The sequence below is a fragment of the Sceloporus occidentalis genome, unplaced genomic scaffold (assembly GCF_023333645.1).
Source record: "Sceloporus occidentalis isolate IW3139 unplaced genomic scaffold, rSceOcc1.0.p SCAF_24, whole genome shotgun sequence".
NCBI classification, from domain to species: Eukaryota; Metazoa; Chordata; class Lepidosauria; order Squamata; family Phrynosomatidae; genus Sceloporus; species Sceloporus occidentalis.
This window is the reverse complement of record NW_028317004.1, coordinates 7,100,489-7,172,577: the sequence shown is the minus strand read 5'-3', so window position 1 is coordinate 7,172,577 and position 72,089 is coordinate 7,100,489. Positions and strand designations below refer to the sequence as shown.

The following is a 72,089-nucleotide window of genomic DNA, read 5'->3' as shown; positions in this document are numbered from 1 at the left end:
TCTGATATTATAATGAAAAAGCAACTGACACATAACAATGAAACTAAGTGGTAAAGTTTCCAAAACATAAAAATGATGAATAATGCAAGCCTTCCATTGAAAGAACATTTTATATACCAATTTTACAATGCAAGCTGAAGAATCACTCAATTCTATACTTTTTTTTCTTGAACTCAGAACTCAATGTACTTGTATATAGAGAATGCAATTAGATAAATCCTTATTATTGCTAACTGCTAAAATGACAAGAGGGCTAGCTTGGGACATAACTTAAACAACCATTGTATTCACTGCTCTTGTAAGAGCACTCAACTTCCATTTCAAATGCAATGAAAAGACTGCAAACGCCTTCATTTTTTAAAAATATCTTCATGTTCTTCTTTTGTCCATCTCATAAAAATGCTTTTGTAAAGGCCGCCACACTATTAAAAGTCTAAAATGTATAAAGATCCTCTTTATGCAGTATATTTTTAGAAAATACTAAATAATCATTTATGAATTACATATAAACGTTGGCTTCACAAGGCGTGATTATGCAGTTGATCAAATTGCTTAAAATAACTACAAAATAGATAAGCAAATATGCCTATGTCCTTTATATTTTAATATTCTGATATTAATGAAAGCCATGCTAATTTTAATTTGTTATTATTGAAGAATAAGTGGACAAGTGTTGGTGAGATCAATATACATTTAAAACATCCAAGGAGGTAAAGGAACTATTCACTGAGTCTCATTTATTTTTCTTTTTTACATTAAGCTCATTATTATTATTGTTTTGTTAGAGCTCTCCAGGTTTTGCCCAAGACCTCTGGCTTAATCTCTGGTTCGCAGGAGCAGTATTTAGACACACCAACACTTTGCTATGTTCCCCTCCCATCCAATTTAAATGTAAGGTGTATCGGGTTATCCTGGCCCCTATGGATGACTATCCCCACTTACATGCATGGCTAGCACCGCCCCTTGTGTGGATAACCCCACCCACCATGAAGCCACCTCCCCTAGGAGTTCCCATGTATGTCAATACTCTCAAGGAAAGAGCTTGGAGAAAAAAAGCTCCAATCAGTTTATTTATTTTTGCTACAGAGGTCATATTAGCCACAGGGTCACATACATTTTGTTATGGCCAGAGTTGGGTGCATGATGGAATAATATAGTGGTATGAGCTTTTTATAATTCAAAACGGGAACTAACTGTACACCTACTGGATACACCCGCCAGACTATCCTTCCTTCGCCCCATGGCCACCGGGAAAAATCAGGCAGGACTAGCATCGGAGACAGCAGGAATCATAGCTCTTCGGGAACCTCGGCAGCACTGTAGTATACAGAAGCATAGCAATACAGTGCTTTACTGCCCTGACAAGGGCAGCACTGAGGCTTACCCAAATAACAAGACATGACTAATTTTGAGGTAAAACAGGAACTAACTTTATTGGAGAAACAATCACCACCAGCCTCCAAGAGCCTTTCAATAGACTGGCAGTGAGTTATGACCAACATACATCACACCATATGCAAAACACAATATGCAGATCATATGCAAATTAGTTACAACAGGAAACCACACCAACTTACACAATCCTGCCATCAGAACCAATAATATTGGTAGACAGGCAGGAGGAAGGGGGAAACTGGGATCTAAAGAGCTCTAGCTCTCTCGCTGTTGCCACCCTGTACTCCTAATCAGGTACAGGGTGACTTACACATAAATCCAAGCAAGGGAACCAAATATTGCACTGCAATTAGTGTCCACTGCTGGAAGTATGTAGTGCAATCTAGGGGTCTGTAATGGAAAATACAGCCTCCAGGCGCCCCCCAAGTCACGGAGGGTTCCGTGACAAGGGCGTTATCACTGTGTTGCTTAGCCTACCACAGTGCCAAAGCACTCCAGTTTTGGAGAGTCTTGTCTAATCCTAACATAATTGTACTGCTTACCACAGAGCTTTACTTTTAAATACAATGATACTCCCTAGCTTTGGACACCATTAATGAGGAACCCTGTGTGGTGGCTGATGTGCTTGCCAAGATGTCTGGTCAGGACATTGAATTCCTACAGAATTAGTGGTTCCTCACAAATGGGAAACAATAGAAAGTGATAATGACCGAGTTGTGTAATGTAATGGAAATGTACAGCATGGAAAGTGCCTTAGCCCTATAGATAGAAAGCTATAGGTGGAAAATGCAAGGGTATATTTTCTGCATTTCAAGTGTCTGTTTACCATGTTTGCATTGTGTGTTTATCGTTGGGAGTCAGCTTTCTTGGTTGTTTTCAGTGGTTGTTTTCCTATTTTTTTCTGCTATGTTTATTGGTGCATTTGTCTGATTTTCATTCTGTGATCATTGTTAGGGTAGCAGGCAGACTATGAGTAGGTGGTGAGCTTGTGTTGAGTGTCAGCAGCACCATGCGAGTGACAATTTGGCAACTGTAGTTGTCACAGCAGGTGCTGCAAAAGGGAATACAGACAACTAGTTTGTACATGTAGAAATCAGAAAAAGAAATGTGTTACAGATTCATTATATTTACCACCATCTGTGAATTATGTAATAAAATCTATTAATTATCATATGCTCAACTACCGTAAAACATGTTTGTGCATTTTAAAGAATAAAAACAAAGTTCAAGACATTCTCAAATGTAGTTTTGAAGAACAGAATTAATGTTACTCTATTCTTTTTTATATAATCAATGTTCTTTTATTAAATGTATTATTACTTTTATATATTGTACATGTGCAGCATTCCAAATGATCAATCTTATTTTCATGCACAAATCAATGGCTCCTTATTTACCAGTGTATTAAGTCTCTGAAAGGCAAACAGTAAAATGAATGGTGTTTATTGTTTTCAATACAATGAGACCCCTGAGATTTTCTGGGGATTGATGTGATTGCTCTATCTATATAGCTAGTTCACTAAACCGTGTGTTGAAATAGATGAATAATTTCATCACACCTACTTGGTGTACCCTTGTGTACAATATGTAAGTGTTTTGCTACTTTGTAAACACCTTCAAAATGATTAATGATTACCAAAATGTATCCATTTTACAGGCATTTTTTTAGGATATAAGACCTGTCAACCAGTGCATAAAAAGTCAGAATCTAGAATGAAACTCTAGTTGGGGCTTGATCAACAGTGTAAGGCTTGATATGTGCTGGTAGGCTTTAAAATGACAAACCAACAGGGTGCAAACTATAAAGGGAAAAACAAAAACAAAAGTTAATTTCAGCTTCTGTAGGTTCCAGAAATGTATTGAAAAAAACACGAGAGGATTAATATTTAAACTGTTTTGTTTGCAACAAACTGAAGATAATTTCCAGAAGAGCAGAGGACTTAAAAAATCTTCTGGCATTAAAATGAATTAAAGTCAACAGGCCTATAGGTTTTTATTAGTGCGGAAAATGCAAAATGTTTTTTTTGTAAAATCAATAATTTGTGCACAAACCGGTACTATTTACCAAATTTAAAATTTTATATACTGTTCCACTAGAAATGTGGCATACCTCCTTTTAGTGTGCATGCAGTGCTCAATAAGTAGGGATTCAGTGTCACCAGACATAATATAAAGAATTATGTGTGGTGATTTATATACTACTACCTAGTTAGAGATGGCGCCAAAGTTAAAAGACTGTCCCAGAAAGAAGCTGAATGGGTACACTGCCTTAAAACTATATGTATGGGAGATTAAACACAGATGTGAATAGCTTTTAGCTGTGTTCCATCTCAAAATGTTAGATTTATTTATCTATTTTTGTTTGAATGTCTTTTTGATATGTTCTCCTTTTTTAATATGGATTTTTTATCAATATTTAAAGTTTGATATTACTTCATATTCTTTTAAATAATCCCAATGTACCTTTAATTTAATTTAATGTAAGGAAAACTGGCATGCTTTCATTGTATTCAGGGAAAAATTGGCAAGCTGTTACCATAGAAACATCGAGAGCAGTACCAAATGTCATTTACTCCTCAGTTGTGGTTTCCATGAACACGTTAAGTGGAAGTGACATTAAAATCTGAGATGGAGGTATGGAGTACCATATGTTCAAGGAGAGGATCTCCTGAAGAATTTGGGCTATCAAACAAAACTTGTTTTTTTTTATTGTTGATTTCCTGGGGCTAGCAGAGGTTACAGTAAACAAAAAGGAAAAGATCTGGATCTCTATTCAGCTTACTTGTTCAACAAAGTTCTGCAGCAATGGGACAAAACAGTTTTTATTCCTTATTGTTTTTACCGTCTGTACCTTCTGTTATTCCCTTGTTGCAGTAAATTGGTTAAAACACATATTACATTATGATTGATGCTTGTACTTTTGTTCTGAGCATGACTGTGCACTGCTGATTGGATCCTGCAATTTACTTAAATAAAAGACAGAGGCATTTGATTGTGAATGCCACAGCGCACTTTGTTAAGATTCACAAAAACCGCTGTGACAAGACAATATAGAAACTGTATAAAATGATAGCACTGGTTTAAAATTCACTAAGCTAACATTAACACTAAGCTAACACTAACTAACCTGACCCACATGCCATAAACTACACCAGGAAGTGGACCGACTGCCATAAACCTAAGGCTCCCTCGGGACCCAGCCCGTAAGGAAACTGAACACAGAACCATTGCCTTTCAATTGATGACCAACCCACCTAGGAGTAGACCATGGCAGCTGTCCCTTGAGCTTTCTCGACAGCCACCAGGGACACATTGAGGCTTTGATTGAAGTAGACATATATGGAGCCTTCACTCTACCTGCAGGACCAGTCTTGCCACTAGGTGCCACAGGCAGCTGTGTAGGGGGCCTGAATAAGGGTGGTGCATGGAAGTTGTGTATGTCCTACAAGTTGATTGCACTATTGGATCCCAAATCCTCCCCTGATGTCACTTCTTTCTAAAAGCTCAGAATGGTTGGTGAGTGTGGCTGTATCACAAAAGTTCCGTCTAAATCCCTAAAATGCACAATAATGTTTAGATAAAACAGCAAGGTAAAGCAGAAATGTTTTTATAAATAAAAATGTGTAAACATACAATGATTGTGTAATTTGGGGGGTGGGGCACCTGATGCTGCCAAGTGCTGGTATATGTATTCATATCATGGAGCCAGGCACTAGGCAGTACTTCAAACATTATGGACTAAACTTTGGTAGGTTCTGAACCTGCAGCTGCTCAGACCTGCACCTTCATCACTCTGCAACATGTATACATGAACAAAAACTGTCTGCGATTCTCACCTTAATAAAGTTGGCAACAAATATATAAACATAATATAAATGAGAGGTTTTGGTTATATGTATTGGCCAAAGCATAATTGAGCATAATTAAACTCACCATCCTACATAGTGGGTACACAAAGCAGTTTATACTGCTACCAAAACCTTCAATGTGTTGGGGAGGTGCAATGAAACCTCCTCCCAATAATCCCCTGGACAGCAAGCTGCAACCAGACTGATGAGGAGCCAACAGCCTCAAATATGTGCAAAGAGGGAAAAGAAAACATTTTGGTGCGCTAAGCTAGTCTCAGGCTTAAAAAATACAAATGTATAATAAGACAAATACACTCCTTAAATACACACATATACACTGCCCATACACACGTATGCACATACACTGCCCTTATATGCGCGTGCCCATACACACACATATACACACCTGCCCTATACACACATATATATGCCTGCCCAAGTGCCCATACACATTCATAAACATTGCCCATATACATGCCTCACCATATGTATATGCACACACACATATCTACCATCAGACCCCCCCTTTGTTCTCCACATCAGACCCCCCCCTTCGTTTTGCACATCATACCCCCCTTCGTTTTGCACATCATACCCCCCCTTCGTTTTGCACATCAGACCCCCCTTCGTTTTGCACATCAGACCCCCCCTTCATTTTGCACATCAAACCCCACCCTTCGTTTTGCACATCAGATCCCCCCTTCGCTTTGCACATCAGACCCCCCTTCGTTTTGCACATCAGACCCCCCTCGTTTTGCACATCAGACCCACCCTCGTTTTGCACATCAGACCCCCCCTTTTGCACATCAGACCCCCTCCCTTCGTTCTTCACATCTCTTACCTTTCTCTTCTTCCTTTCTGCTTTCTCTTCCTCCTTTCCTTCTGGTTTGCCGCTCTAGTGCAGTGCAGCTGCGCACAGCTGTTTATGCTGAACGCCGGGGCTGGGATATAAACGTCATATCCCACCGCTCGGCGCTCAGTGACAGAGAGCACACTGGTAAGTGTTACCTTAATGTTGGACTGGTTAGGGAAAACCGTGATCTCCCCAACCAGTCCTGCACGCTGCAGCTGCTGATCGGGCGGCTGTGCACCGAGGGCACTCGCCTCACTTACAGCCCTGGGGGGATTTCTCTATTATCGGTCCCCCCCGCATGATTTCCTGGGGGGATCCGTCCCCCCCGGTTCCTACTCCCGTGAATGTATAGATGAGCTTTGGGGGTCCACAAGGTTAATACGGCACCATTATTATTTGTATTAAACTTACTAAGCACTGTGTAACTTTTATTCTCAAATTCTCATCTAATAAATTAAGGCAAGTGAAGCAATGTTTAGCTTTACTGCCCTTTCATTTTTAAGAGCCTAGTTTTAAGGAATGTTTTATTTTGTAAAAAATGTAAAAAGTAATGCATTGAAGTGAAAATGTACAGTGGAGTGTATAATGATTTTTATATGATTTTATGGCAACAACAGATCTTTGATGCTCTATAAATACAATAACAATGATAGTTCAGCAATAATAAACCCTATGCTAAAAACATCAAGGTATTGACAAGTTCATTACAAAAACAAAATACAACTCAAACGCAGAAACCCGCAAAACTATGGAAAATATAATAAGTGAAATAAAACAAATAGCTATAACTGTCTCAGGAGTATGTAATATTCTTGCAGGCAGAATGTGCTTAAGATCTACTGTGTATGCTGTGCAGGAAAAAACACATTATTATTTCAAATACAGACCTATGTTTGCTTTATACTTTTGCTGCAGATCAGTTCATAATATATGGCAGAAGAAATGCTACTGCAACAGGACACCAAGACAATATGAAATTAGAGAGGGGAATTAAATCAATAACAAGTCCATGAGGATACAGTATGTTCTCTCCTCTGAGCTGTTAGCAGGTGCTGGGTGCATACAGATAAGCTGATAAAAGGCTTATTCAACAGGCCAGTAGCAAACACATTCTTTGTTAGCAATGGCTTTTTAAGTCACCATACATCAAACACAGAGTGTCAGGCTTTGAGAGTAACCCTGTGATGGCTTATAGTGCTCTTTGAACTGAGTGCAAGTTCCAGGGTCTATAAAAAAAAAAGTCTTCCTCCGAACACTAAGAATTGGGAACTTCAAAAAAGAGAGCTATGAGGAACGCATCGATTGAAGGAAACAATGTGAAATAGTCTGTAATAATTACGAGAAATCTGCAACTGACCAGTCCTTTGTTGAACTATATTTTATCTTTATTCGATTAACTGTGTGACATTCTAGTTTATGTCAAAGTGAATCTATGAATGTCAAAAATAATTGTGTCTTGAATAATAGAAAACTAACATGCAATGGCATGCAATATTTTTTCTGCATCCGTAATAACAAGGGTATTATTAGAATTATACACTCACTGCCCACCTTATTAGGTATTAGTAGGTAATATTAATAATAATATAATAATAATAATAATAATATCGGTATACCGGGTTGGACCCCCTCGTGGCATACTTTCCACAAGGTGCTGGAAACATTCCTCAGAGATTTTGGTCCATATGGACATGATGGCATCACACATTTGCTGCAGATTTGTCGGCGGCACATCCATGATGCAAATCTCCCGTTCCATCACATCCCAGAGGTGCTCTATCAGATTGAGATCTGGTGACTGTGGAGGCTATTGGAGTGCAGTGAACTCATTGCACATGTAGTGCATTATCCTGCTGGAAGTAGGCATCAGATGATGGGTACACTGTGGTCATAAAGGGATGGACATCAGCAACAGTACTCAGGTAGGCTGTCGCATTTAAACGATGCTCAATTGGTACAAAGGGGCCCAAAGTGTACCAAGAAAATGTCCCCCACACAATTACACCACCACCCTCAGCCTGATCCATTGATACAAGGCAGGATGGATCCATGCTTTCAGGTTGAGAGATCATATTCTACATACCTTGGTTGTAACGAGCAGCTATTTGAGTTACTGTTGCCTTTCTGTCATCTCGAACCAGTCTCCCCATTCTCCTCTGACCTGTGACATCAACAAGGCATTTTCGTCCACATAACTGCCGCTCACTGGATATTTTCTCTTTTTAGACCATTCTCTGTAAACCCTAGAGATGGTTGTGCATGAAAATCCCAGTAGATCAGCAGTTTCTGAAATACTCAGACCAGCCCGTCTGGCACCAACAACCATGCCATGTTCAAAGTCACTTAAATGCCCATCCTGATGCTTGGTTTGAATTTCACCAAGTTGTCTTGACCACATCTACATGCCTAAATGCATTGAGTTGCTGCCATGTGATTGGCTGACTAGCTATTTGTGTTAACAAGCAATTGAACAGATGTACCTAATAAAGTGGCCAGTGAGTATATAATACAGTATTCCATTTTTAAAGTTTTGTTCAGAATTAAGATAAAGTAATTGATTTTCCTGAACATGTTTAACCTTTAAATAAAGCATGCATTGTAGATAACACTGAATACTAAGCATAAGTTAGCATTAGTAATAGCAGCACAATTTTTATGATTGAAATGTAGGATTTTCTATTAATTTATGCAAAAGTACCACCCCTTTTGAACCTAAAACCTTCTGTCCCACTTTTCCCCCTGATCTCTTTCTTTTGTAGGAGTTCTGAATATTTGCCCTCAGGGGTTAACTTGGCTGGCAGAGACCACTGGTCTCCCTGCTATAACAGTTAAAGGTCTGTACAAGCGACTTTAGTGGTCGTTCGTACGGACTTTTAACTGTTGTAGCAGGGAGACCAGTGGTCTCTGCGGGCCAAGTTGCTGGGAAAGGATTTTAAAAGTCCTTACGAGCGACCCTATTGGTCGCCAGCAGAGGCTCGTCTGCCATCAACCAATGAAGTACAGGTGTAAAAAAGCAAGTTACAAAAGAAAAAGCCTTTGCCAAAAACAAAAAAAAATTGCCTGATGGTAGTATATTGGAAATGGCTGCTGGTTGTTCAAGAGTATGTGTAGTTTCAGGTAAGGGCATGCTATTCCCAAAATGTAAATCCCCCTGAACCTGCAAAAGAATTGCATTTTTAAAGATATTATATACATTATTTTGGTCTCACTTTCTTTCTCTATGGTATTTTAATTGAATGTGTTAATTTGGTTATTGTAGCACATACAGTAATGTATTTACCAAAAAAAAAAACCCCGTTACTCATGCAGGTCAGACCTCCTATTTACCATTTTGCATGTCATAAAATGCAAATTGTATTAAACACATACATTATTATAAATATTTAATACACTGGCTGAATTTAATTACAAGAATTATTGTGATCATCACGCTAAATGAATTAACAACCAGGGCACCATTTTCAGATTTCAGATAGTGATATGATAATCATTTTTATAGCTTTAGCAAAGTTAGCTTCGATCTAAAAGAAGAAAAAAAAAAGCTGAAGGTTATTGTTCAATGAACTGCAGTTTGCACTGTCATTTGCAGCAGTAGTTCTTAATTGTGCCTCATTATACCAAGATGATCATTACTCTGCTTGTCTGTCTGATTTAGAGACCACTAAAAGTGTCTTGTAACAAGCAGCCGAGCTGTCTCCTATGCAACAGTCCTTTGGCTCTCACCCTCATTACTTAGAATCTGTCCAATTATTTGTCATTAAAGTAATAAAAAGAACGGCAGCAGAAAATGTAGGAGGTAATTGCTGGAGTCCTGCCGAGGGAAGAGAAAAAAAAAACTGCAGACTGTTTTCAAGGCACTGGGAAGGTGACATCGTTAATTAAGTGTTAGAAAATATGCAAATCACTCACATTCTCAAGAGACTGTAATAAAATTGAGAAAACATTATTATCACTTGGAGTAAAGACAAAGTTATTGTCACACTAGGTGGTTTAGTCATTTTATAATGGTTATGAAAGCAAACACAGGGGCATGAAGTCAGGATTCTAAAAATGATTCAACCACAAATAAAGTTCCCTACAAACACAGAATTAATTGAGATATCGCCACATATGTGGTATTTTAATTACCATCTCAGCTCATTACCGATTAGCTATAATAAAAATGTACCTTTTTTCACATGAGTCAGTAAGTAACTAACCATAAACAACAGTCTGTAAATTTCTAAGCAGTGAAGTCCCATGTTAAGTGGTAGAGATACTTAAAAAGTGGGAAAGATGTATGTTTTTTCTGTTGTTATTGGTATAAACAATAAACAACATACAGCTTATGTATTTTAAAATGTACACACCATCATCTAGATTTAGCTAACGTATTTAAACTTTCAGGATTTCCGAAAAGCGACAGATCTCCATTTAGATATACCTTAAATATTGTAAATAATATCTACAGCCTAGTAATAGAAGTCCCAAGTTTGGAAAGTGAGCTTCAGGGAGATATGAAAGGGATCTGGAGGGCGGAGCCCACAGAAGCCAGAAACACTCACACTCTAACTCACTCTTACTCTCTGTGGCTCCGCCCTTTTGCGATAGAACTCAGAGAGCCCAGAATCATGCAGACAGATTCGAGGAAAAAGAGAGATGCAGAAACACTTCCCTTTTTCCTGCGGATCCATCTGCAATATTCTGGCCTTTTGGAGTACTTCCCCAAAAGGGAATTTACAGGAGACCAGGAACCTCTGTAGTAATATCCTACCATTTATTGGCTTGAACAGCAATCTTGCTTTCTTAGTGATCTACTACAGGCAGATTTTGTGAAATCAATGCTTGTGATAACAGAAGTGAAACTATCTCCGCTGAACCATATATACCAACATTATTGCCTATGTCTGCAGGACAGAATACATTGGTTATATAGTTAGTGGTTGTAGTTATAAGACTTTGTGCTCTGTCCACATTATTTGACTTTGTGACAGCACATCAAGCCCCATCTACCAGAGATCCTATACCTGAGCACAATGTGCATGTGCAAAACCTGTTTTGTCACAAATGACATTGTGAAACAAATGAAACATCTTATATTAGACAGTGATGTCCAAGTAGCCTGTATCACAGGCTGGTTACACAAGTTCCATACTACCAGGTGTCACACCAACTTGTGTAGTGCATACATGGACTTGCTACTTGGTAGAGATGGTATGGCCAATTTCAGTATGAGAGGGGTTAATTTGATTGTACAGTCATGTGGTGCCAAAAGGTCTTGTGAGATAAATGTGTCCTTTGAAGCTCGGACTCCAACTGGGGCCTTCTACAGGGTGTTAGGTCCTGCAGTGGAGCTGCCGTTTTGTCTAGGTTCAAATGTAGACGACCATATGCCTGTTTCCCCCTCATAATACTGGATTCTTTGATATGCTAAGTGACCACTAGCAGTCAGGAAAACCATCTCATATCCAGGTCATATCCAACACATATCAATAATAACTCATATATTCATTATCATACCTCCTTGTGTGCATACCTAGAACGGGGAAAGCGCAGCCTACAAAAAGAGTACAAACATGACAGCGCAACGTAAACGGTTTGGAAGGAATTGTGAAGTCTATGATGGTCAGTCATATGTAGCAAGTGTGACATATCTATGGACTTCACAATTTACAGGAAATTCATAAATGCATGAATTATGGCTGTGGCGAGCACAGGAGGGACGATAAAATGAAAATAAGTTATTTTGATGGATATGTTTCCACTACTCAAGGGGGAGGTCACTTATGGTACACCTTCCCTCCGCTTATACCACCTCTGGGCCGGCTTGGAAACTCGAGATGAACTGGGAAAGAGTATAAAGTTAGTGAAAGAAGATTGGTCAGTGTGCTTACTAGGGGCCAAGATCTAATTTTGAGTAAGTCGCCATCTTTCCTTGCCGGAGCCCTACGGACAGAAAAACTGTTACTTGACCATTCAGTGAGTAGTTAGGTTTCTGTAATTTTCTCCTTTTCATTTTATCTGTTTGGTGTAAATAATCTGTTTATCATCTTTTTTGTATGCACTGTGATTTTTTTATTCATAATAAATATTCCTTTATTAAGTTCTGCCTTTGTCTGGTAAAGACTTGCGTTACCTGAAGAGACTGTTTTATTGGTAATTTTAGATCACATAATTTTTGTGTTAAAATATACTGTGTGGGTTTTTATAGTCTGATTCACTTGGGGTACCAAGACACCCCATTTCTAAATTGTCTTGGTGGTGGCAGCGTTATTTTGATATTTGTTATATCATTATAGTTAATTGCGGGTGGTATTAAGGGTGGATATTTGTATTTTTATCACTATTTCCGGTCTAGTGCAGACAGATAGTGAATTTTAACCCTTTTACCACCAGAACCAAGTCACGCGCACGCTTGGAGTAGAGTGCGTTCGTGACAAATTGGTGGCATAGCGGTGGGATAGTTAAAAAGATTTTTTCCATCTTTTTCGGTACCAGATTTCAGTGTTGCTGGATTTGCTAATCCAGACACTAAAAAGAAATTGTTTCTCAATTTCCAAAGGCTGAACTCAGTGCATACTTAGTATATTTACACCTCAACAGTCCCCCCCCCCCTCTTTGTTTTCTTTTCTTTTGCTATCATTTGTTTGGGCCGGTGTGATAAATGGAATACCAAACACAATCCAAGAGTGCTCTGGAGCAACGTTGCCGTGAACAATGTATTCCCATCCGGGGAAAATCAAAGGATGAACTTATTCAAGCGCTTGTGGACTATGATATGCAACAAGCAGCGCAAAGTGATGCTGCAAACACTTCTGAGGGAGGCATGGTCACACGGGAGATACCTGCAGCTGATGTCGGTGACGTGCCAAGATCTGGAGATCCCTTGGACTCTTATCTACAAACTGTTTTCAAATACGTGGACTCAACAGATGCAAACCTCAGACTGCAGCTTATCCTTAAATATCAGGAAGCTGCAGAGCGCCAGGCGGCAAGAGAGCATGAACTAAAACTGGCAGAGTTGGAGAGGTTAAGTGCCTCACCTATCAGTGTGGTTTCAAGAGACTCTTCTGCACCCAAACCACGTGCAGAGAATTTTCCCACTTTGGACAAAGATGGGGATCTGGATGTTTTTCTGCGCAGTTTTGAAAAGGTTTGCAGGCAGTACCAATTACCAAAGGACCAGTGGGCAAAGTACCTCACCCCTGGTCTCCGAGGTCCTGCGCTGGAAGCATTTGCAGAGCTACCAGCAGAATCTGACCAGGACTATGAGGCAATTAAGGCTGCACTGCAGAGACGGTACAACCTTACCCCTGAGGTGTACCGAAAGAAATTCCGGACTTTGCAAAAGCGTTCCACAGAGAGCTACACTGCAGTTGTGGGACACCTGACGACGGCATTCCGGCAGTGGACTAGAGGGCTGGAGATTACAACCTTAGAAAGCTTGGAAGATCTGATCATCAAGGAACAGTTTTTGCAGCTGTGCCCAGCCAATGTACAAGAATGGCTGCTGGACCGGGAGCCCAAAACAGCATTGGAAGCGGGTGAGCTGGCTGATTTCCACACCGCCAACCGAGCACAATCGGAACGGAGCAGAGGTTTTACTACGGGAGCATCCAGCTGGAAGACCACTACACCACGGCTTCCCACCACCCAGTCTACAATACCCTCTTCTGCGTCGGCTTCTACGCGTGGGGATATCCGCAGATGTTTCATTTGTAACAAAGTGGGGCACCTTAGTAATACGTGTCCTGATAAGAGGAAGCCTGCACCCCCATCTGGAGGGAGTCGCCCCTCGGGGTCACCACCTTCGGTGTTGTTCGTCTCCAGCACTGAGAACATCTCTAATGTGAATCTGCAACCTGTCACTGTGGGAAACAAGGTAACTGTGGGGCTCAGAGACACGGGGGCAGAAGTGACTCTTGTGCGTCCAGAGCTAGTGAGCTCCGAGGACTTTATTCCTGGCAAGACCTTAACAGTGCGGGGAATTGGGGGAGTACGTCCTGCGGTGCCAATGGCACGAGTATTTTTGGATTGGGGAGCAGGGAAGGGTGTAAGGGATGTGGGGGTATCAGATAACATTCCTACTAATGTGTTACTGGGTACTGATTTGGGTAGGCTGTTGTCAAAATATATGCTGGAGGATGATACTTTTGATTTATCCAGGTCTTCTAGGGGCCCTACCATAGAAAGGGCAGTGTATAAAAATGTACCAGGGCAGCCTCATGGGGAGAGTGGGCAGAAAGGTTGTGCATGTCTGCCTGTACTAGAACCCAGAATGTCTGAGGTGCCGTGGGAGAAGTTGAAGGTTTCGCATCACTGGGAGGGAGGGCAGATTGAATCTGTGCCAGAACCAGGGATGTCTGAGGTGCCGTGTAAGAATGTGGAGGTTTTGCATCACTGGGAGGGAGGGCAGAGCGAATCTGTGCCAGAACCAGGGGTGTCTGAGGTACCATGTGAGAATGTGGAGGTTTCGCATCACTGGGAGGGAGGGCAGAGCGAATCTGTGCCAGAACCAGGGGTGTCTGAGGTGCCGTGTGAGAATGTGGAGGTTTCGCATCACTGGGAGGGAGGGCAGAGCGAATCTGTGCCAGAACCAGGGGTGTCTGAGGTACCATGTGAGAATGTGGAGGTTTTGCATCACTGGGAGGGAGGGCAGAGCGAATCTGTGCCAGAACCAGGGGTGTCTGAGGTACCATGTGAGAATGTGGAGGTTTCGCATCACTGGGAGGGAGGGCAGATTGAATCTGTGCCAGAACCAGGAATGTCTGAGGTGTTTTGTGAAAGTGTGAGAGGACCGCCCGACTGTGAAGAAGGGCAGAGAACGAGTGAATGTCCGTCTGTGCCAGATCCCAGAATGTTTGAGGTGCCGTTTGAGAACTTGAAGTTTTCGCATCACTGGGAGGGAGGGCAGAGTGACTCGGTGCCAGAACCAGGGATGTTTGAGGTGCTGTGTGAAAATGTGAGGGGGCCACCCTGTGAAGAAGGGCAGAGGGTGAGTGAGTGTTCCTCTGTGTCAGGATTAACTGGTTCCCAGGGTACTGTATGTATGCCTCCTTGGAGTGGAACAGGTGGAGTGACAGATGTTTCAACCATAGCTGTGGTAACCTGGCAGCAGAATAGGGGACAAAGAGAGGGCTTTTGTGCACCTGTGCCCATATTCTGTGAGACTACGAAGTCAGGACACAAGGGAGAGGGTGAAACTGGTGACCATTCTGTTATCCCTTACGAAGGGCCTACATGGTTTGGGAAGCCAGGGCGAGACACCCTAGCTACCCATCAAGTAGATTTGTTGGGGCTTGTAGCTATACCGAGCCGCATGGAGAACCAATCTGTTACTAAGGGGATGGACTATGCCCCTGGGTACCTTGAGACCGTGGCCTTATCCTGTAACAGAGCAGACCACGTAGCCGATGCTTTGAAAAGTACCTTCTGTAGGGTGGGTTTTCCCAAAGAAATACTTTATCTTAGCCGGAAACTGTTACCCAGGGAAAGAGTAGGTAGGCGCAGAGATAAGCTTGTGGCTTAATCTCTGGGCCACCATCTTATTTGGGGGAGGTGTCACACCAACTTGTGTAGTGCATACATGGACTTGCTACTTGGTAGAGATGGTATGGCCAATTTCAGTATGAGAGGGGTTAATTTGATTGTACAGTCATGTGGTGCCAAAAGGTCTTGTGAGATAAATGTGTCCTTTGAAGCTCGGACTCCAACTGGGGCCTTCTACAGGGTGTTAGGTCCTGCAGTGGAGCTGCCGTTTTGTCTAGGTTCAAATGTAGACGACCATATGCCTGTTTCCCCCTCATAATACTGGATTCTTTGATATGCTAAGTGACCACTAGCAGTCAGGAAAACCATATCATATCCAGGTCATATCCAACACATATCAATAATAACTCATATATTCATTATCATACCTCCTTGTGTGCATACCTAGAACGGGGAAAGCGCAGCCTACAAAAAGAGTACAAACATGACAGCGCAACGTAAACGGTTTGGAAGGAATTGTGAAGTCTATGATGGTCAGTCATATGTAGCAAGTGTGACATATCTATGGACTTCACAATTTACAGGAAATTCATAAATGCATGAATTATGGCTGTGGCGAGCACAGGAGGGACGATAAAATGAAAATAAGTTATTTTGATGGATATGTTTCCACTACTCAAGGGGGAGGTCACTTATGGTACACCTTCCCTCCGCTTATACCACCTCTGGGCCGGCTTGGAAACTCGAGATGAACTGGGAAAGAGTATAAAGTTAGTGAAAGAAGATTGGTCAGTGTGCTTACTAGGGGCCAAGATCTAATTTTGAGTAAGTCGCCATCTTTCCTTGCCGGAGCCCTACGGACAGAAAAACTGTTACTTGACCATTCAGTGAGTAGTTAGGTTTCTGTAATTTTCTCCTTTTTATTTTATCTGTTTGGTGTAAATAATCTGTTTATCATCTTTTTTGTATGCACTGTGATTTTTTTATTCATAATAAATATTCCTTTATTAAGTTCTGCCTTTGTCTGGTAAAGACTTGCGTTACCTGAAGAGACTGTTTTATTGGTAATTTTAAATCACATAATTTTTGTGTTAAAATATACTGTGTGGGTTTTTATAGTCTGATTCACTTGGGGTACCAAGACACCCCATTTCTAAATTGTCTTGGTGGTGGCAGCGTTATTTTGATATTTGTTATATCATTATAGTTAATTGCGGGTGGTATTAAGGGTGGATATTTGTATTTTTATCACTATGAGGCTAGGTTTCCACTTGGTTTTTTTATGCTAAAAACGCCCATAAAAACGCCAATAGCGCCACCTGGCGTTTTTTTAGTGGAAAAACGCAGCAGCCAGATGTTAGCTGTTTTTCAATAGGAAATCGCAAAATGCCATTTCCACTTGGCGTTTTTCTGTCTGGCGTTTTTTCAGTCCTCTTTGGCGTTTTTCTGCTTTTTTGGGCTCTGTGGCAGTTTTTCAAAATCGCAGCATGTTGACACTCTGGCGTTTTTTCAAGGAAATCTTGGCGTTTTTCTCCAATAGAAGTCTATGGGAGAGAAAAAACGCCATGAAAAAGCCATGTGGGTTTATTGCCTTGGCGTTTTTTATGGCGTTTTTTCCACAGTTACAATGCAGAGGATGGACCCAGTATCTGTGTGTCCTACGAGAAATAGGCTGAAAACAAACAGTTTCACACAAAACAAAGTCCTGGACTGGTTCATATTGAATTTTACACCATTTGGAACAAACATGCCATTACAAACAAACATACCCAACTGGATCCTGCGTGCCAAAAGCAACAGCAAACAATTTGCACCATCATTTGGGGCCAATCTTCCCAGAGGAGCAGACATTCGGAATAAAGCATGCCTTACAAACCACAGAAAAGAGACAAAAGGGTCTACCAAGTAAATGACATCAGGAGAGAGCAGATACTTGCCATTTATCCTAATCCCTTTTAGCTGGGTGAAACTTCTAACTTGTAAAGGCTGGAAAAACTGCCTAAGGTCAAAAAAAGCAATTTCCACAGAAAGGCTAAAACGCCAGAAAAAACTCCAGAAAAAAACGCCAAAATGCAGTGGCAGTTTTCTTGGCGTTTTTCATCAAGAAAAAAAACGCAGGACAAAAACCCAAGTGGAAACCTAGCCTTTCCGGTCTAGTGCAGACAGATAGTGAATTTTAACCCTTTTACCACCAGAACCAAGTCACGCGCACGCTTGGAGTAGAGTGCGTTCGTGACACCAGGTACAATATACAGTTAGCCTCTAAAGTGTAAGCTTTGGAGCAGGGTCCACTCTACATAATTGTCTTAGTCTGCTTATTCTAGTTTTTCTATACTCTTTGAATACATGGGGTACAGTGAAGGAAGGGAAGAAGAGGGGTTCTGAGCCACCAATCAAACCACACTCTATGCATGCATTTCACTTGCTAAAGACAAAACTTAAGGCAGAAAGACCCACAAATAATGATTGAAGACAGTTTAATAAAAGTAATAAAAGCCTGGCAAAGTATCACAAAGGAGAAAACCCAGCGTTTGGTGACGTACATGCGTTCCAGACTTCAAGCAGTCATTGCCTGCAAAAGATTCTCCACAAAGTATTAAAAATTTACATTTTATTTATGATTGTGTTGATTTGTCCAATTACATTTGAGCCCCTGAAATAAAGGGGACTGTCTATGAAAAGGGTTGCTATTCCTTAACGTTTCATACAATATTTTTGCTCAACCTCTTGAGGTACAGAGCCAAAATTCTGGGTCAGTATCCAAATATTTCCGGACCTAACCATACTGGCTATCACCCAGATTGCTCAATGTTAAGCTAACCTGTTTCTATTGAGGCTCTCGCTATCGCACACAACATATACAGGTTTCTCAGATCTGGTAATAATTGGTTTTAACACAGATAGTAAAGACACTTACACTTTGCTTTGTGTCTGCTGAGCTCTCATCCAAACAACATTCTATTTTAAATATATTAAATGAAAGAAAGGGAAGTATACAATCAGGAAACAGTGGTCATACCACTGATCAGGCCACACCCAACCCCTCTAAATTCCACCCCTGCAAGATTTTACTCTTCCTGTGAAAGGGGACACTGGTCAACAGTCAACCCGCCACAAACATGTAGGGATGGTTCCTATGATCAGTCATAAAATATGTTAAAATGTTCTGGATTTGCTGTAATAAAAGCAAAACAGTTGTGTTAGTTGTTTCATTGATATGTGCTCTTTGCAAATATTTAACTATGTGTTTAAAATGTACATTCATTGATGTTAACATGAAGAAACACTTATTGTTCAGAAATATTTCATTGTATACTTCTTTTGGATGTTGGTGAAAATGTGACACAGGGATTTATCCGATTTCTGATACACAAGTAACCTAAAACGTAATATAAAAAGCTGAAAATTGTGTCTAAGTATCTTGTACCAATTTTGCAGTGAATATATAAACATTTTTCACACATAAACGCATATGCTGCAAATAGAAACATCTGTTCAGAAAGGAACGAGTGTTCATAATTGGCAAACAAAATAGTAATTTCAGGCAAATTGCAAATTTCAGTACTTTCCTTATGTTCAACCAGTCAAGCAAAATTGTCATTCAATAAAATAAAAAAAGTCCCAAGAAAATAAATAGCTCCCCAGATTTGTTTTTTAGGAGACTGTCTAAAGTTAAATAATTTTGTTTATGTATTTTATCGTTTCGTACACTACTTAAATCTACTTATATTTTCTTTGTATGCATAAATGAAATGTGTAAATTTAAGTCCCCCATTAAGGTGCATACCATTGGAGAAGTCATTTTTAAGTTACAATTTTCATGATATGCATGATTGTTCCTTCCTTTAATGGAAAACGCATACCACCCTGCCCAATGGTTTTTTAACAAAGCCTCCTGGAGCTCGGAGGACTGTAGCTATGATGTTGTTTACAACATAAGATGCAACATCACTGAGTAAAACTCTGTTTCATTTCATGCTTTTGTCTTAGTGACTACTAAGATATATATAGGGTTGCAACTAACGATTATTTTCATAATCGATTAGTTGGCCGATTATTTTTTCGATTAATCGATTAATCGGATAAAAAAATGAATGTACATTTTTCATTTATTTAAAATAATTTAATAAACAAATGATGTTAAATACAAACGCAGAATAAAAAAAAACTGATAAAATGCATTTCTTGTCTTTATTTCCCAACCAGCCCCCCCAATTTATGCACATTTGAGCACAGGCTTGCCACGCTGCCTCCCAGACATGCCACGCTGCCTCCCACATATGCCACTCCACACTGCCTCCCACATATACCACTCCACGCTGCCTCCCACATATTCCACTCCACGCTGCCTCCCACATATACCACTCCACGCTGCCTCCCACATATTCCACTCCACGCTGCCTCCCACATATACCACTCCACGCTGCCTCCCACATATGCCACGCTGCCTCCCACATGCACATTTGAGCCCAGGCTTGCCACGCTGCCTCCCAGACATGCCACGCTGCCTCCCAGACATGCCACTCCACGCTGCCTCCCACATATGCCACGCTGCCTCCCACATGTGCCACTCCACGCTGCCTCCCACATGTGCCACTCCACGCTGCCTCCCACATATTCCACTCCATGCTGCCTCCCACATATGTCACTCCACTCTACCCCCACATATGCCACTGTGCCTGATACGCTTTATACCCCCTGATACACCACTCCATCCTCCCCAGACATGCCACACTGCCTCCCAGACATGCCACGCTGCCCTCCCCACATATGCCTTATATATCGTATATGCCTTATACCCCCAGATATGTCACTCCATCCTCCCCAGATATGCCTTATACCCCCAGATATCTCATAGTCCCCTCAGAGTCACAGACCTGTTCGCATCACACTGACACCATACTTTTATAAATAAGTACTGGGTTAATCTTCACTGCCCCCAGGATTTAGATTCCCCTTAGTCTGCCCCCCTTTACCTCTAACTGCGCCTTAAGTTAACTTTATTAAATTAACCCTCAGTCCTCATCATTAAATTAACACTAAACACCCCATTAACCATAACTACCCCTAAATTAACTCTAAATACCCCATCAAACACAACTACCCTAAATTAACCCTAAACACCCCATTAACCACAGCATCCCCTAAATTAACCCTAAAGACCCCCATCAACCACAACAGCCCCTAAATTAACCCTAAACACACCATTAACCACAACTGCCTCAAATTAACCCCAAACACCCCATTAACCACAGCTGCTCCTATATTAACCCTAAACACCCCATTAACCATAACTGCCCCTAAATTAACCCTAAACACCCCATTAACCATAGCTGCCCTAAATTAACCCTAAACACCCCATTAACCATAGCTGCCCCTAAACACCCCATTAACCATAACTTCCCCTAAATTAACCCTAAACACCCCATTAACCATAACTGCCCCTAAATTAAACCCCACCTCTCCTAACTTTCAGCAGCCCAAATATTAATTTTATACTTACAGTTAGATGAGTGTCACAGCCATGTGGTTCTGGCCTTCTGGGAGAAGGAAGGGGGCGGGGCCAGTTGTCACAGTGATTACAGGGAGGGACTGGTAAGTAGGAGCTGCTGCTGTGAGTCACTGAAACGGATTATATAATGAGGGGTATTTTTCAGAGCGTTTGCTCTGAAAAAACCCTCATTTTATAATCGATAAAAATCGATTCAACTAATCGATAATGAAATTCGTTGGCAACGATTTTCATTATCGATTTTATCGATTAGTTGTTGCAGCCCTAGATATATATTTAGAGAGCTTCCTGTGACACCCTTAGAGGGAGGGTGCCTGGATTTGAGCCAGCAACCTTTTATGGTTACATCCCACACCTTGCAGGGTCACCACAAGAGGACTTTACTTAGCCGCTGTTCTTGTGATCATGCTTCCTGCACTCTAGAAGTCTCAAAATGTCTTAATATGTGCTATTCAGCATACCAAGATATTTTGTACAATGCTATCCTACCAAACTTGTGTATATATTTCTTTTTACTTTTGGAAATTCCCTGGGATGCACAAGCTAAACTAATTCATTCCTCATCTGCATTCTTTTGCAATCCTCTGTTTTCTAAATGGCTTTCTGTGTCCCGTGTCATCATTCCAGGTCCAATCTGTGGCACTTCTCTTTGTTGGCATATACCACAATCTTGTTTCAACAAGACTCAAATGATATAATACAGTCACTACTTCCAGTATGTATTTTTTTTCATTGCTCAATATGCACACACTATAACCAATTTTGTCTAGACATATGTTTTCACTGTCCAAAGTGTTTAATTCTATAAAAATATCCATAAAAGAAGTGTTATTCATTGGAATTAGAGTTAAATACTATATGATATCTATGCCCTAAAAACGTGTTCCTTATGATTTATAAAATCTTTTTCTAGGTCATTATATTATATACAAACATACCAATTGGCTGTAAAGAAAAAACATTTTTTTCTCTTAGTGGGCTGTATGCTCTAAGTCCCCTTTTATTTTAGCTACAGGATTGTCTTTATTGTGTATGGGGTAAACACCTGTAGTGCTTCTGCACTGCCCTGAGCACATATTTTGAGCACATAGTTTGTCCTTATAGTGCTCTGAATTTAAAAACCTAGAATGCCTATTTCCACTAGTTTTAGAAAAAAAGACTCCTTCAAAGTCAGTTCCAGCTCACAGAAGGGAGTTCTATACCCTACTGCAATAGCTTGAATTGAAGAACAAAAAATTCAGTACGTAATTCCTGTTGTGATATCAATCATATACCAGAGTGCATAATGGATTTTTTTTATTCGCAATTACCATATTATATTTTGTGCTTTAAACAATCCTAATATTAGTAACACAATTTTGTTTGATGCCGTGACTTTTTTAGGAAAAAATATGAAATGTCAACAAGTCAATGGGGATATTTTGTATAAACCATTTGCTTTGGTTTTATTCATATAAGCTGACTTAGAGTATTATCTACAGTTCTGGAGACCCCCATCCCCAGCAGGATATTGACATTCTAGAGATAGCGCAGAAAAGTGCTACTAAAATGATAAATGATTTGCAGGATAAAAATTTATCGGAAAAGACCAAGGGATCTCAATATGTATAGCTTGGAGCAAATAAGAGAGGGGAAATATGATAGAAACATGTAAATACTTAAAAGGAATACAACAAAGAACAGGAGGGGGGTTTATTTCAAAGGAGGAGAATTGTTAGAACAAAAGGTCATAGTCTAAAACTAGAGGGTCCAATGTTTAGATTCAATGTAAGGAAGTTACAAGATGATAGATAAATGTAAAAGACCCCCAGTGGTAGAGGCAAATGAAGGCCATTTCAACTTGCAAGGGATAGGCCTATAGCAATCCTGAATCTAAGATAAGACTAAGGCCTGATTAAGGTTTGAATCTTTACAGCACAATAAATGGGCATATTAAGCAGGCCAAATGGTTGTTAGCTGCCATTAAACTCTAGGTTCCTATGCTTCTAATAACAAGATACTTATATAAACAACTTAGTCCAGGACATCTGATTCAGCATTTGCTTAGATGAAAGTCAAGCATTGCTTTTTAGTAATGAAAGAGGAGATGTAAGGGTGAGAGCAGGTACAATATGTGAAAGTTTGCTGTAGTGTCTTTGATCACTTCATGGAAGATGTACATCTTCCTCACTCCTCTCATAAGAACTCTTCAAATATGTGTCGGAGCTTAGCTTTGATTTTACATTATGGAGAATGAAATATGTTCATATTATTAAAAATATTTCACCACAGAGCATAAAATAGTGTGTAAAACATCATGGGCATTATTTGAAAGGGGACTTTTATTACAAGAAGGTATAGGGTATAAAAAAAAACTAGAATTGACAGACTAAGACAAACTGATACACTAGGAAAAGAGGTTCCTGCTCACAAGTTTACAATCTAGAGAAAAATATGCAGTTGTTTATTTGTGGAATATATGTTAATTGCCTGTTGCAAACTCAGATTTTGAACCAATTTGCAAATACGGTGTAAGACGTCCTACAAGTAGAATCAGGTCAAAAACGTTTGAGAAAAACTGTATTGAAAAAATATCTATCATAAAAATTGCATGTTGATGTGGATTTTTCAAATATATATTTCTGTGTGCTTCCAACGCAAATTAGAATACAGTTCGAAGCGTTAAAATAAATGTTTCCTCCTATCTCCTATAACAAATTGCAGCTCACGGTATTTATTTCAATATCCTTGTGTGGGAAGGAGAATTCACAATTAACAATGTATTACCTTCCATTTGAGCAAGCTGTCGTTACTGGATCATTAACCTCGTAAAATATTGAATAGAGACCATTGAAGTAAATTTAGCTTTGAAAGTTTTCTGGCAAACGCACAAGTACTAAAAAGTCACAGTACAGCAAACGTACATATCCACTCACAAACTATAATTAGAATTAATAGCATCAAAAAGCAGCTGCAGTTGTAGAATATCTGTACTTATAAACAAGGAGTCTAATAGTTAAACATTTTCTAAGTAGAATTTTACATGAAAGCCAAATTACTGATGCCACAAAAAGACATGTAAATCTAGTCCCTAAACTTCTTTTTGTTCATTTTATTTATTTCTCTTCTTCTCTGGCTGCCTATACTGGAACCAGGAAGTGTTATCAGGAAGCATACTTAGGTACACATCCTTAACATGCTCTGTTGTGTGGAAGCAGCTGAAGCCAATCATATATATGCTAAGTGAATATCAATGTTCAGCTGGGATACATGCCATTACCGCTACTCTGTTTGATTCCAGTGTCAGCTCAGCTCTTATTTTCTTCAATGTGAATGGTAAAGAGAAGGTGAGGAACATATTCTTCCTGCTTTATGTGGATACAAAAAACAAAAACTGTCTGCGCTTCTTACCCTAATAAAGTTGGCAACAAATATATAAAGATAATATAAATGAGAGGTTTTGGTTATATGAATTGGCCAAAGCATAATTAAGCTCACCCGCCACGTCAAGGCACACTCTCAATAGGGTGAGAACCTACTATTCATATAACCAAAACCTCTCATTTATATTATGTTTATATATTTGTTGCCAACTTTATTAGGGTAAGAAGCGCAGACAGTTTTTGTTTTTTGTATACATTGTACAGCCAATACACTGTTTTTGCAGCATGCTTACACCTGTTTGGTAGGCCTCGTATTATACATTTGTATTATTTGAGCCTGTGACTAGCTTAGCGCACCGACATTTCTTCTTGTGGATACAGCCAGATGTAGGAGGAAAATGAGACACAAACCTAATTTTCACACTAATAACTAGAGAAGCAGTAAAATGCTCATCATTATGCCTTTTTACATAACAATATGACTGGACTATGTCTTTATTTGTAAATATTAATACAGGATATAATTAAATGTGTTGTTGGAAATTATACTGTTTATGTAACTATCATCTATCTATCTGCCTATCTACAGCTAGGTCCAGAAATATTTGGACACTGACACATTTTTGCATAGTTTTGGCTCTGTATGCCACCACAATGAATTTGAAATTAAACAACCAAGATGCAATTGAAGTGCAGACTTTCAGCTTAAGTTTAAGGGGTAGAACAAAAATATTGTATGAAACGTTTAGGAATTGCAACCATTTTCATATACAGTCCCTTTATTTCAGGGGCTCAAATGTAATAGTACAAATAAACACAATCATAAATAAAATATTGAATTTTTAATACTTTGGGACTACTTTCTGCACATGCATGTGGAGGACCTAATTTAAACCCCTGGAAAACTCAGCTGAGCCATTACAGCATGCACACTACTTAACCAATTCTCTTGGAATGCCGTAAGATGGGAGGCAGGGTGACATTTATATCCTTCTGGACATACGGTCTCCAGTACTGATCAAAGAAGCCCACTGATGATGAGAGCTTTTTATGAAAAACCTCTTCTGAAATGTGTTAGCACACAAATTACCTGAAGATTCAAATATATACGGATATACCGTATTTGCTCGATTATAAGACGAGGTTTTTTTCCAGAGCAAATGCTCTGAAAAATACCCCTCGTCTTATAATCGAGGTCGTCTTATAATCAGACCTCAAAAAATGTCTGCTGGGGCCATGCTGCTTACCGGGCTTTGGTCGCGAGCAGCGTCTCTGCTTCTAGCAGCAGGAGAACAGGAAGCTAGCAGCGTCCTCACATAACTCTACCTCCCCCCTCCTTCCTCTGGGGGCGGGGCCAGAGAAGTTGCTCGCACAGCCGGGCCCCTGCAGTGGGAGATCTGCAGTTCAGGTAAGGGGGTGGGGGAGGGTTTTTGAGCAAATATGTGTGATTAATGGAATGAATGAGTATTTAAATGTTTGTGAATGAGTGTGTGTGTGATAGCATGGATGTGATAGCATGGATGTGTAAGGGGGGTGGTGGTGGTAGCATGGCATAGGGAGGCTGTACTCACACTCCTATCATCCCCAGGTTCCAGCATGTACTTGCTGCCTTGGCTTGATAGGAGTGTGATTGCTGTTAGAAGTTATATATATATATATACCTCCAGAAATGCATTTTAACCCCCCATATGCCACTCAGCCCCATGATATGCCTTTTAACCCCCTATATATCATGGGGCAGATGGGCATATAGTGGGTTAAAAGGCATATCATGGAGCACAGTGGCATATAGGAGGGTATAAGACATTTCTGGAGGCAGAGTGGCATATAGAGGGTTAAAAGGCACATCATGGGGCAAATAGGGGGGTATAAGGCATTTCTGGGGGCAGAGTGGCAAGCCTGGGGGGAGATGTGCATAACTGGGGGGGGCAGGTTGGCAAATAAAAGGAAATAAAAAAATATATATTTTTCTCAATCATAGCTTTTATTAACCCCTTGATGACAATTGCCGGTCCGGGCACGTCACGGAAATTCATGTCGATAACGACAAATGACGTGCCAGGACCGGCACGTCATTAAACGGGTGCAGAAAGCGATCTATTTTCGCTTTCTGCACCGAAACGGCGTTGCTGTAATGCCTCGACCTCGAGGCATTCAGCAACGCCATTATCGGCACAAAGGGGCCATCTCTGGCCCCTCCCCGGGGCGTCAACATCCGCCATACTTTGTATGGCGGCGGACGCCCGTTTTAAAAGCGTTTAGGAGGCGATCAACGGAAAAAAAAAAATATATATATATAAACTTAAATGGTGTCGCTGGAATGCCTCGATCAGGAGGCATCCAGCGACACCAAACACTTACCTTTGGATGGGCTGTGACCGCTCCGGAGAGCGGTCACAGCCGCAGCTGCCGGTGATCTTCGCCATCTGCAAGATGGCGGCGGTCCGGGAAAATTCAATAAAGAAACAATAAAGTCTAAAAAGTTCGCTAGACGGTCTCCAGACCCTCTAGAGAACTCTGGCTCCACTTGCAGGTTGAATATAGGTACTGCATTCAACCATGCAAGTCAATGGAGCTCAGCTTTCTAATCACAGTGTGATTAGAAAAAATAAATTAAAAATAAAATTAATAATAATTAGAAAAAAAATAGTAAAAAAACAGTAAAATTTAAAAATAATTTCCCACTGATGTCACTATCAGGGGAACCTTCAAGTTGAAAAAAAATGTTAAAAAAATAAAAAAAAAGGAAAAAAAAAATATTAAAATTAGCATATTAGCTTAAAACAATTCTCGCATGGAAACAGTTAAAATACTGGCATATTAAATGCCCATGGGGTGTCTACTTTTAAAAAATGTATGATTTGATGGGGTAAATTGAATTGGCCGGGTTCAACAAGGTCCCAATTAACACGGGGGGAAGGATGGCCACACATCTAATTTCCAATTAGAAAAATGCACACGTACCAAATGTGGCCTTTTAGTTCCCCCCAAAAATGACAAACCCATGCATGTGGGGTATCACTGTACTCAGGAGATGTTGCTGAACACATATTGGGGTGTCGTGTGACAGCGGCATATACCAGGAGCTGTAAATTCATACATAAAGTAGGTGTGTGTGGGAAATATACACACACAAAAATACTACTGCAAACTTTAAAAAAATGCTGGTGGTAAAATGTGTGCATGCAAAGAGTTAAAATACCAGCATTTAAAATACCCTGGGGTGTCTAGTTTTCAAAAATATATGGTTTTGTTGGGCATACTGAAATGGCCCGGCTCAAAGATGTACCAAATAGGGCACGGGCAGTGGATCCCCAAATGCCAAAGTTCAACATTGAAAAATGTGCATGCCCCAAATGTGGCTCTTTTGCCCCCGAACAGCCAGGCAAAATCATTCATGTGGGGTATCACTGCGCTCAGGAGATGTTGCTGAACACATATTGGGGTGTTTTGTGATAGTGACATATACGAGAACTTTTTAATTCATACCTGAAGTAAAATGTGTGTGACAAAACAAATGGAAAAAAATGACTATCACAAAGTTTGACAAAGACTGGTGGTAGATATGGTGCATGGAAAGAGTTAAAATACTAGCATTTGAAATACCCTGGGGTGTCTAGTTTTCAAAAATATATAGCTTTATTGGGCACACTGAAATGGCCCGGCTCAAAGATGTACCAAATAGGGCATGGGCAGTGGATCCCCAAATGCCAAAGTGCAACATTGAAAAATGTGCATGCCCCAAATGTGGCCCTTTTGCCCCCAAACAGCCAGGCAAAATCATTCATGTGAGGTATCGCTGTACTCAGGAGATGTTGCTAAACACATATTGGGGTGTTTTTTGATAGTGACATATACCAGAACCTGTTTATTTATACCTAAAGTAAAATGTGTGTGAAAAAACAAATGCAAAAAAATTACTACCATAAAGTTTGACAAAGGCTGATGGTAGAATAAGTGCTTGGAAAGGGTTAAAATACCAGCATTTGGAATACCCTGGGCTGTCTAGTTTTCAAAAATATATGACTTGATGGGGTAAATTGCATTGGCCGGCTTCAAAGATACCCGAAATGGCACATGGGGGGAAGAATTACCAGATTTGGAAAAAATGGCTTTGAAATAGCAAAACGGTACCTGTACTTATTGCTCCATAACGTGCAGAAAAAAGCAAAAAAACATAAAAACATTGGGTATTTCTAAACTCAGGACAAATAGTAGAATCTATTTAGCAGGTTTTTTTATTACCTTTTATAGATGAGTAAAAGATTTTTCAACTAAAAGTTAGAAACAGTCATTTTTTTCTAAATTTTTCACCATATTTTATACTTTTTTAATAGTAAATAATACGATACAATCAAAACAATGTCATCTAAAGAAAGCCCTTCTTGTCCTGAAAAAAACAATATCTAATGTGTGTGGGTTCAGTAAACGGGAAAGAAGAAAATTACAGCTAAACACGAGCAGCGCAGAAATGTTAAAACGGCCATTGTCACGAAGGGTACAAAAAGTAAAATCAGCCTTTGTCACGAAGGGGTTAAATATGAAAAAATTGTTTACATGAATTAATATTTACTAGTAAAACTTTTTTCCTATAGGGTAGTCTTATATTCAGGCTTTTTGTTTTTTTCCTAAATTAATATTTTGATTTTGGGGGGTCGTCTTATAATCGAGCAAATACGGTATACACATAGAATGCTTTATGGATAATATGGTGTAAAAGAAAAAAGGAAATCATACACGAATTCTTACGCTCTTGTGAAAATCTTTTAACTATATTGAGGAGTCATAGATATCCGAGACAAACACAATTTCCAATAGTTGTGTATGTATTTTAAACTGTTTCCTAATCTGGAATTTCTGCCTTTGTGGACACCTTTGTCTATTTGATAGCACCTGTTGTCAGTAGGTTTTGTTGCTATCTAAATACAGAATTTTTGAGTCATATTCCAATAAAATAAGCACCATTTTAAGTCATAGATTTTTTTTTTTCAATTTACAGTTGTGCTTGTCTAGATTCTTAGACGTTTTATTGACTTTTTGTTTTGTATTTCTTTGGTTCTTTCTCATGTATTATGCCACACAACCCCCGTAGCTCATCCTCATGTCATCCCCTTATCCTACTTATCTAGACAATGTTAGGCTGTTTCATGTTAATAGATTCCAGTACTAGCGCACTGTGTTATGCCTATTATAATACTGGCAAACCAGGCATTATAAATGCAAAGATTAAAAAAAATAATTAACATACCTGGAACTTAATTAACCAGCAATAGTAATAACACAAAACTAAAATACTGCCAGTGATGCATAATACAGTTCTCGGGCTAGGATGTGCTCCACGTAATTTGTGATTATAATGTATGTGGCGTGTTTCCTTTCAAATTACATCAACTGCCACTATGCAGTAGACAACCAGGGTTTATTGATGAAGAGATATTATGACTTGACTAGTAGTCCTAATATGAGCTATTGTTTTTTTTTTACTTTTTTCCATGAATTGTGACAGCAGGCCTTAGGGAGAAAAGACATTGTGATAATGGTGGAAAATATTCCTACTGAATTTCAGGTTTAGAATTTCGTCAACATGTGGCACTTAAAATCATGGAGGGTGACCTGTTAAATACCATCAAAGTGACCATGTCTTGTCAGTATGTATTGCGTCTCTTTTACTTGCATAAAGCACAGTTTCATATACGTATACTCTATTCTTCTATATACTATTACATATATATTATAATTACATTATCATTTTCAAACGACACTCCAGCCACTTTAATGTATGTGATAGTTGGATGTGTCCTTCAAAGGGAATTTAGCAAAATACTCCCTATGTATTTGCCCACTTTTCCCAAATCTCCCGCTCATTTGGGTTGTAGGTGATGTGTTAGGACATCTCTTGCTTGCAAGACCGTAGGTGTGCTATATTGACCACCAGTCAGGGTTGTGAGACTTCCAAAGGATCTAGCAAGACCCCCTGTGGGCGTATACGAAGAAAGGGCTCTGATTTATTTTAATGGGAGCACATTTCTGCCCTAACTTGCTGCTTCATACAGCCAAAAGTCCAGACAGAAAAAGTGATGGTGCTCTAAAGCTCTGGAGTTGGATCTTCTACTAAACTTAAGTGATTTTTTTTATGTCTGAAGGATGTGTGTTAAAGTGCTTACAAAGCATTTTAATATGCATTATTTGCTCGTGGGGCTGTGTGGGAGCCCTGGAGTGTTTATTGGGCGGTTCAGTTTTAATGTATTTGCAAGAGTTTTGTCATAAGTTGTCAGTAAATAAATATTTACAGATATGATTAGCAGCAGATAACAATAGGGTGAGTTTCCACTTGTTGACTAAAAAGAACATAGTGCCTTCCTCTGACCTTAGGCGGGGGGCTAAGTGGAGATCTTTTGGGGCGCAAACATTAAGGACAACGACACCAACTCTAATTAAAAAAAATAAAAAATCACACAGATGATTTGATCCTTTTGGTTCTTTCTGCATTAGTTTCCTGTGTAGAAAAGTTCAATAGGTGTTAGTATGTCTGGTTAGCATGTGCATTGTTGCAAATTATATGTGCTTTTGCCGCACCAGTTTCTGGTCTATTTTCTCACCTTGTGTATGATTTCAAGTAGAGCTAGTTCTTCCCTATACAAAATTGAAAACTAAGATCAACTCCCAGATGTTAGATGGTTGTCTCCAATTAAGGAGGGCACTGCAGTCTGTTTTTTGTTCTTCTTCTTAGAACTGTTCTATGTGTGTTTCTTTATTGGAGTCCTACACCCACTACTCAAATATTATTACCAAATAACAGCAACTCAATTATTCTTTCTATATTCCATTTCCATTCAACATTTAGAGATTATATTTTAATCCTTGAAACAGTTTTTTCTACCCTCCTTTGTTTTCTCTGTTTGTCTGATGTCTTTAAAAGTGGGTTAATGTTCTAAGGGATGCTTGAAATTACTCTTTATTCCACATAATGAAGCTGTATTTTGAAAATTCATAAACCTTTGACAAAATTTTACCATTCATGCTCATGTTCATCAAGGGCAGTGAGACTTGAAAAGGCAGAATAATTTCCCAAGATAGCATAAGCAAAAAATAAATTTTTGTAAAAAAAAAAAAGTAAATTATAGTAAAGTGGGCTCAGTTTTCAATCTGTGAGAATTATGAATACTAAAAAGGGAAATATGATTAGGGTCTACTGCCATGTCATGATTTTGCTAGTTACAGTATTGGAGATTGCTCTACAGATAGAGTATATTTTCTTCAGAAAGGCTCTTATGCCCTCTAGTGAAAAAAGCCTTTAGTAGCAATTAAAATAAGAATTGTGATAAACCAAAAAAGTACTCATTAAATTAATATAAACATACAGTAAAATAAATATTTGTACATAGACCTGTCAATGCGATTGCACCTCTATTGTATCATATGTTTTCAGATCCCTTATGTGTATTGATGGTAATAAAAGCAATTATAAGCAGATGAGTTCAGTATTAGTTTCTAGTGATTTACATAATTTATTTTTTTTTGCACTAAAGACCATATTTTATTTATTTCTTCCCCTTTGTAAAGCTCTTACTGGCTTCTTTTCTCAAGAATTAAATTAAACTAACAATTAGAGCTCCTTATGGGACTCCATTTTTCCAGTGGAGCAGGACCCTTTTTACCCAATGTATTGGTTTATCTGTTATTATATATAAATATTATCCATTGCTTTAAGATAATTCATTCAGTTCTAAGTGCTTTGATTTTATTTTAGATATACAAAAACAGTAATCTCCGTTGCATTCGTCCTCATTCTTTATTTATAGTCTGAAATCTACTGTCTTTAATCTCTTCATTCCCATTTGAAATGGAGTCATTAAACTCAGAATGTGTTTCATGCAATATAGAAAGTATATGGACAAAAGTATCGGGACGCCTGATCATTAGACCAACAGGGACATTGTATTCTAAATAGACATTAATATGAAGCCCCCCCCTTTGCATCTATAACTGGTTCCACTCTTCTGGGAAGACTTTCTCCATGATTTTGGAGTGTTTCTGTGGGATTTTTTGCCCATTCATTCAGTAGACCATTTGTGAGGTCTAGGACTGATGTTTAACGAGAAGGCTCACAATCTCTATTCCAGTTCATTCCAAAGGTCAGGGCTGTTTGATAGCCAGTCGAGTTCTTCCACGCCAAATTGATCCAACCATGTCTTTATAGACCTTTGTGCACAACTATATGGACAAAAGAATATGATTGAAATCAAGGTTTGGGCTAGGCCCAGTGAATGAAAATGTTAATGTTTCAGCATACCAAGACATGTTGGACAATGCTATGCGTCCAACTTTGTGGGCACAGTTTGGGGAAGGCCTTTTTCTATTCCAGTATGACTGTGCCCCAGTGCACAAAGCAAGGTCCATAAAGACATGGTTGGATGCGTTTGGTGTAGAAGAACTTGACAGGTCCACACAGAGCCCGGACCTCAACCACATCCAACACCTTTGGGACTAACTGAAATGGAGATTGCGAGCCAGTCCAACATCAGTGCCTGACCATACAAACGCTCTACTGAATAAATAACTAAAATTCCCACAGAAACACTCCAAAATCTTGTAGAAAGCCTTCCCAGAAGAGTGGAAGCTGTCATAGCTGCAAAAGGGGGACCAACTACATATTAATGTCTATGTATTTAGAATGTGATGTCCCTGTTGGTATAATGGCCATGTGTCCAAATACTTTTGTCTATATAGTGTCTGTGTGTGTATATACACCATATGTTTAATAAATGATTAACTGGAAATAAAGAAAATGTTTGGAATTTGGAGCCTTGTATAGCGGTATCAACCGTCAGCACAAAAGAAAGGCATACATTCATTAATCTCCTTAGAGGTAAATATAAAAAACATCCATCACTGCAAAAGCCATGTGACGTGATTACATAGATACTTTGACAACCGTTTCATTGTTCAACCAGGCAGGATTAAGGAAATTCACACCAGTATCCAATACGTTAATTCTTATTACTGTCAGCTGTCAAATTTATTGCTAAATAATCTGAATGACGGATGGTGTATATTATTTGGTTACAACCATATATGAAAGCTGCACATTTCAGTACAATTATTTAAGCAAATATGCCGAGAACTCAAAGATGTGGATAAACATCAAAAAAGTATTCACCAGTTTTTACTATGAACATAATGAGAAAGATTTTGGTGACTGAATAGTGCAAATCAAAGTTTGTAGAGTTGTAAATTTTTTTTCAAATACCATTTGAAATGTTGCATTTGGACATTTTCTCACTGTGCAAGATAAAGTCTACAGTATCACAGCGCAAATTGAAATGTATAAAGGTAGCTCAGATTTCCAAGATCAAATGGAAAAAGTGAGTTTTTATGTTATTTACCATATTCCGGTAAAAAAAAAAAAAAGTGCATCACAAATATTTTTTTACTAAAAATAAAACTACAAAAAAATCCAGCAATTTATAAAATAATTTTATGAGTGTTTAAGAACTTAGCCCACAGGCCTACACTACATGATCTTTTAAAAAGAGATCAATGCTCAAAGTTATTGTCTTGATTGTTCTTTGTAATAGTTATTACTGTTTACAAAGTAATGTATTTCCTTGAATATGGATAATCAAGGAGAACTTGATGAATTCAAACACACTCTGCAATTGCTCAAAAGGAATAATCAGACCCTGACTGGACTTTACTTATATGTCCAATCTCTAATTGTGGTAACCTGTGGAGATACCCACTGACTACCATATTCCTGGTGTTGACCTGGAAAGGCAAAATATATATGTACACTAATCTAAAAAGACTCAGCGGGGCTAAGACTACTTACTCACTGACCTGAAATGATTACAGTCAGACTTTGCAAGCTAATTAACAAAGCCTTTCCCTTATAGCTTAGGGGCAGGTAGAAAAGTTCTTCCAACTAGTGCATTTGGACTAAACGAATCCTCAAAACTTTCTAAACTCTTCTGTAGTGTCTGAAGGTAGTTTCCCAAAATTACCAGTCATACAACAGTAATCAAAATTTTATGTTATTATAAATTTAATTTTAAAATCCAAAGGCACCCAAGTGTAAGGGTGCAGTTTATAATCAGATGCAGTCTATAAGCAGTACAAAATAGCATGAATACTATTAATTGTACCAGTATTACAAATATGTTGTTTTCTTACTTTGAATATGTAAAAGTCATAACAAGACATGTTTTCATCTTAATCCCATTAAAATTGATAACAGGATTTAAAAAGACACAATGAAATCTTGATTGTGAGTCCTTCTTGCATCACAGCCCACTCCACCCACATACAGTAATGACCATACCTGGGAACTTCTTGGCTCCGGCTACCCGGAGCCTTCCCTTGCAGGACGCCGCCAGGACTGCACACTGCCGTCAGTGGGCGGTCCTGCTGACATCAGTGGGCGGTTCTGCTGATGTCGGTGGGCGGTCCCGTAAAGGAGAAAACGGGCGGGGAGCGGGGCGTCTCAAGACCCCACTCCCGTGACCCAGAGGATTCGGGTCTTGACCCGGAGAAGCGGAGGAGCAACGCTCACCCGGCAATCTCCGGGCCAAACCCGGAGAGTTCCCAGGTATGGTAATGACCCATTTCAGTGCATGCATAAAGCTCAAATTGGCTTTAGAGCATGTAGTGTTGACTGTAGGCATGCAAATGAAAGTACTGATTAGGACAGGTGGTATTTGTTTTTTAACCCCTTGACTGCTAACGACGGTATGGGTTTATGTACCCTAATTTAACTTCCCAGATGTCTAGACCACTTTAACTTCAGATATGGCAGAATGGAGAATCTTGTTAAAAAATTGTCTTAAAACATTTAGGGGTGATGCCTGCATTTAGACAGCTCTAGACAGCTGGAAAGTTAAATTATGGTACATAAAGTATATATTTTCAGAAACTACACCCCTTGGCGCATCAAATGAGGGGCTGCATGTATTCGTAGCACAAGACTGGAGTGCGCAAGACATAAATGAACTTGGCGCTTTTAATTTTATTTTATTTTTATTTTTAGAAGTGTGATATTCACTTATTTGTTGTGCACGTCAGATTTGTGATACAAATACAACTAAGACCTCATTTGCTGAAGCTGGGGGTGTAGTTTCTAAAAATATATAGTTTTGTTGGCATATTTTAACATGCCGGGCAGCTAGAGCTGTTTAATTGACGGCAGCCACACATTAAATTTAAAGATGTCTTTTGTGATAGTCTAATAAATTTAACTTTTAGCTATAAAATATTACAGTCTACTGTTCTCAATTTCTGTTTATTTTAGACCGGTTACCTACTACAAATATTTAGCAACACAGCTTTTGATATTAGAGTTTAGAAAAATAACATTACAAACTAGTTTTTATTGAGTCGGAAGTGAAAAATTAAACTTTTTTCCCATTTTTGGCTTTATTTTGCAAACCTAATAAGACATACACATATAAAAATGGTATATTTGGAATCTGCTGTGTGTGCTGAAAAAACAATATATAGTTTGTATAGTTTATTGCCAAGAAATGTACTTATAAACGCGTTTAAACGAGAGATGCACCAAAATGCCGAAAACCAGCTTAGCACCAGGGTGGGAAATGGCTTAGCAGCCAAGGGGTTAAGAAACCAGAAATTATAATCTAAACTACAGTACATGCCATGATGTACTGTATATAGAATTCAGATGGTAAGTTATAACTGCGCAAAATATGATGTACAAGTATTGAGTATTTGGAATAGATAAGTACAAGACCGGTCCAGGGAGTCACTGGAAGTCAGCCCAGAAAATGCCTCCAATGTGTAAAAATCTGTCTGGTACCTTACTTTTTAAATGTATAAAAAAAGACATGTAATGTATGTGGGGGGGGTGTAACAAATGGGCTTCTTGTGTAGACGGTAGGATGTGTATGCAACTTTGCATGTTAACCCTTAATTTGCATACCTGGGAACTTCTCGGCTTCGGTTACTCGGAGCCCTCTCTTGCAGGATGCGGCCAGGTCTGCACACTGACGTCAGTGGGCGGTCCCGCTGACTTTGGGGGCGTTCCCGCTGATGTTGGGGGTGTTCCCACTGACATCGGGGGGAACACCCCCATGTAAATAAAAAAATGGGCAGGTTGCGGGGCGTGTCAAGACCCCGCTCCTGCGACCCGGAGGATTCGGGTCTTGACCCGGAGAACCGGAGGAACAGTGCTCACCCGTGTCAGGGACTGGGTCTATACAGACGACTGTAAAGACCCAGAGTGCCCAAAGATGGAGTTCAGGAGGTATTGCGCAGTAGTGGACTTGGACAGGGCCTGATGCAGGGTGACTGCACTTTCCCAGGTGGGCATCTAGGGTTGAGCAGCCACATACCAGCACCCTGACATAGCAGCGGATGATGTCCAGAACAAAGCAGAACTAAACTTGGCTGGATGTGGAAATCCGAACAAAACTTGGATTTGACAAAACAAACAAAACTTGGAGATATCTTGCAAGTACCCTGGAGCAGGCATGAAACATAGCACTAGAATCATGTGCAGGATGCTGCAGGCTGGGAGTAGGGAAGCTAAGCAGAGTATATAGCTGAAACATAGCAAGCAAGGGGGGCAGAGCAAGCAAGGGACAGGGAGACCAAGCAAGGAACATAACCAGACAAGACATACATGATACAGGGCACAACAGAGGACAGGGAACACAGGGGAAGGAGTGAGGAGCCGGAATCCTCGGATGCTTCTCCTTTAAGCAAGGATAGGACATCTTAACTGGGACATGGGGAGAGGAGAGAGGAACCGAAATCCTCAGATGATTCAGGGAAGGAGGGAAAAGGTTCACAAAATACAGACGCACATGGATACAGGACTAGCCTAGGACTATGGATAACAATTGGAGATTCCGTCACATCTTATGGCCATAGTATGCTACGCCAAAGTACTCCAATGACGCTAACGCTAAACCCTGCTTACTGAATCACTAATAAGCTGAAACCAAACATTGAATCTAAACACAAAACCAAGGACATAACGTTAGACTGCAGACTGAGACAAACATAACAAATGGATGGGGCACACCTTATAAAGGAAACAGGAGGTGAAGCAAAGAGCAAGACTGGAATCAAGGAATCAGAGGTTCAGGACAGAACATACGGAAATCCAGGAATGGATTACAGCTAAACATGGGAACTGAGGCAAGGCAGGGAAAAACAGAGATATGCAGCTCCGCGGCCTGGATGGACCCTGGCAACCCGGAGAGTTCCCAGGTATGTTAATTTGACTCATCGACCTAATGAGTAGTCCTATTTGAGGCGTATAATGGCATGCTTTTATCTGTTATTATTATTTCTATTTAACAATTCAAATATCCTTTACATTTTTTAAACCAATAGACCCTTAATTCAGTAAATTCTTACATGCATGCCATATGTACTGATTTGAAAATAATCGTTCAACATGCATAGGCTTTTTAATCCCACAAATATTATTTTGCAATCCAGTATTATGCAATCCATATTGTGGTCATTTGCCTTCACACTGTAGTTAGAAATGACTGATTTTATGATATTTATGTAGGTTTTGTTTGGCTTTACTCCTTTGAGACCCATGGAGCATGGCTCATAGAGCGCCACTGTGTTCTGCAACATTTCTAAACTCTGAAATGTCATCAAAGTACAGTGTTTAAATGCCCTAAAGCCCTCATTTTTAGGCTACTCTATTTGACACGCTTATTTGTCAGAATTTACTTTAAAGTAAAAGTGATTTTATCTGTATACCCATGTGGAATGTTAACCTCGGTAAACTTTTAGGTTATTTCTACAACTGAATTTGTTGGTAAAAACCTTGATGGCTATAAAAAAACAATGAACTCAACGTTTCCCAAGCACAGACATTAACAGTGTGTTGAAATGGGACCCTAGCCTCAAATCTAATCAAATATAGGGCACTGACTTTCCAATTATTTCATAGGTTTTTTTTCCATTTTTTAGCCTATTTGCCTTTTGTTTGTTAATGTGTACATTTCTTAGAAATACACATGGTTGGCTGAATAAACAAAACTGATATTTCGTGAGCTGGGATCATATAGCCACACTATTTTAGGGTTGGAAATACCACACAAGGTTTGTATCACTATTATAGTCCTTTTTATTAAAAGGTCTGGCAAAATATAAAAGAAAAGTAAAGCCTAACATTTGTAACTGACTATAGCTGGGCGGCTTACACGCTGCCAACAAAACAAAATTGTCTTTTTCCATCTAAAGCAGGAGTGTCCAAGTTTTTTCTGCAGTGGGCCACTTCGTCAGAAATGTATATGTGTATAGGCCGCACTCATTTTTCTGAGAGAAAATATGGCCTTTAATAAGATATGCAGATTCAAATAAAGTAAATGACACAAAACCTTTACTTTTCCTCTCACTGATTTCTGGGCAAACATTAAATAGTTTTATTTATTTTAGGGATGCACTGAAATTTAAATTCTGGACCGAAACCGAAAATTCAGGATTCACTTAGCTGAAGCCGAAAACGACCCCCCACGGCACAAAAAATAAGTGCATAAGTAACACACCAAAATTGTACAAAAAAAACAATAACAATGTTTATATATATATGTTAACAGCAATTTCAGGCATACCCAGATTCCAGCATGTACTGGTTGCCTGGGCATGATAGCCAGGGGAGGGCTGGCAGCCTAAGGCCTGGGGGGCAAGTGAAGTGGCTCCGGCCCCTCGCACTCACCTTTCACCCCTCACGCTGCTCCCATCACTATGCGGCCGTCAGACTGCTGGAAAACTTATCTAAACGGCCGCTGGGTGCTGATGCCACCGGCCGGAGCTACTTTAATCCTTTTTTTAATTTATTTAATATGCCGGATCAGCTTGCCATATTAAAAATAAATAAATAAAGTATTAAAGTAGCTCCGGCCGGCAGCATCAGCACCCAGCGGCCGTTTAGATTCGATTTCCAACAATCCCATGGCCGCATAGTGATGGGAGCAGCGTGAGGGATGAAAGGTGAGTGCGAGGGGGCGGAGCTTTCACCCCTCACGCTGCGGCCATCGCATACGGCCGCTGGGTGCTGATGCCGCCGGCCGGCGCTGCTTTAATACTATTTTTTTTTTCCCATTTAATAGCCGATCCGGCTTGCCGGCGGCATTAGCACCCAGCGGCCGTTTAGATTAGATTTCGGGCGGCCTGGGGGGCAATTGCCCCCCTGCCCCCCGGCCCAGCCCGCCCCTGATGATGGCAGACAATACTTGCAAGTTCCAATTACGGAACAGGATGCCGTAATAGAGGTGCTGTAAGAAGATCTATGTGGTGAAGCAGGTATGGCAAGAGTCTGATAAGGCTCAGGCACAGCAAGCAGGCAACAGTAAGCCAAATGTAAAAACACAGGACAAGACTTAGCGTAGCAGGTAAAAGAGTAAAAGTTTAGTCACACTTTAAGTCCATGCAATGTTAAACTTGCAGGCACAAGATCCTGCCTAATAAGCTAGTATACACCTAAAGTAAGCAAAGAATACAAGCAATACTATCAAATACAAGAGGATCAAGCATAGCACAACAAAAACTACAAGTAAATGCAAACCACTGTAGCAACATACATTTGCTTTGAAGCCTTGAGTGAATCTTAACTGCTCATCATGTTCTCTTTATACTGTAAACTAACTATATCTCTTCTCATTCAGCTGTCTGCCCCTTAACTTTACAAAAACTGAATGGCTTTTTTGCCCTTCATATTTTTTGTCCACTTGAGTACATAGCATAACTCAATTATACACATCGTTCAAAGGTTTAGGGTGAATTGGAAATGTCCTTGTCTTTGAATGAAAAGCAAATTGTGTCCATTAAAATAACATTAAATGGATCAGAAATAGACATTGTTGACGTTGTAAATGGCTATTGTAGCTAGACTTGGATGATTTTTAATGGAAACTCTACTTAGGCTGAGGTCCTTTATCAGCAACCATAACACATGTGTTCCAATCAGGGCCGGCCTTTGGGGTGTGCGACCTGTGCGACCGCACAGGGCGCCACACTCCAGGGGGCGCCGCCGCCACCGTAGCGTACCGCTGCCGCCAGCAGCGTACCTAGCGGCGGGGGGGGCGAGCGGCACCCGGTGCCGCTCATCAGGGGGGCACCCGGCACCCCTCCAGAGACGGACAGTAATGTCCGCCACTGGAGGAGCAGGCTCGCAAGGGAGCGGTATCGGAGGTCTTTAACAGACCTCCGGCTCCCTTGAGTGATTTTAAGCCGGTTCAAGGATCTCCCTTGAACCCGGCTTAACATCACTCAAGGGAGCCGGAGGTCTGTTAAAGACCTCCGATACCGCTCCCTTGTGATCCGCGCGGCAACAGCTGCTGTGCGCCGGGGTTTGTTGTCAGATCCCGGCGCACAGCACTGAAGCCGCGCCCACTGCTGTCCGTGCCCTCTGACCCGGAAGAAGACAGAAGAACTGAAGAAGAAGAACGAAGAGGAAAAGGAGCTGTAAGGAGAAAAGAGGAAAGGTAGGAAAGCATTCAGTGAGAGTGGATTGGTATGTGTGTGGATTAGTGTATATATGTGTGGATTAGTGTATATGTGTGGATTGGTATATATGTGTGGATTGGTATATATGTGTGGATTGGTATACGTGTGGATTGGTATACGTGTGGATTGGTATACGTGTGGACTGGTATACGTGTGGATTGGTATGTATGCGTGTGGATTAGTATGCGTGTGGATTGGTATGCGTGTGGATTAGTATATGTGTGGATTGGTAAATGTGTGAGAGTGATGGGTGTTATGCTGTACCATTTCCAATGTCTTTTTCATGATCTAATTATGCTCTAAAAGTACATCATAACTCCCATCACTCTATACTGTTCCATACAGTGGCAGAGCTGGGAGGCAGAGGCCTTGCACCCCCACCGCAGGACTCCTGAAAGGTAAGTGAACTTCAAAGAGGGAAAGGGTAGATAGTTAGGAGGGCGTATATAGGGAGAAGGGAGTGAGACAGGGGAAAGGGGGTAGATAGGGAGAAGGGAGTGAGAAGGGGTAGATACGGCAGAAGAGAGTGAGAAGGGGTAGATAGGGCAATCATACTCCTATCATGCCAAGTCTGCGAGTAAATCCTGGAATCTGGGTATGCCTGGGCATGATAGGAATGTGATTGCTGTTAATCATATATATACCGTATTGGCTCGGATATAGGCCGCCCCCGTATATAGGCCGCACCCTAAAAGTTTGGTGCTTTTTTAAAGAAAAAGTTTTTTTCTTTAAAAAAGCACCAAAAAAACATGCTGCCACTCTGCCGCCCCCGAGATATGCTGTCACTGTCCTCCCTCCCCGAGATATGCTACCACTGTCCCCCCCCCGAGATATGCTGCCACTGTCCCCCCCCCCGAGATATGCTGCCACTGTCCTCCTCCCTCCCCGAGATATGCTGCCACTGTCCTCCTCTGCCCCCCGATTTACCGGAGCTGACTCCCGGGTGTCTTGCGAGGCCGGCGGGGGACATCTATGCAATACGCGTATACAACTTGTATACGCGTATTGCGTAGATGTCCCCCGCCGGCCCCGCAAGACACCCGGGAGTCTGCTCCGGTAAGTCAGGCGGGGGGCCAGAGGTAAAACGCATCGTGCGGTTAGACAACCGCACGATGCGCTTAGACAACCTCCCGTGCCGGCACCCCCCCGTGGGAAGTGCTGGCAGGGGAGGCTGTCTGAGCGTATCGGGGAGTAGGATGCAGGTCCCCTGCACCGCTGCGGGGGATCTGTATCCTAACCCCGCTGCCTGCCCGGCGCCCGGGACTGCATGTCCGCTAGACCCCGAATATAGGCCGCACCCCCACTTTAAAGACTTAAAGTGGGGGGAAAAAGTGCGTCCTATATCCGAGCCAATACGGTATATTTGATATATATAGACTTGAAAACCGAAGTTGTTTGTGTGATTATTTGGAAAGTCCCTGGATTGCCGGTAACTATTTTTGGACTTATATATATATATATATATATAATATTATTTAATTGTTTTGTCCTATTTTGGTGTGTTACTTACTTTAAATAAAAGTGTTAGATTTTTTTATGGTGTTGGGGGGGTCATATTCGGTTTTGGCCAGGTAAATGCTGCACTTTCGGTTTCAGTCCAGAATTCGTTTCGGTGCATCCCTACTACTAAGCCAGACAATTAAGTGGTAGGCCTAGACCACATCAATGTTTGGCGTAGTATATAGTGATTGGGGTTTTGTTACAAGTTTTTATTCCTTTCTTTTTTTGGGATGGGGGGGCGCCAGAGGAGTAGTCCGCACAGGGCGCCAGAACACCTAAGGCCGGCTCTGGTTCCAATGGCACGTTGTGTTACTAGTCCAAGTTTAAAAGGTTAATTGATCATTAGAAAACATTTTGCAATTATGTAAACACTGCAAGAAATGTCCTTGTTTTCCATGAAAGCAAATGTTTGAACTGTAATATATATATATATATATATATATATATATATATATATATATACACACACACATACATACATACATGCCGGGGAACTCCGGGTGAAGCAACGCTTCTCCTGTTCAAGGCCCGAATCCTCCGGGTTGCAGGAGTGGGGTCTTGACACATCCCGCTCCCCAACCATTTTCCCTTTAAATGGGGGTGTTTGTCAGCAAAAACGCCCCCGGCGTCAGCGGGACCAGTCCAGTCCAGCAGTCCTGGCCGCGTCCCGCAAGGGAAGGCTAAGAAGTTCCTAGATATATATAGAATACATTCCTGGTTATGGACTTAGGACTTGATGTGAATTTAAAGGGAGCCAAAACCATTTTACAATTCAGTACACCTATAAAATTGTGTTTACAAAATTCCATGTACCTTTGGGAAGAATAGTTGTCACTAACGGTGGTTCAGGCTGTAGATCCTCGCTGCAGTACAAGGAAAGGCGCCCCAAGCGGTGATGGCGAGTAATGCAGGAACAGATGGTATAGGAGCAGACAATCGGATAGTCGGGGTCACGAGCAGAGATCAGGACTGGCAGCAAACACGGATAGTCGGGGTCACGAGCAGAGATCAGGACTGGCAGCAAACACGGATAGTCGGGGTCACGAGCAGAGGTCAGGGCAGGCAGCAAACAACGGATAGTCAGGTACAAACTGAGTACAGGTAAAGGCAGGCGGCAAACAACGGGTGGTCGGGTTCAAGCAGAGTTCAGGCAACAATAAGTCAAATCAGGTACAGGAACGCTAGTGTAGGCAATAAAGGCTCTATCACAGGCAAGGTATAGCTCTAAACTGAGGGTTTAAATATCCCTCCATCCCTAGATCCTCCTACCCACCTAATTAAGGGGGAGGAGGAAAAAAGATAAAAGGTCCCTTTAATTCCCCTAATGAATATTCATGAGATAGCGCGAACGGCTCTTATGATGTCTCGGCGCGCGTCCCGTCTAGATCACTCGATCCACACGGGGGCGCACGTCCCGCAGCAGGACGGACCTCGCCGCGTTTCCCGCGAGCGAGACGAGCCGGGAGCTGCCGGCGCGAGCTGCGTCTCAGCTCCCCCGCACGAGGACACCGCGGATCCGCCGGCGAGGTAACAATAGTCATCCAAATCCAGTGACAGGAAGACAAGACTATTGTCCCCAGCGCAATATGGATAGTAGATTTATGGATAATTTTCTCTCTGGATTCTGATGACCATTCTTCTCAAGTTGTGCAAGTTGATTCTAGCAGTATACAAAAGATAAATTAGGGCAACAAAAATAAATCTATTAAATCTATTAATGTTTGCCTAAACTATTTGACAGATTACATAGGAAATTTAGTAAGGATTAGTAAAGTAAAATTCACTAAATGTATCATTCAGCAAAAATACTTTACATTTTATATATCCCATGAATGCAACACGTTTAATATTTTGAATATGCTAGATGTGGTTTATCTTTATAGTCAAGTCAAGGTGGTGGCACCTAAGAAAGCATGAAGCAAGTTACAAATTTAGATGGCTTAATGCAATCTACCATTGCTTAAAATGTTTTCTCTATATATATATATATATATATTATTTATTTTTATTTTTTTTTATTTATTTATTTTATTTTTTTTTGGTCATCATGTCCTATACCAGTGTCTGCACAACAATTCTAATAATGGTAATAGAGTTTTTAACACATACATACACTTTTACTTCTACAATGATCCCTGCTTAAGAGTACTGTCCTCTATTTATATTTCTTTAGGAGGGAGTCATGTTAAGGGCAGTTGGAAGGAAATTAGGACAGCAGACTCCACATTGTAAAAAAAATGCTGTAAATGTGATGTGGAAAGTGCTTTCCTGAAGAAAAACTAATTTAAAGCAGGAATTAAGCAGGCTGTCTATATGCCAGAGGAACTGTCGATGCAGTGACAGCTGGAATTCAGATTTGTTTTTTAAGTTTTAACACACACCAAGAAATCAAAGCTTTCACATTTTTTAGCATTTTAACCATCTTAATTAATGGATTCATTACAATTGAACCAAATATTAACATTTATATCAATAATAATAATACTGCATGGCACAATACACATCATTTTAGTTTACCACTGTAAATATGTTCCATCCATGCTCCATGTTATAGATGTGGAATATACATCAGTAATTTAATTGACCACCTGTCCTTAGTTCCTTCGTACACCTCAGAAAGCCATATTAGTCTGCACACAACTGGATTTCAGAACATTTTTGCTCCACACAAACAAAAATGTTATTATCTTTGTAAAAACACCACTACAGAATACAAATGAAACAATAGTATAATAGAACAACTCTCACAGGAATTATGTTCTGTGCACAGAGTGTTTTGGACAAGATGATTCTCTAGTCGGGGAATGCTTGAAAAACAGAAGAAAAGTAGAAAATAAACCCGAGTTCTTCACTTCATATATATACATGACACCTCTGCTGCCACAGTGTCATTGTGGGGTATACATCACTGGGAAGCAAAAGAGTTCACAAGAGAAAGAATACCATGCAGTGTTATGCAGTGGGCCATTTACTGACAAATCTGCCAACCTTGTCAAATCAATTGTTCTAGAGGGGATGTTTTGATGATGTGAAGGCTTATTAGAAACATCTTACAAATTACCTTTTCTTCAAACAACTACTGTATCAATCATTTTTTCTATCCTATTTGTGTTTGTTTCCATTTATAATGCTTGATAGAATGAGAAAGCAGGGGATTGTTATTGGAGAAATGTGAGGTCATTATGGTTAATTTGTGGGTATGTGCAACATGTTTTGTAACAGTGAAATAAAGTGGGGAAAGCGGAGACAACTTTGAATCCGAGCATTAAGAAATTACAATGGTTTGGTTATATTAGGGATATCAAATGCTGGCAAGAAAGAAGACATTTACACTGCAGAAAGTATTGTCTTTTCCTGTGTAGTCCAGAGCCAAAATTCATTAATGATTAATGTTTACAGAGTGTACATGATTCCTTTGTAATAGTTTCTCAGGTTAAAAACCTTAGAGCTCCTCGTATAAATATTCCCACATATGCTAAATTTTGTAATTTTTTTTGAAGGATGAAGGATCCATTGTTACCACTGCTGTACCTTTAAGTTAAGACTGCTACTCCTCCCAGGATACAGCAGATGTAGGAATTTATAAGACAGTTTTCCAGAACATTCACAAACGTAATGAACCCTGTAACATCTGGTTAACACTTTATGTCATATTCACAGCTGGAATATGGGTAAGCTCCAGATAAATGTCTTTTTCAGCCATTACTGTTAACATGAAATATAGAAACCCAAGGCTCATCAGTTCTGAAAAGTAGAGGCTGATGTAATATTGTCAGAATATTTCTTTTCACTTTATACCCAGGGGAAGCTGCTTGTCCTTTTTTGATACATCTTCATTGCAAAACACACTTATCTTTCCAGTCATTGTTATAAGTCAAGTGGCAGGCCATCCATGCCTATATAGTTTTTATATGGATAGCTTTACTATAATAATAATAAAAACCTAAATAATAAAGCATGCTGATATAATAAAATAGTTTTACCCACAAAAGTTGCCATTTTTATGTTCTTTTTGTGGCATCAGCGTTGATTGCTGATCCAACTCAGGAAAGGGTTAATCATGTAATAAAAACATTGTTCCAATCTAGTTAGTTTTTTTTCTGTCTGCTTCATTACATTAGCCCCCTGCCCCCTCCTTCTGAGTGGTACAATGAATGCACACACTCCCTCTCAGCCTTTCTGCTTTTAGCTATAATTTGCACATAATGGAACAGCCAGAGGGGGGTTTGATCAATGACCTCTGTCTCAGAGATGCTATTCCAAGGGAAACACATCTGCCAACATAAAGTATTGGAGCAATCATAGCTCAGTCAGCGTCGTAATAAGCAACTGTTACACTGGAGCCATCAGTCATGTTCAGTTACAGACCTGAAAGGATATGGTACCTAAGGGAGCAATGTCCTTCCATAAATTTGGGCAGCAATGAAGAATGATTTGCAATCAAGTAATAAAATAATTTAAAAAAAAGTCTACCATGCATACTAACATTCAGTCAGCTGACAAAGGAACAAGGTGGTGGTGGTGGGGGATTTGGCATTGTTTGCTCGTTATGTAAACTACAGCTGTCCAAGCAATTAAGATATGATTTTGGGAATTCTGTTGTAGAAATTTGCTAACAGTGCTTCCACTTGTGAAAGTGACATTCTTCTTTATCAGTAAACTGCATTTAATTAAGGTAATGCAATTTCGCCTTGCCTAATGGTGGCAATTGCTTAACCTTATGGTGAGAGTTTATAAACAGCATAAACTGAATGTCATGCTGAGCATTGGGGGAATTGGTTTGAATCTACTTGGTGTGGAAGAAAAAAACAGACCATGGTAATGAACTGTCTCTCCCAGCATCACAACACAAGCACAAAGTCATTTTACTCTCTCATTGCCCCTAAATTCACATACTAAACCCATCGATGTGCCCTGTAAACAATGAAGTGGCAGAGTGAATACTAGATTTGTATGAATTACAAAGTTAATGAAATTTGCTGATTTTATCAAATACATACAAATCTATGAAAATGAGGACAGACCCCCCCCACAAAAGGGATGAAAACAAAGCAAAAAGCTGCAGATTTTCATCTGAAATTCACAGAATATTTCACTCACACTGAATCTGAGTGAGAATCTAAATGAATGAGCAGGAAATGGAATTCATTGTCCTAAAAAGGAATGGACGGAAAAAAAATTGTCCAAAACGTTTTTGGCCCATTTGCACTTGTCTAATAAATACTCATCTGAGATTGTATTTACCTAATTGTTAGACCTGCTAAGGAACAGATGATATTATATACACTATACTATATGACTAAAAGTATGTGTACACCCCTCCTAATTATTATGTTAGGTGTTTCAGCCGTATCCATTGTTAACAGGTGTATATATTCATCACCATAGACAAAACTGGCTGTAGAATGGGCCGTCCTGAAGAGCTCATTGATGTTAAACGTGGCACTGCCATAGAATGTCACCTTTGTCATGATATTTCCGCACTGCTAAATTTGCCACAGTCCACCATAAATGATATTATTGTGAAGTGGAAGTATCTAGGAATAACAACAGCTAAGCCACAAAGTGGTAAACCACACACTCAGCAGAGTCACCGTGTGCTGAAGCAGATAACATAAAAATTGCCTGTCCTGTAGAATCTCTTACTTTAGAGTTCCAAATTGCTTCTGGAAGCAGCATCAGCACAGGCACTATTGTCAGGAACTTACCGTTCACCCCCGCCGTCCGCGTGTGTCCTCGCCCGGCGGGGACCTCTCGGAACGCCGGCGTCTTCAACCACGTGTATCCTCGCCCGGCAGGGACCTCGTTGGACGTTGACGTCTTCGTCCGCGTGTGTCCTCACCCGTGGACCGCCGCATCCCCGGACTCTCTTACGGCGCACGCCTTGTAGGGCGGACACCAGAAGGAGATTGACAGCAGGTAGGCGTGTCCTGCGGTCCAGTAACGCAGGTGGGTAGGCAAGGAGGCGGGACAAAGAGGTGACGGACAGTCACCATTAATATGGCCTATTGGGGAAGGAGGGCTTATGGGAGGAGTCAGTCTTTGGCAGGCTATTTAAACCTGCAGCCCTGTACATTCATTACTTGATTGTTCTGGTTACCTGCTATATCCCTCTCCCCTTATTGCTGGACGCTTGTTTTTTGGATTCTACGGACTTTGACCTTGGCTTGATTATACGGACTTTGCTGATTCTCTCTACCTTTTTGCTTCAGTAAATAAACCATTGCTGTTGTATTATCTACTGGTTTCGTGTCTGCTGCTTCACCTGGTGTCTTTCTGCGCCATGCCCCAACCCCACAAACCTAACAACTATACATCTGAAGCTTCATGAAATGGGTTTCCATGGCCAAGTAGCTGCACCTAAGCCAAAGGTAACATTGTGCAATGCCAAGTGTAAACCCCCCCCCACACTGGACTCATGTGCAGTGGAAACATTTTCTATGGAGTGATGAATCACGCTTTCCTAACTAAAACCCTGATGGACTAATCTGGGTTTGGCATATGCCAGGAGAATGTTACCTACCGCAGTATATAGTGCCTATGGAAGAGGGATAATGGTTTGGGCTGTTTAACATGGTTTTCACTAGGCACCTTAATTCCAGTGAAGGGTTACTGCTTCAGCACACATAGGCATTTTAGACAATTGTATGCTTCCACCAGTTTGAAGAAGAAGGTCCAATCAGGTTCCAGCATGACTTAACCTCATTGAACACCTTTGAGATAAATTGAAAAAACAGATTGGCGCCAGGCCTTCTTGTCCAACATCAGTGCCTCAACTCACAAATGCTCTTTTGGCTGAATGGACCCAAATTGCCAAAGACAAATCTTGTGGAAAGCCTTCCCAGAAGAGTGGAGGCTGTTATAGCTGCAAAGAGGTGGCCAACTCCATATGAATGCCATGGTTTTGGAAGGGGTTTTCCAACAAGCTGATATAGAAAAATAGAATATGTTTATCAAAATAAACACTCTTTCTCCAGCAAAAATAAACGACTAACAAATAAAAGTAAAACATGTGTTAGTACTAACAGAAAATCTAAAATTCTCAATAGATAAGAAATAAACATTTAGACTCATGCTAACACATTTACACATACACACTGATGCTAACACACACATTCACTTAAACACACACTAACACACACATATTCATGCTAAAACACATACACACTCATGCTAATACACACACTTAGACATACATACTGATGCTAACACACTCACACATACTCCCGCTAACACACACATACACAATAACGCTAACACACACATACACACTCGTGCTAACACATGCACATTCACTTTAATATACATGCATGTATACATCCTTACTCCCTTATCATCTCTCTCACTCTCCCCTCTGCTTCCACACCTCCCTCACTCCCTTACCTTTTCTGTCATTGCCTCATCCTCTCTCTATACCACCCCTCACCCCCTTACCTCCCCCAAGGCATTTTTCTAGCACACTGTATGTGAGCCACCATACTCTTACCATGGGGTCACATGACCCCACCGCATTCCCTCTTCCACAAGTCCCAAGTGGGACCAGCTCTTTTGTGAGAGTTTTGGAGCAGCCCCCTGGGCTAACCCATCCTTCTTTAAACAGGAGCTCTTACAGGAGCACTACTAGAAGCACTAGCAGGACCATACTAACAGAATAAATCTATTTGCCAGCTATTTCACTAGCACATTGTATATCTAAAGTGTGATAAATACCTGAAGTACATCCATAAGTTTGTGGATGACCTGATAATTTGATAAGAAAAATAGATATTGCTGTATTAGGTCAAGAGAGTCTTTTGTCTAAGGATATGAAAGAAGAGACCTCTGAGGTTTATATATTTTTCTATATTAGCCTAAAAAGGTATCCGACTACTTTTAATTATGAAATGAACTGATAGCTTCTGTTTCTGTGTAATTATTCTGGAGATATTTAGGTTAAATGGTCACCTCAAAGAAGCTGAGATCTATGTATCAAATTAGACTATTAACTAATGGTCAAATCATCAGTTAACCCCAAGGGGCTTAATATAACCCTGGACACTTGTTGAATCAAGGGCACTCATGCCCTCCCCATTTTTTATTTTTGTATTTTGTTTTAATATTTTTTTTAACCATTTTACTTTTTTGTTCTGAATTTGTGAAGCACAGGGCACACAGACCAATTGCTCCAGGGCCCTGGTGTTCTTACATATCCATACCTGCCATCCACGAAGCAGTGATCCAAAAGCGTCCTGTGATGTTCGACAATCATCCAACCTCACTGACACTGTGCACAGAGAAGTGATTTCAAATACTTGCGGTATAGTGAGGGAGCTAAAGGCCACAAGGAACTTATAGAAGGGAAGTGGAGGATGCAGTACTTGCTGTGTGTGTATACTGTATATGTGTATGTGTGTTTATACGTATATGTATATATGTAATTATATATGTATATGTGTGTGTTTGTGTATGTGTTTGTGTAGATGTATGTATGGGAGGGAGAGCAGAACAGAAGTTAGAAAAAGGATAAAAATGTATAAGGCAGAGAAGCAAGATAAAAGAAAAAAGGAAAAAAGATCGAAAGTGAGGAAAGACTCCAAGAGAAGAAAAAAGACCACAAGAAGCACAACGCAGAGACAAAAGAGGTAAAAAGAGCTTGTAGGAAATACAAAGAACGGATCCTTCCTGTGTTATTGCTCCAGGGCACAAAGCTCCTTAATCTGGCCTTGGTAAGGTGTTAGGGTTGCATTCTACCTCCCTCCACTTAAGCAAGGTAAAATCTGCATGTAACTGAGTTACAACAATAAAGGTTAATGATATAGTAAGCTGCTGTCATTTTAAGTCATATGAACTCAATTGGGTTCATACTGGTTCAACAGGTTAGCTGGAGTACTAAATATGCAATATTTCATACAAGTCCTGCACATTTCGAACTGCAAACCAACCTCAACCATTTTCATGTCCTGGGGATATCTTCTTTTACTTCATTCCATCACTACAAAGGCTGCCTCATCAACGAACAATCAGCAACTAAACAATAAAGGAGAGTTAACTTAATGGGAAGCCACAATCATACAAATGCTAAGAATTAGAAGATAAGATGCCTGCCACCATCTAAAGTAGTTGGATTGACCACTTTAACAAGTGTCTCATTTGGAAATATTATATATATACACCGGTATATATTTACACACACAGGATAGACAGACAGATAGAAAGATATATAGATAGATAGAATATCTTATCTTTCAATTATAGGGCAAAATTATAGGGCAAATAAGGTACACATTGCTGTATAGGCTGAGTAGCATATCAACAAAAAATAACTCATGATTGGCTCAAAGTTAACTGACTGTGCTGGGGGAAAAAAATCAGTGTCCATGATAGTAGTGTAATTTGTCGTGCTTACATGTGATCACACAAGACTTCTGGCATTGGAGAGGTCAATGATAGTCAAGAGTAGGATGACCATATGTCCCGGATTGCCCGCAATGGGACTTTAAGTCCCGGGTTCCAGACAGCCTCAATCGGGGACAATGCATTCAATTGAAACACCATCTTTTTTTTGACGCGGAGGAGACACAGTTTTCAGCAACCCCTCGGCGCCCCTCAGTCTCCTCCGCGAGGCCTCTAGCTCGGTTGTGGCAGAGCAGGGAGACAGAGGCCTCGCACTCCCACCACAGGACTTCTGGAAGGTAAGTGAACTACAAAGTGGGGAGAGGGTAGATAATGAAAAGGGGAGGATAGGGGGTAGATAGTGAGAAGGGAGGGAGAGGGGGTAGATAGTGAGGAGGGAGGGAGAGAGGGTAGATAGGGGAGATATGGGGTAGATAGTGAGAAAGAAGGTAGTACAAATATTGAAATAAATAAAGAGTGAGACTGAGTGAATAAATTAGTGTGTGGATGAATTGTGTGAATGAGTGAGAGAATGAAAGAATTAATGTGTGGAGAAATGTGAATGAGTGAGTACGAATTAATGTGTGGATAAACTGAATGAGTGAGAGAATGAATGAATGTGTGGATTAATTATCTGAATGATTGAGAGTATGAATTAATGTGTGGATAAATTGTCTGAATTAGTGAGAATATGAATTAATCTGTGTATAAACTGTCAGAATAAAGGGAGAGTATGAATCAATGTGTGGATGAATTTTCTAAATGAGGGAGAGAATTCATGAATTTGTGAGAATGCATTAATGAATATGTGTAAATGATTTGTGTGAATGAGTGAGAGAATAAATTATTGCATGAATAAATGATGTGAATGAAAGTGTGAATCAGTGAGTGACTGTAAACGTTTTTGTGAGTATCATAGATGTATAATTGATTTGGGGGAAAGGCAAAGATGGCACAAGCAGGGTGTTTATGAGACAAAGTTGACTCATACTGGGCTGTTTGGGGACAAAGATGCCAAGTCCAATGTGTGTTATCTGGGTGCTGATCAGGTTCTATGTGGGCAGTGTGGACGCCAGGGCTGGCTTTGGGGTGTGCAATCTGTGATTTATGCCTGTAATTTAGGGTTTTATCTATACCTTTAATGCTGAGTTTTTATGTGATTTCCAATTGATCTATACCTGCAAAGCTGGGTTTGTGTGTTATTTTGTTGATCCATATCTGCTATGCTATGTTTCCATACATTATTTATGTATAACTGGAAATATAGGGTTTTTATGTCTTATTTAGTTGATCGATACCTGCAATGCTGTTTCCATGTGTTTATTTGATCTAAACCCTCAGTGCTGAGTTTACATGTTATTTCCAGTTGATCTATACCTGCAATTTTGGGCTTGTGTGTTCTGTTTATCTATACCTGCAATGCTATGTTTCCGTTATTATAGTATACTTGCAAATACAGGATTTGTATGTCTGATTCTATGCCTTCAGTGCTGAGTTCACATGTGAATTTCAATTGATCTTTACATGCAAAGCTGGCTTTGTGTGTTAATGTGTTGATCTATACCTGCTATGCTGTTTCCATACATTATTTATGTTTACCTGCAAATATAAGGTTTGTATGTCTTATTCAGTTGATCTATACATGCAAGTGCTGTTTATGTGTTGTTTATTTGATCTATAGCTATTTTTTGCTGTGGGAGTGGAGGGGATGATTGGATGCTAGGGAGCGTGGAGTGGGGCCCAAGGAAATGCTTACGTAGGGTCCATTTTTTTTCAATATAAAATCTATTGGCAGCAGGGGCTAATATTAAAGAAACTGCCACTTCAGCTGTTATTTTGAAATCATATTTTAATCAGTCTTTACTTCAAAATAAGTACATATTATGTAGTTAAAAATGCATGTCTAACGCATATATATCATATATGATCTCATGTGCTTCATAGTGTGTCCCTAAATGGCAGAAATAAAATGTGGTCACCCTAGTCCCCAGCACCTAGAACCATCAGGTAGTGGTGTGCATGGACCCCCATATCGCTAATGAAGTCATGATGTTTCATGCTGCCATGATAGTTTTAGGTTCATATTTTCATGAACATAAAGGACGTCATGATGGTTTTAAGGGGTTACCTTTTCATGATATGGATGTAGACTTATAGGGAAACTGCAAATAACTGCTTAACAAAAAGAAAAGGTCAAGCCACAATTAAAACTTTTAACACACCTGTTTTGTTTTTTTAATGAAGGAGTAGAGTTAGACTTGTAGGAGGGCATATGAAAAATGATTCTAAAGCAAATGCTAATTAGTTGCTATAGTGATAAAAATCAATTTGATACGAGTTCCCCAAAGTGTGTAAGCTTATTTTATTAAATGTCTTGACATGAGACAACATTTACATACATTTTTTCCCCACATCCAATAAACCTTAAATGTACAGGGTGATGTTTTAAATATTTAAGAAAAAGGATTAAAACTCCAAGAAGGGGAATACTAGAATAGACTGAAAAACTAAATTATCTAATCTACTTTAGGAAGAAACACAGTAAATATAGTTGATTTTTTATGCCAAAGCCAGGTACTGAACTTTTTGGCTAGCCTCAGTAGTGTAGCATTTTTATAAGGGTCTTAACAAATTGCAAGTGAACAATTGTTATGAATGTGCCAGCAGACAGTATTTTCAAGCCTGTTTGTTACAGTTAATATAAATGATTGACTCTTTACTGCCAACTGGATGCATCACTTCTGGTTTTCTTAAAAAAATATTTCTAGCACAACTGATTCAAGTCTGCTTTCAAGTTTACGTAATTGTTACTGCTAAACATCCCAGAAATGCTTAGGTCGACTAGGTGTAGTAAAACAGGTCCAAGGGGGGCAGGAATCCCTCAGTTGAAAAACCTAATGCAGATTGCCCTTGACAATGAGATCCATGGTGTGTTGCTGCTCTCTGATCTCCATAAATGCAGAACCTAATGCCATGTACATTTAAGAGACAGAGCGCTGGAATATGCCATCAAATGCTGGCACTCAACAGCAAAACTGATGGCTGTGTTAACTAGGGAATCACACACACCCTCCAATGCCGTGGGGAAGGAGATAATAACCCTGTGTGGCTATTTTTTTTTTATATATTTTTATGCTCACGTAGTGTGCGGCCAGGCATAGACAGCCGCTGGAGAGGCAGATCGGGTGAGTGTGTGGCGCTGTGATCTGCTGCATTTGCCTGGTGTATCAGATACCCAATCTGAGCCTGGTTTTGGAATTTTAATATTTACATGCACACAATGCAGCTGTCATACATCTTCATATACATTAGTAAGGAGAAAAATTAAATTTTCAGGTGTTATACTCACTGTTAGACATAGAGTCCCACCTACATGTCTTCCCTATTTTTTGTGGCTTTAGACATTGTTGCTATGTGTCACCTAAAAAATGACCCTGTATTTTAATCCTTCACATAAATACAATTTTCCAGAGTTTGTCAAAACCATAGGATAAAATGATGGTTCTACATATAGCAATAAGAAACTAGCTGAATCCTTAGCACAGATACAGTGTGTAACGATTGGATGAGGAGGACCCCGGATGGCGGAGCGAGCCAGGCAAACAGGAACCAGGAGTAGCCAGGAGAGCTGGAACCGAGAATCAGGTCTGGTAACCGGTAAAGCAGGAAGCCAAATCAAATCCAGAAGAGTAGTCAAACAAGCCGAGTCAATACCAACAATCAGAGAACAGGAGCCAAATCAGAAAACAGGAGCAAAGTCAGCAAGCCGGGTCAAACTAAGAAATAGTTACAGCAAGTCGCACAGGAAAACCACAGAATACATCAACCAAGGGTGACCCAAAAGAGGAAGTCCAGGTTTAAATAGGGACAGGTGGAGGTGTGTCCTGCATTAAGGAGGTCACCCGAGGTTATAAGAACACGTTACAGATGTAACTTGTAATATTATGTTTTGCTACCTGTTTGCCGGGTGGTTGGCCATGCGGTGAAGACGCCGACCGGGTAGCAGTGGTACTCGCTCCCCGGGAAGCCGGCCGAGGAGGAAGCGTCGCGGGACCAGAGAGGCAGGTAAGTCCTTACACAGTGTAGGAGAATGCAAGAAGACTGATATGTAATTACTTTTTGAGCTGGTTATATTTTTTTGAACTCTTCTTCACTAAGCTCTCATATATATCTGTAGCAGAAACTAGACTTGGGCACCAGGGGCCTCCTCTGGTTGCTGCCGCAACTGCCGCTCCAGTGGTCTCTCCCGGCCAAGTTGCGGCACTAGGATTTTAAAATTCTATACGAGCGACTCTATTAGTCGCCAGCAGGGGGCTCATCTGCCATCAACCAATGAAGTACAGGTGCCAATAGAGTTGCTCGTACGGACATTTAAAATCCTGGCGGCAAAGCTGCTGCGTAGTGCATACCGCTTTAACCCCGTATTAACCCCTTCTACAAAAAAACTAAGAAAAAATAAACATGAAGAATGTACATGAATATTCGCCCGAACCAAACACAGGAATGGGCGAATATTTGTGGAATACAAAGATTTTTTTCCCCCACGAAGATGAACACAGAGTTGTCCAGTGCCCAAGTCTAGTAAAAACCCTAAAATATTGAAAAATAAAATAATTTGTTAGGCCCTCCAAAATATATGGCAATGAATTATTGTGCTCAGGAATGCTGTTGAACATTTTTAAGCAGTTGTACCAAGCCTAAGGAAAATTCATGAAGGGACCTGTCCAGTATCCCAGTCAATCAAATTCAGAACAGCAAATTTCCCAAATCATGTTCCCTTTGCCATGGGACACTGCCAGTTATGTTTATTGTCATTTGCTCCACTCACGTGGGAAGATATTCCAAGAGAGGCTTGCAGCCTTAACGTCATTCTATAATACATGAGAAATAGACACTGCTGGTTTTAAATGTTTGGGTTAATATGGAGAAATAAGAAAAAGAAAGGAGAAAAAGGATTGGAGAAAAGAAAAAGGAGAGAAGAGAAGAAGAGGGATATGAGCAGAAGGGGCAAAAAGCAGAGCAAAAGGACAGGAAAGAGAGTGCGTAAGATTCTTCCACATTCATCCCAAGGCCCTGCTAAGAGCAACAATCAGCCTTATCTAAAGGCTGTTCTGTGGCGCCACCCCAAGTAACATCTTTCTCTGTCATTTATATATATAGCACTTTAGTGCCCTCCCTTAATTTTATTATTTTATTCTTACTACATTTTCTTCTCAGAGCAACTCACTGTATTATATAACATATGTGAATGTGTCAACCACACATGCTCTTCTTTATTTTACATGCATATGTTTGGGGACTAAGTTGAGGTACTGAAGTAAGGTGCTGAGTGGAAATGTCTGTCACTGTAATTTATTTGTACAGTCCATGAAACATCATCTGCTTCAAAACATAGTTAAACCTCTGTGTTAGACAGCAAAACTGCCATAGCCATCTGCTACCAAAACTGTATCTTTCAAAAGGAAGCAATATAAATAACTCTATATAACTATGAAAAGGGTCAAAACAAATCTGCAAAACACACAAGCTATGTTAAGAAAAACAAAAGAGTTGTTTTTTGGAAGAAAATGGTTAGGCCTAGCAGGGTTGAGCAGTGAAGACTGTATGAGACAGAGCAATCATTTCCTATATAGGGATACACTGAGTATACAGCAAACTGACACACCAGTCTAACACTGTATACTAACAAACACAGTCTAACACTGTACACTAACATACACTTGCACACTGACACACAATAAAAGTATGACAGTCACAGGTGACACCACACACACACATTCACTCAAACACTGTACACTGACATCCACACACACACACACTGATTCTAACTCTACACTGGCATGTACATTTGTGGGGTCATGCAAGCATAAACAAAATAATAAGTATTTAAATGGAAAGCTGTAGGGAAAATATATGTAATTCCAAGAATAAAAAGAAAAAACATTCTTATAATTGCCAAACGCATTGGATTGAGCAGTATGCAATCACCTGAGACATTCAGAAAACATTAATTAATAATCAGGAGTTTTAAAGACATATTTGGAGACCATGAAATCTATTAATTGCAAGATGGTAGTCAAGATATTTTTGTAAGGCAAGCTTGAGCCTACTTTACACAATAAGGAAAAACATGCAAATTCAAATGTCATTTTTTAAAATAAATAAATGAGATGTTTATAAATATTTGTCTGTTAGAGTGTTATGTTGTTCTAATCTTCTACATAAGGCTGAAACGTATTTTAAACATAGAAGTGTCTACTCTTGATGACATTGACTGATCAGTGGAGATGAGCGTAACCCGACTGACCAGACTCGACTGAAGTCCCTTGCATGATTCTCTAATATGCATGTTGTCTGCAAAGTATGTCACTCTAAGTTTGGACATGACAGTTAATTCAGAACTCACATGCCCTCACCTAAAACTTTCACCCCAATATAATACATTTATAAGAAAATAAATGTCACCAGGAGCCCTTTTTAGCCATAAGCAGCTGTCATACCCTCCAATGGTAAATATGGGGTCCTATATTGTTAATATTGTATTACAAGGGTGAGGGGTTGCAAGTTTTAGGCAAGGAAATGCAGGGTTCAGAGTTCTTAAAATGAACCTATGGGAGGCACAGACCCCAAACCATTTTGAGTTTTGGTTTTAAGTCAGATATGATCGATAGTAGCATTATGGAGTCTATTCACTAGGGGCCTATCTGGCAGAACAATAGCCTGAAATAATTCTTGTCTAAGTCTATTAATTAACATCTCCTCTTGCTTGGTTTCCTTTCTAGCTCTGACTACAACAAGTCCAACAGGAAGGCATACATTTTTTCTACTAATTGTACAGATTATAAAAAAGAAAACCAGTGGTAGTGGTGCTTCAACTTATTATAAACTCAAAATGTTAGAGGAAAAATTAATAATAAAACAATGCAACTTGTAATGGGCTCTCCTCACACCAAAATCCAGTAAAAATACAAAATGTGAGAATGTTGCACACAGATTTATTATAAACTAGATGCAGTGGCGTCGCTACAGGGGGGCAATTGTCCCCCCTAGGTTATTCCTTGCCCCCCTGCCGAATTTGTAACCACCCAGGACAGTCCCGCAATGGGACTTTAACCCCTTGACTGCTAACGACGGCATGGTGCCGTCGCTAGCAGTCCCAGTCAGGTGCTAACGACTGCACCATGCCGTCACTAGCACTCTTACCTTGATGGAGGTCTGTGGACCTCCATCACCGCCTACCCCGGCGATCTTCCCCTCACACTGAAGGGCATCACCCGGGCCACCCGATCTGCCCGGTGACGTCTCGCGCAATAACGCGATGACGTCACCGCGCAACTTTATTAACAACTGACAATTTTCAATTAAAGAGGTATGGGGGCATGCTGCTTAGATGCCTGTATCCCAGGCATCTAAGCAGCTACATACCCCCAACATATACCGTTGGAAAGGTAATCGCCTCACCTTTCCAACGGTATATAGATTGTAAAAAAAAGAATAAAAAATATGAAGTTAAAAAAAATAAAAATGTAATATAAAATGATTTGGGGGTCTCTAAAGGCAGATAAAAAAAGATCAAAATTGCCTAGAGACCCCCAAATTAAATTATTTAAACATAAAGTAGTTTAACTTTAAAAAAAAAAAAAGTTTAAGTATTCTAGCTAAATGATCACTGTGGTAGCCAATGTTACCACAGCGACCATATAGCTATAAAAAGTCACATTCCCTTTTTAAAAATGGCCGATACTAATTTTTAATCCTATGATCCCTTTGATCATGGGGTTAAATTTAGCCAACGGTAGAGGGAGGCAATTTTTGAAATCCTGATGAACTGCAAATATTATTAAAATCAGCCATTTAGCCTGTGCGGTACGTGAGTAACCATATCATCCCTGGAGCGCCTTGCATTTTTACTGCAAAACTTATTTTTGCTGTAAAAGTGATTTTTTTTCTCCCTTTACCATCATTTATTTGGGATTGTAAGGGGAAAGAATGGTGTGTGCTTCTGTGAGTGAATGTATTTAAAGTATGGTGTGTGCTTCTGCGAGTGAATGGAGATATGAAAGGTGTGTGAATGATCAATAATTAGGGTTGAAGCCTTGACGTGGCATTACTGCTCACGTAGGAAGTTAAATTATGGCACAAAAAGTATACATTTGCAAAAACGACATCCCTTGGCGCATCAAATGAGGGGCTGCATGTGTTTCTAGTACAAACCTGGAGTGCGCAAGACACAAATGAACATGTCGTTATGGTTAGAAAAAACATATTTTCAAGCCAAAGCGCCATATTCCATAATTATTTGTGCACTCAACTTTTGTCCTAGAAATACATGTAGCCCCTCATTTGAAGCTCCAAGGGGTGTAGTTTCTTAAAATGGATGAATTGTCTGAATGAGGGAGAGCATGAGTTAATATGTGGATGATTTGTCTGAATGAGGGAGAGCATGAGTTAATGTGATTGTGTGTATCATAGATGTATAATTGTGGAAGGGCAAAGATGGCACTAGCAGGATGTTTGATCCTTGGGGACCAAGATTGCACAGGCAGGGTGTATATGGGACAAAGATGGCAAATCTTATGTGTGTTATCTGGGTTCTGGCCAGGTTCCATGTGGGCAGTGTGGTTGGGGTGTGCAACCTGTGATCTATCCCTGTAATTTAGGGGTTTTAAATATACCTTTAATGCCGTGTTTTTATGTGAATTCCAATTGATCTGTACCTGCAAAGCTTGGTTTGTGTGTTCTTCTGTAGATCCATATCTGCTATGCTATGTTTCCATACATTATTTATGTATACCTGCAAATACAGGGTTTGTATGTCATGTTCAGTTGATTAATACCCGCAATGCTGTTTCCATGTATTGATTTGATCTATACCTGCAATGCTACATTTCATATATTATTATTGTATACCTGCAAATACAGGATTTGTATGTCTGATTCTGTTTATTTGATATATACCTTCAGTGCTGAGATCACGATCACGAAGCGAATTTCAATTGATCTATACATGCAAAGCTGGGTTTGTGTGTTAATGTGTTGATCTATACCTGCTATCGGCAGCAGGGTCTAATATTTATATATATATCGGCAGCAGGGACTAATATTAGGCCATGAAATCATTTAGTGGAAAAGTTAAGGTATTGTGTTGTTTAAAGGATTTCAAGGATTAGTCGTACTAAATTGTGGCTTCAGGCTTCCCATGTTGAATGATCAAGTATTGTATTGTCCAATAACAAAAGTATCATTCCATAGCACATTACTTTTGGCAATATATATATATATATATATATATATATATATGCGTGTGTTTTTTCAGTGGTATGATTTAATGGTGGAAATTATTAATACCCCCCCAGTTTGACTGTGGTATCTTGTGTGCCCCCCCTATATATTGTTTCTAGAGTCACCACTGACTAGATGTATTTTTAATTAAAAATGATCTGCCTTATAGGTAGTTTTCTGCTCAGATGGTATGCATATAGGTGGCCAATCTAAGCACCTCAGATGTTTATATACATCTTCTGAATACCTAAAAAAAAGACTTTACAGGCACAACACACCAGATAAAGCAGCTTTGATATTAAACTATATTTGAAAACGCGTTTTGGCAATAACTGAGTTTTAAAAAATCATACAAACTCACATATACACTTGATAACTAAAGCTTTTCTAGTACTTGGTTATACAAAGGGTAATTCTCAAAAAGTGTGTACTGTGAAGATATAAATAGAGATGACTGTGTTCTGTAGCTTAATCTAAATAAAAAGCAATTGATTCATCAGAAACCCCCATTAGGATTCAAATGCAAGACATGATTTTCATCTATAAAGAAAGGCACTGAATTTTTAAACCACAACCCATCTTTTACTGCTCCACTTGTCTGCTTTAGTTTACATGCCTTTGCAATTCTTCTTTGTGAATTGAATGCTAAACTATCTCTTGGGAGGCATTACATAGCTCACAGAATGCTCTGGCAGATGGTGCATTCTGTTACAGCAGAAGGCTGTGATTACACCTGAACTCTCAAAGAACCCAAAAGTTGAGCATAGAAATAAGATGAAGTCTTATGATGTTTGCTTGATGTATTTCTCTGTATACTGCTTGCCAAAACTTTTTTTTCACATCATTATTTAATCATCAGAGTAAGGGACCTCCCCGTCTTATAATCTTATTATACCATTTTCCTCTTCTACTGGTAGTTGTGGTCCACTAAATGGTAGTCACTGCTCAATCCAAACAATTACTCTTACAAAGGAAACACCCCGGAAATTAAATTCAAACAGAAAAGCTGAGTAATTATTGTCAACAATATTAAAATATAACTTTTAATTAATCTTTTTAAAAAGATAAAGATTTCCCAATTAAGGTTGTTTCCTATAGATAACAATTACATTTAAAAATATGGACATTAATTCAATATAATGACTAAAATATCAAAATATTAATATTATTTCAGTGATACTAAATAGACAATCTCATAACAAATGTTTTACATGAGTGGTCAAGTGAAATATTATAAATTGATTCCATTAACTTAAAAATTGTTCCACTTAGCAGTGAATGTTATTTGAAAATACCCCAAAAAGGGAGATTTGATATGCAAAAAACTGGGGCTTTGCCGTTCATCACAGCCACTGTTTCTAACCTCTCTCTCTTTCTCTCACATAGTGAAGAATGTCCTGGCAAAAAAAGGCCGCTATCATAAATGGTGGAACAAAACAAAAAATACAGAACCAGTCCCTGCTGGCAAGAGTTTTGCCGGAGTTGCAGTCAGCGGCAAGCTATGTTATTAGAAGGTGGAACCATTTTTAACTTAAAGGAATGGATTTATCTTTCCCTTAACCTCTCAAGTACAAAATTAAAACAAGGTGGTCTACTTAGTATCAATAAAGTGCCTTTAGTATACTTTAGGTGTTACATTTGAATTGCTGTGCATATTTTTACATGCAACTGTTATCTATAAGAAACAAACCTGATTGAATAGTCTTTATCTTTTTAAATTGAATGAAAAATTATGTTTTATTGGCAATAATTACTCAGCTTTTGTGTTCTACTAAATGGTATCACAGACGTCTTTGGACAATATTGTAATATCTATCCTATGTTTATTTATTAAAGAAACATTAAACAAACCAAGGATACAGTGGAAGCTATCTTATATACTACACCCGATATGACCAATTTAAAACTAGTAAGTGTGATTATAACTAAACCATTTCCCATGGGAGTAGCAGGGCTAAAATTACACATTCCTTGTTAATCTCTTCCATTCAATTTCATAACATTGCAAATAAACAACATTCCTGAGGTCAGTCGCTCTTTTAAAAAAAAAAAAAATCAATACATTTCCCTTATTCATGCACTGGAAATATACTGAAGTTAATTTGAATAATATTGAATGTTTGTAATTTAATTAAAATATCTTCGTAAATGAACTATGTTATTTATAGTTATTTATTGTTATTGATCAATTTCCTCAGAACATGTCCTAAGTGGCTGCAACAGGTTCATACCAAAGATATGTTACTCGTTCAATTGCTGATGATTTTGTCTTAAAAGTCCCTGTCATGGAGTAGAGGTGTTGCATAGAAATACATTGAATAAGGAGAATAAATTATATCAGGGTCCCAGCAGCTAGGAATGGACTGTGGTTGAAAATCAGCCTGGAACTTTAAGGCCCTTAGCCGATAAATTACATCCATGTGTCCTGCTGGATAAATAGGAGAGGCACTATGGTACAAAAGCTTACATGACATTTAGAGTATGCTTGATGGCCAGTCCAGTTAATGGCTCAAAAGCTTCACTCCAATGAATGAAATGGACAAAGGAACATTCATCCCTTTTCCCCTCTAGTCAATTCCCCTATCTCCTACAACGTGGCCCCACCAGAAACAAGGATACCACTGCTACCTCTCTTCTATTATACAAAAGCTGCATTTCATTTAATGATTTATTGTTCATGAGAGCACAGATTACAATGCAATAGACACCATGCTAACCTTGAGTCATTAAATATATAGTAGGTGGTTTCTGTACTCATTTTGTGATAGCATTTTTTCCGTTAATAGCTTTTAAAAACTGGAAGCATGCTTAGAGTCACTGGTAAATAATTGGTTCACCACAACTCATTTATCTCACTATCTCTGCAGGGTCAGCTTCTGCTTCCAAGTTTTCAAATGTGCATTCTTTATGTACGTACACAAGGTGATAGAATTTCCTGTGGTATAAGTGTATGTGGCTGTAACAAGTAAACGCAATAAATATTTATGGTGGAAGAAATGTAAGCTTTATTGCAGTCAATGAAACAATCATTATAACAATGTCCCTTGACTGGTTAAGGTCAACTATAGAAAGTAGATAAGGATGAAAAAAATATGCAAAATATCTCATTATATTGTTACAACAATATTTGTTAAACAAGGACACATATAAAAACGTATTTCACAAGCAATCATTTTTAAATGGAGGTTCACTGCACAGCCTTCCATTAGAAGTAACCTGAGGTCAACAGAGCACCTGAGATATTTTCCTCATTTCTGCACCTCTCTAATAAAAGTTGGTGTTTTGGTTGAGAATTTTGAAGATATAATTCAAAATGTATTAAAAGTTTTAATGGTTAACTATAGTCTATTTTTCTTTTGCTGTAGGTAACATTTTGCACCCTGTCTTGATGAATCCAAGATATACATAACGGTATATATCATGTATTGCTTGCTTTTCCCAATCTATTTTATTGTATAACTAGTTGCAAAAGCAGCATCTAAGAATTACTATCAATACAAAAATAACCTACTGTTTAGCAAACGAGGAGGTTCAAGTCTGAAAAGATTTCTGAGATTGCATTTAAAGTGTATTATTTGAATGTGGCAGCACATATTTATTGTGAATGCTTGTGAGGATGAATGTGTATGAATTATTAGTGAAGAGAAAAAAGTAAGGTTTGGAAAACATCTAACTAGATAATGTTCTATATAACACCAAAGTAGGGCACATGAGGATATAATGATTCTCAGATACAAATTACTAATAGCATCAAATAAATGCGTGGTTTGGTTATTATTTCTAAGAATCTAAATAACAATTTTAGGATGTCATGTGTCACTGCCATAGTTTTATAAGTATTTCTGAATTGTATTATCTTTTGGCAGACAAATAAGCACCCCTTTGTTGTAAATGTGTTTGTTTTTCCCCACTAATTAAAGTAGCCTGTATTCAGATGTTTTACAATAGTACTTAACTGGAGTGAAAAAAAATCCCTGGGTCTTTAAGTGGCCACATGCTAAAGATGGTGTGAAGCTCTGTTGGACACTAGCCTAATGGCCAGTCTGGGCCTAGATTACTGAAGGAGATGGGGCACATCTAGTGATAGATTACATTACTGCCCTGAATTCCATTAGCAGCATTCGATTTGTAATAGTCATTTGTAATAGTCATAGTCCTTCAAAAATAAGGTTTCTTGAAGGAGACATTATAATATTTTTTAAAAACAAACAGACTCTGCAGGGCAGCCTACGACCCAAGAGGGCTGATGGTGATTAAAAAAAACATATGGGGTGCAGTGAAGGGAATGGGGGTCAAATAATAAATTTCAAAAACACTAAGGGAGGCATCAACCCTAAAGGTATGCCTCACACCTTCTTATTCCTGGTGGCATAAATGGAAAAAAAAATATTGGGGTATCCTTGCCTCCCATTCCCAACACACTGCCCATTGAGGTGAGGTGAGTTAAACATAAAAAAATCCCCTTTGAAGAGGCATAGATCCAATCACATGCCTCCCATTCATCCCAGCCTTGTGGTATTGAATGGGGTGAGGTTCCTTTGGTAAGGGAGGCAGGCACTCAAATGGTTTCACCTGCAAGGTAGAAAAAGGAACATATGCTTATCCAGCCATTATCCATAAAGCCCTCGGTCCTCAGTATTTATCCCAAGGAAAGGCCATCTAAAAATGATAATGTTTAAAAAAGGCCTGACAAAAAAAGAGGAAAACCTGGCATGAATAAATAAAAATAATTTGTCTTTATTTAATGGAACTGAATTGAAGAATGGCCCCTGGCAGTTATTTGCCCAGGCTGCTCCCACTGTTAGGAACCTGTATCTTCAATGTAAGATGTAATGGTGTAACTACAGTGGTTGCAAAGGTCGCAATTGCGACGGGTCCCATCTCTCTATGGGGGCTGGGCGACCCCTTGTTCTTGTCTCCTCGTGATTCTTAAAAATTTTGCATTATGTCATGTGACCCTGTGGGGAGACGGGGCTGCTCGCACAGTGTGCGAGTGTGCGGACCGAAATCTGCCAGAGAGGTAAAAGGGTGCCGGAGAGTATGTATACAGTAAGTATGTGTGAGGATAGATGTCTATGTTAAGGTGTATGTAAGCATAGATGTAGGGCTGCAACTAACGATTATTTTCATAATCGATTAGTTGGCCGATAATTTTTTCGATTAATCGAATAAAAAAAAGTGAATGTACATTTTTCATTTATTTAAAATAATTTAATAAACAAATGATGTTAAATACAAACAGCAGAATTAAAAAAAAACTTTGATAAAATGCATTTTTTGTCTCTATTTCCCAACCAGCCCCCCCAATGTATGCACATTTGAGCCCAGGCTTGCCACGCTGCCTCCCAGACATGCCACGCTGCCTCCCAGACATGCCACTCCACGCTGCCTCCCACATATGCCACTCCACGCTGCCTCCCACATATGCCACTCCACGCTGCCTCCCACATATGCCACTGTGCCTGATACGCCTTATACCCCCTGATACACCACTCCATCCTCCCCAGCCATGCCACACTGGCTCCCAGACATGCCACGCTGCCCTCCCCACATATGCCACTCCAGTCTACCCCAGATATGCCACTCCACTCTACCCCCAGATATGCCTTATACACCCTGATACACCACTCTGTCCTCCCCAGACATGCCACACTGCCCTCCCCACATATGCCTTATATACTGTAAATGCCTTATACCCCAGATATGTCACTCCGTCCTCCCCAGATATGCCTTATAACCCCCGATATCTCATAGTCCCCTCATGGAGTCACAGACCTGTTCGCATCACACTGACACCATACTTTTATAAATAAGTACTGGGTTAATCTTCACTGCCCCCAGGATTTAGATCCCCCTTAGTTTGCCCCCCTTTATCTCTAACTGCACCTTAAGTTAACTTTATTAAATTAACCCTCAGTCCTCATCAGTAAATTAACCCTAAACACCCCATTAACAATAACTACCCCTAAATTAACCCTAAACACCCCATTAACCATAACTGCCCCTAAATTAACCCTAAACACCCCATCAACCACAGCATCCCCTAAATTAACCCTAAAGACCCCATCAACCACAGCATCCCCTAAATTAACCCTAGAGACCCCATCAACCACAACAGCCCCTAAATTAACCCTAAACACACCATTAACCACAACTGCCTCAAATTAACCCCAAACACCCCATTAACCATAGCTGCCCCTAAATTAACCCTAAACACAATATTAACCATAACTGCCCCTAAATTAACCCTAAACACCCCATTAACCATAGCTGCCCCTAAACACCCCATTAACCATAAATGCCCCTAAATTAACCCTTAACACCCCATTAACCATAACTGCCCCTAAATTAACCCCCACCTCCCCTAACTTTCAGTAGCCCAAATATTAATTTTATACTTAGATGAATGTCACAGCCATGTGGTTCTGGAGAAGGAAGGGGCGGGGCCAGTTGTCACAGAGATTACAGGGAGGGACTGGTAAGTAGGAGCTGCTGCTGTGAGTCACTGAAACGGATTATATAATGAGGGGTATTTTTCAGAGCTCTGAAAAAACCCTCATTTTATAATCGATAAAAATCGATTCAACTAATCGATAATGAAATTCGTTGGCAACGATTTTCATTATCAATTAGTTGTTGCAGCCCTACATAGATGTCTATGATTAAGTGTGTGTGAGCATGGATGTCCGTGTATACGTGTGTGTGAGCATGGATGTCTATGTAAAAGTGTGTGTGTGAGCATGGATGTCTATATATAAGTGTGTGTGAGCATGGATGTCTATGTATAAGTGTGTGTGAGCATGGATGTCTATGTATAAGTGTGTGTGCAAGTATGAATGTAGATGTGTAAGTGTGTGTGCAAGCATATGCAAATTTGTGTAAGTGTGCTTACATATGTGTGCCAGAGTGTATGTTGAAGGGGGGTGCAAGGGGCAAAGATGGCACAGATAAGCTGTTTGGGGCGCTGACAAGCAGTAACAAATTTGGCACAGGCTGTCACAAACCTTACCAGGTCAGGAAAGAGTCTCAACTCAGGGTTAACGGTTAATTGGGGTTGAAGGTCTTTATTCATAATGAGAACAGTGTACAAAAGGAAAATAAGGCACACACAATAGTCCAGAAACAGATGAGTTACTCCAAGGCAGGTAAGTTATATCTCTTGTTGCAGACAATTCATAAAGCAAAGTATTATATAATGAACATGAAAGTTCATAGCATGAAGTACAGGAGTAAATCCAGTTAAGAAAGCAGGCAGATATATACCAGTGAGTACAGTTCTCTTACCCCATAGTTAATAGCTGAAGTCCATGTGGGAATTTTGAGCTATAAGGAGTATTAAATCTGTAGCAGGTGTAATAATGATGAGCAGAATCAAAGAAGCAGAGTTGATGAGCAGAATCAATGAAGCAGAGTTGGAGTTGCAATAAGATTTAATATAAAGACACACAGGCTTCAGTAGTTGAGGAATTTGAGTCTGGTAATCTTAATTCCAATGGAACCAGGTTCTTTAGTCAGGTAAATGCAGGTTTAATCACAGGATTTCAGGAGCCAGATTAACACCAGGACTGTAAGGTCATCACACTCTTACTTTAATGTAAAGGCCTCTAGCAAACAGGGGAGTGCCCATTTATAGGCCTGCTAATCAGGTAAATTCTGGTGAAAGTCAGACCAGATAATTGCCAGGTGGTCGGAATAGGTAAATTAGAGCAAACGAAGGGTTAACCTGATAGAAACCTTACACAAGAAGGCTGTTAGGGGCACTGATAAGCTGCTTGGGGCAAAGGTGACACTCAGAACCTGTTTGGGGACAAATTAGGTACTCACAAGCTGTTTACAAGCAAAGGTGGCACAGTCGGACACGTTGCTTGAGGAGTTGGGGGGCCCGGGGGAATTTTTGCACCAGGGCCATTAGGTTTCTAGTTATGCCTCTGGGAAGATGCAATACAGGTTTAGGGAGTATACCCCTGAGAGTTTAGCAATGTTATTACTTAGCACTTAAGAATACTTAAATCAATGGAATGATCCTGCTTAAATTTCTCCACAGACTACTCTTTAGTATGTAATATAATCAGATACATTAGGTCTCAAGGTACTTGCTTCTATACACAGATCAATAGTACTAATGCTATCCTTGAGCAGGTATTGACATGTTTTGAATTATTAATACCTCTTTCAAAGTTTTAGAGATTTAAATTTGTTCCATTATATGGAAAAATATACTGGATAATCTGTGTCAAAATAATTGTCTCAGTTGCCAGGAATAACCAAACACCTAAATGTAGACAGTAAAAAACACCTTGTTTTAAATGTCATGTTACAGCAGATGCAGTATACTTTTTAAAATATTTTTGCTGGTACTATCGCTTTGTAGTCACGGAGTAACTCATCGTAATACACTAACCTCCCTCTCTCTGACTTTCTAAGGGTTAACAATTACAGTGACACCTGTAGAGTTTTGTTCACCCTTTACAAGTATTCTCCATGTTATGTATTTTTTTTATTTCTGCTCTGTATAACTGTATATCTGTCAATCTAAGCTACACCAGAAAATGGATTTCTCTTAGGATTTGACTGTTTCAGAACCATGCACTCATCATTTGACCTGCAGGCAAATGAAGCCATTCAAATATTTGCTTATCTTGTCATCTGTTCTCATCAGACCTTGCAATTCCTGTCATGCCCCACATGTCAGTTTAAAGAATAACGTCATTAATACCTCCAGTGCTCTAATGGATGCTTCACACATGAATGCATTAATGAAATGTGTTATTGTTTTTCCTTCACAGGACATTAACAATCTCACTCACGCTGAGCCCCTGAAACCCCGCAGTGCAGCTAGAAACCGCTAGCTATCAAATAAACCCTCAGTTACGCCTCAGTAAATTTAAGTTCAAGTTTATCACTAAATTGTCATTCATGTGAGGAGACGATACAAGCCTCTGAGGTCTTTGGGCCCAGCTTCAATTACCATAAAGAGTAACGAGGGGCAGTGGCTGCAGGGGAAAGAAAGAAAAGTATAAATGCATTCCTGTCAGGATAAAATAGGAAAGATTTGGGCATCTCTGTAATGATTTGTGTCTTCTTTTACCCTTGCTGATGGGCTGACAGCTTGAATATTAGAGGAACTGCTGTTTGTGCCTACTTCCTGTAAGTATGGGTGGTCTAATTTCCTCACAGTCAACATGTAGTCTAAATGGGGCTTTAGTCTTGCTGCGGGGGGCAATGTTCACATTTGATCTGTGGCAAACTGCACAAATGAATTTGTGAAATCACTTTAACCAATTTTGCAAGTGCATCTCAGAAATCTTTTCTTTTTTATACCTTTTGTGCCTCATAACAGTGGAGCCAAAGTATGTGCCCAGGACCACGGGGGCCTCAATTCCATGAGCAGACTAGTTAATAATAATTATCATACATGTCTTTCATTCCTTTTACTAGCTGTCACCATGTGATTTTCCTTATATAGCGGCCTTCAGCAGTTAACTTGAACCATGTGATCCTTCTATAGTGAATAAAACACAGAGACGTAGAATTTGAATCAGATAAGAACCAATTGACCCATCTTGTCTGCCCAATTTTGCGTAAAAACCTCAAACCTGATTTGGTCCCTGGTCTTGCCTTTTCTTCAAGAGAAAATGAAATAAAAAATTAGTTGCTATAATTACTATATATCAATTATCTATATACATATAATTGTGCTTCTCTCTCTGCTACAAATATTTACAAATATATATATATATACAAATTTTGTATATATATATATATATATATATATATATATATATATATATATATAAAACAAAGCATAAAAAAAGGCATTGCATATTGTGCAACTGTATAAGGCATAGCACAATTAATATATAATAGGCAGATGTGCTTATGTGCACTTAAAATAGCCTATGGAAAAATAATAGTTTTTAACTAGGAATTTTGCTGATAATTATCTCTATAAATATTTAAACCTAGAATAAAATGTGCAATATTTTGACTGTATCGTATCACGAAACCATCAAGGCGTGACGGCTATATAATCAGTGGAGCAGAAGACCATACTATTACATGGATAAATGCTCTGGATTTACTGAAGCAACACAATACAATCATGTGAACATGACTTTCTAGAGCTGACTTTCGAAAAATAGTCTTTATTTCACAAAGGCCATAGAGCATAAGAAATTATAGATACATTGTACTCTTCTTTAGAATACTTATGAATTCTGACCCTATATATATATATATATATATAATTTTAGCCCCAGAGATAACATGCCATGGGAAAAGTCACATATAACAACATATTTCAAGTCTACATTAGGAATCAATAAATCAGTGACCAAAACCCTGGGAGCATAAATGAGAAGCATATATTTTAAACCATAATATATGACTCAGATGCCAAGTGTAGGCATGGAAACATACCTTTTTGCTAAAAACTTTACGTTGTAATCATTTTTTTAATTGTTCAAATTGTAACTTTCCAATTGAGTTTGCAAGTTTGAAACATGTACAAAAAAGGTCCTATATGAGGAATTCACAATTTGATAGTGGTAAAATTACATTTAAAAAATTGTATTCCACATTGTGTTTAATGAAAATAGAAAATGAAAATGGAGCTGTTTTATCCAATAAATAGGCATCTGAAAAGCTCAGGACTGCAGCCTTAAATATAAATGTATCTGGAAGGAAGAAAATACTCCCTCTGCAATCCGTTTAGCAAAGATACAATAGCTAGAGCATTTGAGTTTTATAATCAATGACTGATGGAAGAAAGAGACTTCGAATCATGATGGTATATGGGGAGCTATTTTTGAAAACATTTTAATTAACATATGCAAAGTGAAAGAGATAATGACAATATAATTGTCCATTTTACCTGTTATCCCATTTTGTAGCAGCAATTAGAAACAATACACAAAAAACAATAGTTGCCTTGTATAACAGCTTACAGTATGTTAAGTTTATGTCCATATCATACAGGTGCAAAAGCCAGCCATGGCTGGTTGTAT

General features: G+C 39.6%; 1 protein-coding gene across 1 annotated transcript; it reads left to right on the top strand.

Moving 5' to 3' along the window:
- Positions 1-12,739: 12,739 nt before the first annotated feature.
- Positions 12,740-48,319, top strand: LOC149300572 (uncharacterized). Its single transcript, XM_089485049.1, has 2 exons — positions 12,740-14,321; positions 48,066-48,319. The coding sequence occupies exons 1-2, from the start codon at positions 12,740-12,742 to the stop codon at positions 48,317-48,319; spliced, it is 1,836 nt and encodes a 611-aa protein (XP_089341175.1).
- Positions 48,320-72,089: the final 23,770 nt, after the last annotated feature.

Bases quoted from the DNA above. Each gene is read 5' to 3' on its own strand.
- LOC149300572 (XM_089485049.1), top strand. From the start codon at position 12,740: ATGGAATACCAAACACAATCCAAGAGTGCTCTGGAGCAACGTTGCCGT. The intron at 14,322-48,065 runs GTTGTGCATGTC...CCTGTCCTGTAG, and splicing joins TGGGGAGAGTGGGCAGAAAG to AATCTCTTACTTTAGAGTTC.